Below are 72,089 nucleotides of genomic sequence, written 5' to 3'. Positions count from 1 at the left end.
CCTACACGAATACTAGCAGCCTAATGTCTCCTTCACCACTTTTTTTTTTTTTTTTTTTTGGTGGTAAACAGGCGCTTCTATAATACATTAAATAAATTAGAATAAACTACAACCTATAATAGTTCCGCCCTTTTTTTTTTTTTTGTCATGAACTATGTCACAGAGACGTCCAGACATATGGTCCAGGCATATGAAAGAAAGCAAAAAAGAAGAAAGAAAGCAAGTTCAGAATCATTAGTTACATAGCCATCCAGAAAGTCGGCCGCAACATTCACTTCCTACAGGCGATGTAGGAAAATGCAACTAAAAAAAGAAGCACGCAATCCCCAGATGTCCTCCAATAAATCACGAATCGACAATATGGCCATTTCCAGAGCTGGATAATCTGATGGAGTGATTCGAATCACTCCTTATCTCCACGTTTGGCCCCCCATTGGAGAGAGCTGCTCATAAACCAGTATGAATTGTAGTTAGTTCCATACGCAAGATGTTTTTAGAAGCGTGCACACCAGCTGCCGCGAACAAGACGTCAGTCAACCTTAGAGTCTATACCAATTGCACCATAACCACCACACTCACTAGTCATAGAGATCCAGTGCTTAGGCGGCCAGATCCAAGAGAGGCAAATCTCTTGTGGCGGGACAAACATGACTACAATGCTCCGATAGGAAAAGAATGGACAGTGCTCAAGGGTATATTCCACCGGGCGACTTAAGTGAGTAAAATAAATCTGAGTGCCAGACAAATCTGGTTGTAGATAACACACTTTCGCTATCATTCACCATCAAAATCAGAAGGTTGCGGGCCTCCCACCCCTGATACGATGTAGTTGTGAAACTGAATTTACGTACTTCGGCCATAACCGAGTCACCTCTGAAATGAATCAGAAGCCAATTGAGCTCTACCTCCCATGTTTCTAGATCGAGGCTCACAGTTGAAACCATTTACACGCAAAACCGCTTTCCAAATTCACCTTGTTACAATGCATGCATGAGAAATATATATGATCTATCGTTTCAGATGATGCATTGTAGAATGGGCACTCCAGTGGAACATCGATCCACCTGAGTCAGCAGACGTCGATGAATAGCCAACCAAGAGTGGAAAGAGAATCGTGGTTGATGAAGCAGAAACCAAATCAGATGATCCCATTCAACTGGTGCAGGAGGTTCTCATAAACTCTCACAGGTGCTTCTCATGGTGTACACCCCTTTGCCGTCCGGCAGCCAAACCGGTGTGTCACAAACCAACGATACTAAAAGGATCTCCTGCATGCCAACGGTTCCAAATAATGGAGTCATGATGTTGGTTCTCCAAGTACTAGAATTGGTTGCTAAAACCGCCACCTGTTCTAACACATCACGACCAACTACCGAAGCTAGAAGGCATCCACTTTGATTGAGAGGCCCATGCAGCAGCCACGGGTTAGTCCACAGGTAGATGGATTGATTGTCATAAATAAAATACCAAATCAACTCTATGGCATTGGGGTGTAATTCTAGGTTCGCGCACAATGAAGAAGACTGCTATGGCACAATAAGAGACCAAACAAAAGAGTTTTGAAAGCCACTGCCCTCGAACGTAGATGCCCAGATTGAAGGCAAATTCCCATGAAGCTTCTAGAGATGATGAAGTAGCGCTACTGCATTCCAATCGGCAATCCTTCCCTTCTTCAACGGCATACTCAGACCAAGAGGCTTTAAAACTACTGAAATCACGATTACCCAACCATGAAAATCGTAGCATACAATTTTCAATCTAGTCCACAACAAGCCAATAAAGAAGTTGCCCTTAATTAAGTCACCGACTTGAGAAGGCATAAATGACCGGCACAGGAGAGTGATTTAGCATGCCATGTAGTCAGACGCTGATCAATCTTCTCAATCAAGAGATTAAAATCACTCCGACGAAGAGATGTAGTAGATATGGGAACGCCAAGATAGCGGATTGGCAACAGCCCCTCAACTATTTTCAAATTATTCATCAAAGACTGTTTAATATTCTCCTTCACCACATATTCAAGAGGATTTCCATCTCTAAATACTGGTGGTAGTATCAAAATAATGTTATGAACCGGACTACTTTTTTTCTTTGTGTTAGGAAATGTAATGTCAGCATTGCCACATCAGCCTCCATTAGTTTTGATGATAACAAACATGAGTTATTAATGGTTATATTGAGTTGTGTTTGTTTAGTTCAATATGAGAGCAAGTGGACTAAATCCAACTCAATGCTGAATGTTTAAACCCAAGTCAAAGCCAAGACCAAACCAAGATGGACATGAAGTCTAAGTCAAGATGAGTCTGAAGAATGGAGTGCAAGAAGACTCATGAATATCAATGATCATCAACTCAAACTCAAGCAAAAAGACTTAGTAAATTAGGACTTGAGTCACTTCATGTACACACATATGTAATTGCACTTGATTGTACACATATCATATCATTAGACTGACCTAGGGCATATTTGGAGAGTGTATGAGGCTTAGGGTAGGCTAGAAATCCCTAAAACCCCTTTAAGTCCCTGTATTTCCCTATAATAGGCATTATGTGCTTTAGACGGAGCTCTATCTGGCCCTAGACGGACTTCCGTCTGGTTACGGAAGCTTAGACTGAATTTTCATTTGACCAGATAAACATTCGTCTATGATGGACTGCAATCTAGTCAGACGGAGCTCCGTTTGGTTAAAAATGCCCCAACGGCTATTTTTAATGACTACATTTTAAATGAGATGGATGTTCGTTTGGGCTAAAATTTGATCATTTTCTATCCGTTGGTGGTTGGGCTAAGGCACTTGAAGGCCATCTATGTGAAATACCCTAGATTTCTAACCCTTTAACCCATGGTTTCAAAACCACGAACCTAGAACTCGAGTCGGCAACAACTGTGGGCCATTTGAGTCCACCCTAAAGGTTTGAAAGTGGACCTAATGTTAGTGGATGACCCTACTGATGACTCAACCTCTCTCCTAGAGTTCAAGAGGAGAGAGAAAATCAATCAAAAAGGCATTAAAAGGCAGTTTTGATATGTCTAAAAACCAATAATGGAGAATCCAAATGACAAAATAAATATACCCAAACGTAGATACTTAAAAGACCTTTCATTTAAGCCATAAATCACCGGAATCAGACCTTGGTTGAGGGGTCAACCAAGGGTCGGTCGATTGGATCGATTGACCACCCATCCCCAGATTCGGGGCAGTTTCGAGAATTTGGGTTTTAGGTCTCCACTCACCTTTAAACGCATTTTCTAATGCTAGAGTGAGGCTGAAGCTTGGAGAGGTGGAGAAACCAAGGAGGATTTCGGATCCCATCCACCCGAAGACGCTTTGAGACCCGAATCGTCGTGGAAACGTTGAAAAAGGTGAGTGTTCTTCAACCTCTCTTCTCTAAACTTAGAATAATGGTGTTTTCTTCATAATGAATGTTAGATTTTGATAGTTGGGGTACAGTGAATGCATTGAATGCCTTCCATTAGTTCTTTTTATGTCTCCCTTTTGTTTTGAGAGTTGTTTATGCGATTCGTTGCAGATGATTTCGCATTGAAACTCTCAGAGATGCCCACGGGCACTTGCTAGAGCAGAAAATGGGGCTTTCATTTGAGGCCTAGTTGAGATGTTAGGACCCTATTATTGTTAATTAAAAGACCCCAAAGTCTCTCATCGATCTGATTTTGAATCGAAGGTGAAATATGGATCTTTGCCCAAAATTAGGTGGACGGGAGGTTGAACCCGTTCAACCGGTCCTGTAAGCCTAAGCAACCAGCCATTCAGCCGGTCCTATTCAAGAAGTGTATTTTTGGATATATTTTAAACCTCAATTGATTCTCAATTAATACTTACTCTTTCTCTTATGCAACTAGGGTTATTTTGAGCCTAATTACATACACTTTGGTGTGATTTGTGGAACTTTGGAGAGCTTATACTAACTTGAAAGGTGAGGAATATACTTAACATTGTCTTGCATGTTTAATGATGTTAATTAAATTTCATTATTGATATTTTGTCTTGCTTTAGTATTTATTATCTTGTGGTTATGTGTGTGACTTTTCGAGAATAAAACATAAGAAAGTATGTTTATCTCTATGTTTTCTTAAATCTTGCGAATGATGTTATGAGAATGTGTGGGATTGATTTGAGACTTAGTTCTCTTGTATCTACCAACTTGGGTTGTGGTTTGCCCATTACCCTACTGACCTTACATGAGTATGCATATATACCTATGCTAAGTGTCTAGAAGTTTTTGGCTAGATAACCTCATAATTACTACTACCCTTCCTGTAGGAGTATGAAAACCGATTAATCTGTGATGTCAGTGGATGGGTTTTGTGAGCATCAAGTAGTCCCACTGCCATCATGAGAGGATAAGGTTGCATATAATAGATAATGACTCATGGGCGCTCAGATCGGTAACCAATCTATGAGAGGACATGGAGAGCATCATGTATATTATATATGGATGACCATAGGGTTAAGAAATAGAATCCAATAGATGCCTTCCTTTAGGGATTCTATTTCTAGGTGGAAAAAGATACTGAACTGAGTTGGTTGGTGCTATAGGGGAAGTATCTGAACCATATGTAGCACGAGACCATATGATTATGAATTGTGCCTAGAGTAGTCCTTGATACACACTAGTTCTCATGCCAAACGGTGATGTGTGAAAGAGAGGTGACTTATATCCCCAGCCACGAATTGATGTGACTTGACCCAACAACTGCGGAGAACCCAATAGACGTCTCTTGTTGAGGGAGAGTGAATGAGACCGCCGAGAGGAGACTAGTGTACGACTTAATGCATGTCTACTATAGAGACTTCATGTTAGAGTTAGGAGCATAATATCATAATCATTCATATATCATATCATTATCGTTGATTACATTATCGATATTCATACTATATGTGTGGTGTGGGATCTTATGAACAAATGCATGATATGATGTTGAGTTGATCTCATTGAGTTCTGTTGAACTCATGCCTTTTATATGTATGTTTCTATTAAAATATACTGCAAGTTATGAGGACTCCTTCCAAATGGAGGATTAGTCGCCAGCAAACTTTCTTGAAGGGTAATTGAAGAAGATGTAGACTTGCATGGAGCTTCATGCCCGTTCCAGAATTGTTCTTATGGGGCTAGAATCTATTAGCGAATTAGTTTAGTTTAATTTTGCTACAAACAAACTATTCTTCCTTTAAACTCTGTATCCATTTTGATTAACTTTAGATAATGGATGATTGTAACCTATTGATAATTCAGATTGATAACTTGTTATTTACACTTGATTTATTATTGTCATTAGATTATGCAATATCATATGTTTGTATGGGTTTGTCACTGAACCGAGATCATGTAGAGTATCACCCCAACGAGTATTCGGGTGTGAACCGGATCCGACTAGGTGGGGTGTGATGACAATTTATATAAGCCAAATTCACCCCATTTGGGAGCCTCAACCTTGCTAATTAATCAACTACTCCCTAAGTACTCTCAAACTCTCAAATTACAAGAAATCACTTGTTTTGCCTCTCACCCTTACTCCACCCTTGAAGAACATACCAAGGTGTTTAAGCAAGCTCATTGGAGCAAAGCTTGAGGTGATTGAAGGCTTTTGTTGGAAGGTCATTGGTGGTGCAAATCATATCACTTGGGCATACAACTCTCACTACATACAGTTACATAAGGGGTAAAGTGTCACACCCTTTGTTAGGTAATCTCTAACCGTCTATTGCATTTGCCTGTCTTCAATTCCAAGTCTAGGTAGATTGGAATCGGTTTTGGGTGCTCTTGCCCATGAACAAAGACTGTAGAGGGTATTCTTGCCCGTGAACAAAGATTGTAAAAGGGTGCTCTTGCCCTGTAATAAAGATTGTAAGGGTTTGATTTTCTACCCACCGTATTGAAAGAGAATCACTAGTGAAAATCTCTCTTGAGGCCGAGAGAAGAGTGGACGTAGAGTTGTAAAATTGAACCACTATAAAATCCTTGTGTTGTGGATTGTGTATTTGTAAATATGTTTAAGTTTAATTTCTATTGCTTACTTTCATTCAATTCACAATTTATCTTGTATTTGCAATCAAACCAGAAAATCGGGCAATTCCACTAATTGCAACCTATTCACCCCCCCCCCCACTATGTTGTTTTAACACTTTTTTAAGTAAAAGAAAATTTTTGTCACATACACTCAGTTGGTATCCGATCCATCCGAATATATGAGGAAGTGATCTATAGTTACAAGATCAAGTTCACCATACAATCACAAACCAATCCACATAACCACATAATCATGAGCAAAAGAGTAATATATCCAATAGTCAAATATAATCAATCACAAGGAAAACTCCCCAAAAGAGTATCAAAACTAGGAAGGAGCAATCAAATTGGAAAGAAAGTCAAGTCGAAAGATAACACCTGCTCCATGTCAATATCTCAGATACTTAATGAAAGTACTAATTTCTATTTTGAAGTCCCAACGGCGAACTAAAAAAGTCCTATCCTTATTAATCGTCACCATAAAAGCATTTCTGATAGCTATATGAACTGTCGTGCGCTAAATATTCAACTTCCACAAGCACCATGAGTACACCTTCTGAAGCATATTCCTCTAAGGTAGGTGTCCCATCAAAACTTGCAAAGCAATCTAAAAAGAGAATTCCACGAGAGATGAGTTCCATAGAACTCAGCGAGACAATCAACAACATATATTCGCATATTTAAAAGAAGAGAAAAAGAATGATGATAAAATATTGAGCAATGCATTGCAACGATGCACCTATAACGCTAATCATGCAAGCCTCTAATTAGGTAGACAGCATTAAGGTACACCACCAACTTCTTCTGAGTAGGCTCACACAGACCTCAACAGCTCCGACCTAACTGAGCTTTACAACTAAGGTATATGGATATCAATCTACTCATCGACCATGGCTGGGGAATAAGGCCACACTTTCTCACCAGGACCATTGGTATGGAGACTGGCACGTGCTAGGGAAATACCTGGCCCCATGCAAAGTCATCTACTTAATCACATCGTTCTAGGTTTAGACACCTTCCCTTTGGCACCGACCAACTCTTTCATGTATCCTTAACTATACAGGGTTTAATGTATCATATAGCTCCAACCAACTCAAACTACACCACCCCTTAACCTTATTGGTCATCCACATATGATTGGGGGGGGGGGGGGAGCTCTCGTGTTCTCTCATGGGTTGGTTACCAGTCTTAAGCGCCCACGAGCCCAACCCTACCATATACAAGCCTATCAATAAATGGTCCTCACGATACACTATGTCCCCTTACGGGTTTGTTACTAGTCTTGGGCCCTCACCAACCCAATACCGTCGCCACAAGCAAGGTTTAAAGTGTCAGTCCGTATTGTATAGTATTGTATTGGCTGATACATATTGGTATCGGAAGCCTCTGATACATATCGGGATCACAAGCTTGCGATATGATACAAGCCGATACATATCTAAGCTTTTGTTTTTCCAAATCATTTCTCTCATCTCTCAATGTATCGGCCAATACATGTCAATACAATGCAATACACACAGATACATAGCAATACGATGCGATACATAATGATACATACTCATAAGTATAGATCCAGCTTAAAAGAGGGGGGAAACCTAGTCTCGTGACGAGCTACAAGCTCTTGCATTTCTTACTATTTGTTGCTAGCTAGCCCATTGACATTGAATCTTGTACACGGGGAGAAATTTTATGGATTTGCACATCCCCAAAACTTATGGGAACTTAATGTTCGATCTAAGAATGTGTGTTATGTCGAAGAGAGCAACTTCCAAACCCCTTAGGCCTTGGACATACACTAGGAGATGCATTTGGCCCCAATTTGAGCAAAGATGTGAGGTGAAACCTTGAATTCTTTGAAGGCATGAACTGCTTTAGGGCAATTTGAAGGCCATGTGACTAGCAGTTGCAAGATAATGGGTTGGACATACGAGCCTCTCAATTGAAAGATGATTTTTTGTTCTTATCGTCATTTTCCTTCTTTCTAAAGATAGAGTCTTCTGTTTTCTATTTAAATTAGATTACTTTCATATGTTTTTTGATAATTTCTATTCTATTATTCAACCATCGATACGTATCCTCGATACATTACGATACAAAACAAAATGTCTCTTAGATTTGCTCGACCAACACATTGCCGATACACAATACTTTAAACCTTAGGCATGAGTCACCCCGCTTCAATACCCCCACAGATAAGGTAACAAGATGATGGAATTTTATAACCAATGCAAGTACACACCCTAATATGCATCATAAACTATATGGCCAATCTAAGGTTCCGAGGACAATGGTCAAGCTACAACCTCAGGTCAAGTCCATGCAACATTTAGTTATCACACACTCAATCCATAGCATAACATGATTTAGCAAATTAAAGACAAAGCAAGATTTCTGAATATAAAAAAAAAACATGTTGAAATAGTATATTGCACATCATGGACATTCAATAGTAAATCATGCCTTAAACATATGCATACATGATTGAATTTCCTCACCCGATAAGTAGGGTATAACCTTTCCAAAGATTACCCAAGGATGGCCTATCACATCTCAAAATACCCTAGATAAATCACGGTTTAAATTAGAATTGCATTAGAGAATCATCGATCAAAACCTAGGTCCAAAACCTAGACAACAAGTAGGGGGCGGGGTGCGGGGTAGCTTGGGGTGGTGAATTGCCTGCCTGGACAACCCTACCTATCAACCCCACCCCATTCTAACTAGAGTCGAAATCGAGGTGGATGCCTGTGTGACCCCCTGGGTGACCTCACTGCTGCACGAACAACAACCCTGCAAGGTCTCCATTAGCTTCATTTTCTCGCAATCGACGAATTCCAAATCATCCAAGGGTTATCAAAACCTTCCCCGAACATGGTTTGACACCCCAAACAACCCTAGATCTCAAATCTAATGACAAATTAAAGAGGTCACATATTAGGTCTTCTCAAAGATCTTCCCATGAAGAAAATTAAGCAACTTATAGTGATTAAGGAATCACTCCTATCACTACATCCAGTCAAGGTTAGGGTTTCCTTGAATGAATAGATTTTCCCACCATTGATCTCCTTCATAGAATATATCAAAAGAGAGGAACTCACAAGTTGGGAGAGAATCTTACTTTCAAATTTGCAGAACAAAACTCGAATCACTATTCGATCGGATACGTGACTTCCTTCCTCTCTGGAATGACTTCTCTGACACATACTAGAGTTCTCTGACGATTGCGCATTAAAATAATACATTTTAGGGTGAAAACGACATTGAATAGGGTTCACAAACCTAAATACCCAATTTTGCCCTTTTCCACTCCAGACAACCGAGGCGGTTGCCCAAGCAACCCCACCCAATCAACCCTACCCCTAGAATTCCTCTCTCAGGGTGGTTGTTCCATGGCACTCTCACACCATGTTGCACACCTTACAAAAGGGTCTTACCTGATCTTAGGGACCTTCCAAGCTTGCCATCCATGAGGTCTTGGTCAATCTTCCTAGTCCATTTGTGTTTGTGTTAGATCTCCTTTCAAAACTCTGCAAAATAACAGATTCTTCATCATCACCATCAATATCCATTGGTTATTGTTTCAATCCAATAATCTCTACCTGAATGGCCCACAACCATCTTCTATTGGCATTTCGGGTTCTTAGACCTACAAAATGGATTTCAGGTTAGGATCCTAGGAGATTTCACAATTTTATTCAAGTAGCATATCTAAGGTTGGGACAACACACAAATCAACCAACCAAGTAGTGGAAGATGATCATTCAGTAATGCCCGTATCTGACTGCGCCTTCTTGGCTAGGTGATCAACCACTAAGTTGACCTACTTAGGAATATAATAAACACAACTCAAAACAAGAATATAAGGAGTCTAGATTCTCCAGCCACATAGAGAGGAAATTTTCAAACCTATATGGTTGGATTCTTATTAAGTGTCCAAACTCAAAACAAGAACTTCTTTTTTTAATAAATTGGATAAAATAGAACTTGTTGGTGTCAAATCTTCCATTGAGGTCAAGTCAGCTGAACCAACACTCAATCAATTGTACTGACTCGATTAGGGATCTACTTTTGGATCTTCCTTTAAGTGGTTTTGCTCCCCTACAATCACTCAGCAAGAATGTTAGATGCGGTCCAATCAATGTGATCAGCGATCCGCCTCCAACGACCAAGTCATTGAGAGTTTGAGTAAAGAGAAGCTAGAGTTGCAGAGAACCCTAGTTCTTGCTGATTGCAGAATGAGCAAGAAGATCTTTTGAAAGCAAAGCCATTCTATGTTTGGAACGTCTTACCCCTGTGGCTGCACTTATCCTGTTTATATTGTGTCATCTGTAGGTTTGCTTCATCCACGTCATTGGATCTTTTCTTCCCATCGTACGGTTCAGATTGCTTTCTTTTGAGTGATCATTGGGCCACGATGATCCAGCGGTTGGACCACTGGGTGAGCCGGTCTGAACTGGCGGTTGAGCAAGTAGCCCATAACACAACTTGACACTAATAATCGTTGTTACAACAACAACAACCAAAAAAAAAAAAGAAAAAAGGAAGATCTTGCTTTGAGATTTAATCATGTGGTTGGAAATTTTCTTCTCCATGTGGATAAAGGATCCAAACGCGACTGTAAATACTTAACATCGGCAATGATAGGAGCAAGGTCAAGGGGAGGTGAATTACTATCAGACCTCAACAAGTTGATGATTTTCACACCATCCGATTCTACAATAACATTTCTGCTCCTTGAGATATTGCGTGAAGTCCGAACTCAATAGTCAATGCCTCTCTCATGGTCTTAGGTTGAAAACTACTATGTGTGTATTTTGCTACACTATATCAATCTGGTTATTATGCAATTTCTCACTGGTGCATCTAGTATATAAATATATACCAAATGATGATTAATTAATGGAAAGTCATTATCACATGGTATCAGTCGCATGTCGCTAGCTGTTTCATTGATATCAAATCTAGAGTTTTCTCTCTCCTGAATGTCTCTAGGTCTTGGTTCTTGCGAAAACTTAGTGTTTTTTTTGGTTCTTGTAAAAATCCAATTTCTTGGTTCTTGTTCTCGAGTTTTCCTCTTTGTTTCTTGCTTTTTCTCTCTAGTTCTTGATTTTTCCATCATTGATCATGTCTACCTCTGATGTTTCCAGCGATTCTTTGGCTTCATAACAACTAGTTTTTCTCAATGTGAATCCTTTTACTACTTTGAAGCTCACTGCCATGAAGTACAAACTTTCATTTATGGAAGGCCAAGTTCCTTCCACTTTTGCATGGTCATAATCTAATTGGTTACGTGGATGGATCGTTTCCATGTTCATATACTACCTCTAAATTTCTTCTTCTCTTTGGACGCGTCAAGATCAGTTATTCCTCAGTTGGTTTTTCAATTGGTTGATTTCTTCTTTGTCTGTGTAAACCCTAACATTCTCAGTTGTCAGAGATTTACCAAATTGTAAAGCAAGAAGACGCAAGATTTGATGACGGAGTTCGGTCCAAATGGACCTATTCTCCGGGACTCAGGTATGAGTCCCATCTCACTATGGGATTTGAATAAACTTACAAGATAAAAGACGAAATCTGTATACAAGAGATAATCAGAATAGACATTGGATCATCACCAAACTTCCATCGAGTCTTCTTCTCCCTTCGCTGAACATATCTTAGTCACAGCGCCTTCGAGATTGTCCAAGAACAAGATCAAATGAAGAAGAACAGAGAGGAAACATAGATCGCCATCGCCAGAGCTCAGACACGAAACACAGAACCCCCAAATCGATTTTGCACACTTATGAAATGAACCGAACCATAAACTGCCTTATACAATAAATGTGAACCAAGCCGGTTCAAGAAACTGGCTCAACCAAATAACTAAAGGTAAAAAGACCAGATTACCCTTACAGTCTAAAGAAACGTTGCCTCATGTCACTCAAGATTGCACCTCTCAAGAAGTCTGGGAACCCTTCTGCGAGTGTTTGTTCCTATTTCTACATCGCGTGTTATGGAACTCAAAGATAAATTACTTTAAATATAGAAAGTTTCCTTGTCTGTTGTTGCGTATCTTTTGGAAATTGAAGCCATAGCCGATGCCTTGGCTGTTGCTGATTTTCCAGTCTAGATCGATGAACATCTCATTTTGGTTCCTCTTCGCGGCTTTGGTAATGATTGGTGTGATTTTTCCACTTCAGTCAGGGTTCGTGCTAATCCTGCAACCTTTCTTGATATGTCTAGTTTTTTGCTTACTGTGCTCTGGAGTTATCTTTGCTCAGGCTACATTTGACCATGGTTTCTCCTCAATTGCTGATTTTGACCATGGTTTCTCCCCAACTGCTGATCTTGCTTATTGTGCTATAGAGTTATCTTTGCTCAGGCTACATTTGACCATGGTTTCTCCCCAATTGTTGATTAGTCGTAGTATTTTTTGTTCTAATCCCGTGATATCTCCTACTAATCCTAACTTGACTTGTATTGCATGCCTAGAACATGGAAGAGCTAGTGATGCTATGTTGTGGGCCCCAAGAGCTATACAAGAAAAGAAAAAAAGAAGAAAAAAACACAAGAAAGAATAACTCATTTAAATAAAATGAGAAGATGAGAAGTTAAATTCTAGGAATTCTACTCTGAGATAACTGTAGTAGGTAAACTTTCATCATTGTACGTAGCTTAGCTATTTAATTATTTGGCTCCACTAGTATTCTATCTAGAAAGCTGTGAGTACTAAGTGACCGGTCGAGTACGTTGTTTTGCAGGTCTGATCGATTTGAACTGACGAATAAATTTTTGAAACAACAAAAAAACAAAACTAAAAGAATCTTAATGTAATGATAATAATAATAATAATTTTATCGAAAGAACAAATTTGTGGTGGATTACCTGTCACGTGTGTCATTGTAATTGTATGGGACTCCATGCCTAGACGAGCCCCCACTTGAATGATCATTAATTAGGCCAAAACTCATCTCCAATCGTGGGCGTTCGTGCGTGCTGGTGGACATTGAGCAGAGGATTTTATTATTAAAAGTTATTAATTAATACGACCAAATCATGGACCGTTCACCGTTACATAAAGGATGAAACGACAAGGTTACTTGGAAAACTAAACGTCAATATGACGGTTAAATATGCCTCCCATGTTGGACCAAAATATAAAATTTTATAGTCCATGCGCATCTCAGGTTTTGACCTTATAATAATAGCAGTCCAACTTTCATGGCCACATCCCTCTTATTTTTCTTATCATTTCTAAAAGTTGTTTTAAGAGGAGAGGGGATTGGATTATCTAACTTAGGATCTAAACCTCAATTCAAATCCTAATAAACCCTAGATCTATGGATTCAGAGAATCCATATCTTTCTTTACTAGGAATTTGTCTAACTTGATTTGGCCTTGTCAAATTAGAGTAAGAAAAAAAAAAAAGTGATGGCTCTAGTTGACTTGGAAAGTAGTAACTTATTCATTTTATTTCACTCTCAATTAATATGAGACCACATAGTACATTATGGTAATGAACATACCTAGTTATTTTTTATTTAATTTAATAAACATAAAATCTAGTAGGGCTTGGTTGCATATAATGGCTTGAGACCATAAACATAGCACAAACCCAACACTACTAGGGCTATATATTGAATTTGCAAACCCAAACCAAACCTCCAAATAGAAATACTCGATCAGAAATGAGCCTAACTTAGGGCAGGTTTTGGATGATAAAGTTTAATTGATAATCATAACTTTGGGTTTGTCTTTACCTCTCTTACATCACTTAGTATAAATCCTATCATTTGGGACTAATTAAAGCATCTAAAGCTCTGTGTTGCACGTGACTATGTTATCTCAAACAATTTTTTTCGTAACTTATCGTAAACCAATGCTACTTAAACCACTCTAATTTGATTAGTCTGTACTTTATCTTTGCTAATTTTGCCACTCATCATCTCAGCATCCTCATGTTTGATGCATTATGCGTTTCTATAGACTGCTATTTGACTATCTTAAGTATTTTGAACTATATATCATAACTGGTTGCATGGTTGTCCTATAAGAGTTTTCCAAAAGTTTTAAAGGAATATGTTAGCCAAACAAGACTTTAGATGCATCTAAACCTTGGCATCATCCATTTACTTTAATTCTTTATGCGTATATAACTTCTCTTATTTTATGATTGAGGAACAGATTAAGCATGAGAGAAGAGAGAGAAAAAGCTTAAGATTTTACGTGGCTTGGCTGGTGACGACCTCGTCCACTATTGTAAATAATGCATTTCAATATTTTGTATTACTTAATATTTTTATCTCATTATATAGAAAGGAGAGAGAATCAATGACTCTTGCCTCGATACAAGGAATAGGGTATACATCATAGCTTAATGAATGCAAATTATTAATGATTTAAAATCAATATTTGAGCCAACGTAGAGCTGTTCTAGTGGTGAAACTAACACTTGTTAGTGAAGAGGTCTGTAATCCGGATGTGATTTAGGATTCAGTACTACTGAATTCCTTCTCTTTTCAATACTTGTTAGAATACTATTTTGGAACTCCATTATAAGATTTTTAGGTTAAATAAAAACATATGAAGATCCCACTTGCAATCCATAAATGCTTTTGTAAGTCTTTTAATTAGCTAGGCAATTAGTTTTGACCATCAACTTTCATGACATAAAAGCAAATTGATCCCCAAAATAATAGTTTTTCTTACCTTAGGTGAGTTTCTAAGTACTGTTTCCTATAATTCCATTGGTATATCATATCAGCTTGTTGCAACTTCGAAACCAATTTTGTTTTTTCTTCTTTTATTGAAGCATCATACTTCTCCTCCACTCAGTTGCATGCCTTTCCTCATGTGAATCTTCATGCACTTGAGTGATGTCACAAATATGATTATTATTTTTGTCCTTCATCAATTCGGCTACCCCAAAGTAAAAACCACCCTTATAAAATCCATTGATCCACAGATTTCCATTCCCTTTAGAGTGTCATATTATAGTCATCATAGTAATGAAAGGACAATCACTAGGAGAATATGGAGAGCAATCATTATTAAATTTCCTGCACGGGTGCGATCGAGAGATTCATTATCCATAGTCGCTCTGCCCATTCACCACTAATTTTTTTAATATTATCTTCAAAAATAGTAATGGTTGACCTTCCACTTGGACCTACTAGCTAATATGATTTTCTTAACCTCAACTCATACAAGTGTGAATTACAATCATCATATGGGTTTGTTCCCCCATAATGTGTGGCCCTTAATTCTCTCTAATGCCAACTAAGGGTATGATAATTCATCTACTGCAACAAAAGAAGAGATAAGATAGATCCGGTTGCAAAGAAAAGTTGAAAACGTTTGTGATTTATAATCTTCTAGCCCCAATCATGGGTCCATGACTCAGGGTTAAAAAGTCTTAACCTAGGCCTAAGGACCAATCCAACCAAGGTTCCTCCTGATTGATCTTATCCTAATTAATCTATTGGTCTGATTGACCCTACCTAATAAGAAAAAAAAATTTGAAATATAAAGAAAATAGAATGTACGGTTTTAGAATTTAAGTTTTTACCGAGTTCGACTCTAGCACGAGACCCATCGCGTTCGACTTGGACAGGTCGGAAGACAACTAACCAAAGCTGACCATGTACCAAACTGGGATAACTCGACACATATCTAACGATTGGGGTCATATTACTAAGCCGCTTGTTAATGGTTTAGACGAGAGCCAATATCGCATAGGATATGGAAGGCCACCTGTGCACGTTTGGTGCTCAAGTAATGTAACCGATTGGGAGTGTATCTTGGAGAAAAATTGAACGATTCCTAACAACGACTGCTAATCGGATCCAATGATGACCGAGCATTTAGGTAACACTATAAATACCGCTAATCTGAATTGGAAAAATGTAACTGAAACTCCCTACCACTATATATCCTGCTACTTCTTTAGACTCAACTATCGAGTTTTCTTCCTATTATTCAAGGCATTGACTTGATCGTCAGAGGCGGCCCCCGACAAAACGAGGTCGGCCTGTTTATTTGCAAGTATCTCGGTGGTCTCGTTACAACCGTACACAAAACAAATGTTCCACCAAACCAAACGTCGACTAAAATCAACCCACTCATATATGTCCAAATTAAATATCTAACTTGTCTGTAAGAAGAATTGCATGTACTAATCATATTCAAAATAAGTTTAAACATCTATGGTTCATATACAAGGTAATAATTGTATCAAAATATGTAAAAATATCTTTAGTATGTAAATACAATTAAATACTTACAATAATAGATTTTGAACAGCTTTATTTCTAGAGGAAAAACATTCTAAAGAAGAATCTAGATTCTCTACCTAGATGAAAATGAATCTACCTAGATGAAAATGAATTTCTTGTCCAGCTATTGATCCGAATAGGGATTCATTACATATGTGGGCCAAAAATTAATAAAATTGTGTGAACCGAAGATATGAGAGGGACATGATTGGGCTCCAGGGCCGAAAACGCCCTCTCTTTTTTTATACGTACAAATCAAAACGTCAAATTGAAACCTTATCTAGCACTTCGTTTTTTATTCTAATAGGTGACATATATAGAGGACAATTCACTATCAATCATGGGAGTATATTGACACAGCCCAATTTATCATAGGCCCAATGGTATAATATTCATGGGCCACACATGGGCTAGCCCAACTTAGAAATAACACTAATGGGCTACACTTAGCCCACATTCTAGAAGGGAGGGAGATTCTAGAGGAATCTACATCTATAAAGTATCTTGTCTCTAGAAATATCCCTAGAAATATCTAGACCCACTAGAATATTCATAACCATTAGATTCTAGACACTTGTACAAATCACAACCATTCATTGTATCCTACCTCACCTATAAATAGGGGAGGGACTTATTTGTACAAAGCATCAAGTAAGTGATCAATACAAGTTCTCTCAAGGTTCTCTTGAGCTCTAAGCTTTCTTTTACTCTCTCTACCTAGGTTTTAGGCTGACTTAGTGCAAGTAAGTGCTAAGTGCCGGCACGGTTGGCTTAGTCAATAACTAAGGCCGTGACATTTGTGGTATCAGAGCTTCGGTTGGGTGTGTCAAGCGTGTGGGAAAACACGATGACAAGCGAGTCCGAGACGTTCAATGGTGCACAAGAGGAGCTAAACCGTGGGAGGGAGACCCACACCACCAAGGATAGGCGCAAGGGCAAGGAGAAGTCTGTTGAAGTTAGTGCAACTATGGAGCCACGTCTAACGCGGGTGGAGTTGGCGATGGCCGAGGCAAGGGAACGCCTTGACGTTGGGGAGCAAAGGACCGATGAGCTCGATGGCCGGATGGACGAGCTCAAGGAGTTCCTATTGGGTGCTCTCAACACCATGGAGCACAAACAACAACAACAGTTTGAGGCCCTTCAGACCCAAGTAGTGGAAAGGATCGCCACGGTGGAAGCTCGTGTGCAGGAATTGAGTAGAGAGGTAGCAACGTGCAGGAGAACCACGACTGGTGGGAGTGTGTGGCGTGAAGCACCAAGGGTGGAGGTGCCAAAGCCTAAGGCATTCGAGGGAACAAGAGATGCTCGGGAGGTTGACAACTTCCTATGGCACATGGAGCGGTATTTCGAGGCTACGTCGATGGAGGACGAGTCTACCAAGATCAAGACCGTGCAACTCTACCTCACCGAGACCGCAGCTCTATGGTGGAGACGAAGGTACAACGACATGCAAAGAGGTACGTGCACCATAGACACATGGGAAGACTTCAAGAAAGAGCTTAAAAAACAATTTTATCCAGAGAATGCTGCATTCTTGGCCCGAAAGAACATCAAGAGGCTAAAGCACACGGGGTCGATTCGAGACTACGTGAAGGAGTTCTCAACACTCATGTTGGAGGTCCCAAGTATGACCGAAGAGGAACTTCTCTTCGACTTCATGGATGGGCTCCAAAATTGGGCCTCGCAAGAGCTACAACGTCGAGGTGTACAAGATCTTGCTACGGCTATAGCGGCGGCGGAGTCCTTAATAGAGTTTAGAAGGGACGAGTCTAAGGCCAAGAAGAGCAATAATGGCAAAGGTGGGGGAGAGAAGGGGTCAAAGACCGACCACACAAGGGAAGGCACAAACAAGTTCTCTTCGAACAAGGAGGGTGGCAAGCAAGAAAAGAAGAAGAAATTCCAGCCCAAAGACAAGTGCTTCCTTTGTGATGGACCACATTGGGCTAGGGATTGCCCAAAACGGAAGGCCCTAAGTGCACTCCTCGAAGACACGGATGAAGAGGAGGTGCACATGGGATCATTGCAGCGGCTTGGTGCTATCAAGGCCAAGGAAGACAAAGCCCCTACATCAACAAAGGGTTTGATGTACGTAGAGGTGCGTATCAACGGCAAAATGGCAAGGGCCATGGTTGATACGGGGGCAACACACAACTTTGTCTCAACAGAGGAGGCAAAGCGTTTGGGGCTCAAAACGAGCAAGGAAAGAGGGAGCCTTAAAGCAGTCAACTCGAAGGCACGCCCTATCGAGGGAGTTGCCAAGGGAGTCGAGATGACAATTGGGGCTTGGAAAGGCACCGTGGACTTGTCGGTCGTGACAATGGACGACTTCGACTTGGTGCTTGGCATGGAATTCTTGACACGGGTCAAGGTCGTACCTATGCCATTCTTAAACAAGGTGTGCATTATGGAGGAAGGAGCACCTTGTATGGTCCCAACGATACAAGGGACTAAGGAGGGGCCAAAGCTTCTTTCGGCCATGCAATTGAAGAAGAGAGCCGAAGAGGGGCAAGTCACACATTTGGCAGCACTCTTGGAAGACAAGGAGGATGTCCCCAAGGCAGCCAGACCGAAGGAGGTCAAGAGAACTCTAGAGGAGTTCAAGGACGTGATGCCCCCTGAGTTGCCCAGAAGCCTACAACCAAGGCGAAAAAGGTTGGACGTGGCTAAGTCATACTTAGACAAAGCCACAAAGAAGATGAAGAAGTGGGCCAACAAGGATAGACGACCCACAAACTTCGAAACTGGGGATATGGTCATGGTGAAGTTACTACCCCAACAATTCAAGTCCTTGCGAAAGGTGCACAAAGGACTGGTTCGTCGGTATGAAGGCCCGTTCAAAATTGTGAAGAAAGTGGGTAAGGTTTCCTACCAACTAGACCTCCCACCAAAACTCAAGATCCATCCTGTCTTCCATGCAAGTATGTTGAAGCCTTACCAAGGAGATGCGGAGGATCCTAGTCGTGGGACTTCTACAAGGGCACCTACAAGCATAACAACATCCTATGACAAGGAGGCGGAACATATAATGGCGGATCGAGTAATGCGCAAACGTGGGGTGCCTCCGAGTCGAGAGTATTTGGTGAAGTGGAAGGGATTGCCTGAGAGTGAAGCAAGTTGGGAACCAGAAAACGCATTGTGGCAGTTCCAAGAACATATAAGGAGGTTCCACGATGAAAACACGACGAGGACGTCGACGGAATAGGTGGGGGAGAATGACACAGCCCAATTTATCATAGGCCCAATGGTATAATATTCATGGGCCACACATGGGCTAGCCCAACTTAGAAATAACACTAATGGGCTACACTTAGCCCACATTCTAGAAGGGAGGGAGATTCTAGAGGAATCTACATCTATAAAGTATCTTGTCTCTAGAAATATCCCTAGAAATATCTAGACCCACTAGAATATTCATAACCATTAGATTCTAGACACTTGTACAAATCACAACCATTCATTGTATCCTACCTCACCTATAAATAGGGGAGGGACTCATTTGTACAAAGCATCAAGTAAGTGATCAATACAAGTTCTCTCAAGGTTCTCTTGAGCTCTAAGCTTTCTTTTACTCTCTCTACCTAGGTTTTAGGCTGACTTAGTGCAAGTAAGTGCTAAGTGCCGGCACGGTTGGCTTAGTCAATAACTAAGGCCCCCCCCACCACACCACTTTTTTTTTTTTTTTTTTTTTTTTTTTTTTTTTTGTTGTTCTACCTCCCTCCCCCCCACCCCCCCCCCGGGCCGGGGAAAGGAAAAAAAACACCCCCCCCCCCCCCCCGCCCCCCCCCCCCCCCACCCCCACCCCCCCCCCTTCCCTAATAAATATTATTTTTTTTGCCCCCCCCCCCCTTTTGCCCTCTTATCCCCGAGAAAGGTCCCCCCCCCCCCCCAATCCCTTCTTGCTCATGGTATTCCATTCCACCCATTTAGTGACACTGAAAGGTGCTCTGATCGGTGAGAGTGACCCATCGATGGGCATCGATCCATGGTTTTAGATATTGATTCATGTTTTACTCAGGACCTCACGTTTTCTCCGGTGTGAAGGTCGGTGGTTGTTTTTCGATGTTGGCCACGGCCGAATGGTCTTGTTGAGAATTTCGAGTTCTTCAAAATGACTTGTTATGGGCCCAAAACTATTTGGGGGTCATGCCTATTTTTAATAGGGGTGGTTGGACTTTTTGTTTGATGTAGGATTTTTATCTGTCTTTGTCTCTATACTTATAGTCTCTCAAAATAATTGTAAGTAATTTTTTCATTATAGAGAATGGTAGAAAAAACTAGATTGTACTCTATTCTTCTTCTTTTCTCATGGTAGAAATCCATCTCTACTCAGTAGTGGACCTAGCCTTTGGAGAACCGCAGAAAACTCATCATGTATGAGTGTCTTTCTCCATTTTGCTGACACAATCTCAAGATGCATGATACTTGTGAATTGTGCAGAGATACGACATATACTCTCTGACACATGTTTTCATCTATTGCGAATTGACCAAGAGAATCTGGGTGGTAGGACCCCTTGGACTACAAATGATCTTGCGTCTCTGCATGCAATGGCTTCCTAGCTAGTTGATTAAAAACTAGACAAGCACAAAGCCAATGGTTTTTCTCCATGTTTGTAATCACATGCATGTTACTTTATATGGGTTGAAAGAAATAATGTAATAATTTGACAAAGTTAAACCCAATCCTATTAAGATAATAACAAGTATTAAGAAATGGCTCATTGAGTTAAACATAACGCTTGCATTTAATAACTGCCAAAACAATCACTTAGGGCCTGTTTGGTTACTTGAGTCTGTAGATTTCAAAAATTTAGAGATTTCAAATCTACAGACTTCAAATCTCTAGAGTCATGGTTCGTAAAATTAACTGTTTGGTTAGTTTGAATTTTTGGAATGAAATTTCTAGATTTATCCCAAAAAAAATTTATTGAATTATGGTTCAAGTCTTTAGCGCTTTGATAGTATGGGGAAATCTCTGGATTTCACCTCATACCCATAAATCTACAGATTCACGTTTTTAGTGTAAAAATGTGAATCTCTAGATTTCATGAATCTAGAGATTCACACAACCAAACAGGTAAAAATTTCCCATTTGTGAATCCAGAGATTTGAAATCTCTGGATTCGCGTAACCAAACAGGCCCTTACACATCCTAAAAAATACAAATTGCCATAACTCCCCATCTATATATATGTCGTTATTCACTCTTTTATATTATTGTGTGCCGAGGTATATAATGAATTTCTAAGATTAGCAGGTTGGAGCGTGGGGTTTATGGATGATGGCAAACTCATCTATTTTAAGTTAGGAAGTTTGGAAAAAAGTAGTGCACTGGATGTTTTGATGTGGGCAATTAAGGAAAGTTTACAATATTACAAATCATAAATAATTCAAATTCAACATGTTTGGCTCAATGATGAAGAGGCAGTCCTTTTATAATTTCATATATGCTCCACCAAAGAAGTAGTGACCCATTAATTTCATTCTGCTTTTGGTAGACATTAAGTCTACACTTTCTAATGCCACTTTAAATCCCCGATACTTTCGAAAACTTTCTCTAATATGGCAATAAGTGTTACTACTACCAACACTATTAGTAGTGCTATCTCTAACCTCTTGAGCAACCCTGATGCTCCTTGTATGATTGATAAGTTTTAAGTTTAATATATTTTCTTTATTAAAAAAAAAAAAAGAAAGAAAAAAAAAAAAAAAACAAATAACAACAACTGACCTGAGTTTGATAAGAAATATATATATAAAAATTTGTCTAGCATTGTTTTAGTTGAGGAATTTTGTTTGAATATAATTCTTTCTTATCAAACTCAGGTCAGTTGTTGTTATATATATATGGGTGTCAAAAGACTTCTGTGGTAGTCTAAAAATCTCAAAGTTAAGTCCACTATCCTGTTTGAAACATAATCACCTTAGTTAACTAACAGTTGATACCCCTGCAAAGCTTAAAATGTTTATTAATTGTAACTCTCAAGCAGTAGCTTAAAGAAATACCAAACCCATATCACATAATTATCTAATTCTCCCGGGACAAGTATACGTGACATTGCATAACTGACCACCAACTGAAACCATGTAGGAATGCACAGTTATCCTAAGAAATTTAGGTAAGCGAGACAACACTTCACAAACACAAAAGGTGTCCACTTCCTTCACCCACCTGCAACATTCCTGCTCTATTGCCGACAAGTGATGGTGGTGGCGGCGGCGGTGGTGGCGGGAGTGCCTATATGTATGCCGCATTCCATGTCCATGCCCTTGTCCATGTGCATGCGCATGCCCATACTCATGTCCATGTCCATGCGCATGTTCAAGTCTATGCTCGATCTCAACTTGAACCAGATCCTCGCCCCCCTCATCATCATCATCGTCGTCATCATCATCATCATGCACATCTTTAATCTCTAGTGCTTGCGGGATATGATAATGGAAGGGAAGCATGGCACAGGCATCATTAGCCAGTGCAAACTGGGACAAACATAGTGGGCGATGAGAAGTTGTTGACATGATCCTGGGTATCAACATCATAAATACTGTGATGATATACATCATCCTTGTTCGAATATTGACCCTCTCCATGCTTTGTTAAACAAACCTCTTCTGTGCTCTAACTTCAAACAAGAAATGAGAAACTGGGCTTCTTGGGTTATTCTCCTACTTCCCTTGTTTCTACTTATAATACTCTACTAGCCTTCATGGAGTAGCACATCATATCCTTTGTATTTTCACTGGTTTTCTTGTGAAAGGTGAAGAAAAGCCTAAACTTTAGATTTATAGAGTGAGAAGAGCACTGACCGTTGCCTCATTCTATTGGTGTGGAGCGTTTATCAATTTGGTAGGTGGTATACTAGTTGCCCCTCACATGTTCTACATTGTTGTTCTTGTTTGGTTGGTTAATCATAAAGCATTTATACTTTGGAAATGTGTTAAATTTTAATTTAACAGCAAGGTGAAATGTTCGTTTATACCATTGATGGGGTCAGATTGGTTGAGGTATTTCTGTTTTTTGGAATTGCTCAGACTGGCTTGAGTGCACCTTGTCTACATTCTCATGGAAATAATTTTTATATATAATTTAAATATAAGATAGGAATTTGAGGTATTATTTTTTCTGATACAAATGTACTTTAATATAGGCCATCAGATTGATTACGATCTAATGGTGTAGTGTGCCTTATGAAAGATTCCATTAACTGTAAAACCTAGTGTTGCCTATAAATATTAGCTGTAAGCAGTAGTAGTCTAAGAATTTCAAACTAAATACTCAAGGTATAGTTTTTAAATACTAGCTGGAAATGATTTAAGTATCTTTATGTGTGATATGGAGAGTTTATGATCAGACAGGGTTCATACTTGGTCCGACCCTCGACCCCGGTCGAGACGAAGAAAATCGAATCGCTCTCGAGCGAACCGGATCCGGAAGATGGCTTGCTGAAGAAGAAATAAGCTTATTCGGCTCAAGCGTGCCCTAATCTTACTTATGGATTAGGGTAATCACCCTAATGATGGCAGACTCAAACTGACGGCTGCGGATAATCATTATCGAAGGGATAACCATCGCATAACCTAAAGGTTATCTCAGGAGTCCTCTACTAGCCCAAACTAGTAGAAGTCTATCGCTCAACGGATCTAACTGATAAGATCCAACGACTACCCGAAGAAAGCTCAAGTGCATCCAACGAAGGAGACTCGAAGGTACACTCTATATAAACCTCACTACAATACAAGGTGAGGGACGGATTAATCGATCAAAAAGAATACTATCTGAGACTCAGGTTCAGATACATACTGATAGACCTAAACTATCCGCGATCTGCTATCTAGATCACCTTTCCCAGTTCTTCATTCCTTAGCTCTGTGCTTCTAGCAGAGCCGTTTGTGATTAAGTTCATCAACGACTTAGCCTTCGGAGGTGGACTCCCGACCCCAGCGGTCGGGCCACATCTGACGCTTTCGTTTTGCAGGACATCACGTGGAGATCCAAGGGCTGAGCAGATTTTGGACGCATCAATGTGTAAACCTTAAACCCTAACTAAAATTAAGCTAATGTGGATTGAAAACAGCTAAGAAAGCATGGGATGTGTCTTCAGTGGCTACTCACAAATAAATTTATATTTGGACCCGGTCAGTTATGGAAGAAAATCTAGTCTAGTACTAAAAAATGCTTTTGGCCCAGCGAAAATATTGGACCGGAATGCGGCCCAACACACGCGAGCCACGAGTCACAGAGTCTTGACTCACTAGTTACGACTCAGCAGTTTCCCGGGAAACTCCTCCATTTTCAGACTTAAAATAAATGAAGTTCAAAGTTCAAACCTCATTGAGAACCAAAAGATACGAGCTATAGAAGTAGGGTTTTAGATGGCTCTGTTCTGTCCATCCTTTGTATCCCTTCCAATCCCCCGGCTTTACTCGATTCCTCAAATCTTGATTGCACAATCCCTGACTCCCAACACAATCTTACATAATAGGTTACCCGTTTCGGTGTATGCTCATATGAAGCATTGTTCAACTCTTCAGAGCTTCCGCTGTTGCGCGAACTCTGCGTATTCAGTCGATGGTGAAAAATCCCTCTCAACAAGAATCATTATCAAAGGTATACTGTCGTTAAAGTTTATATTGCCTTGCATCATTTCAATTTTTTCTTTCAAGTTGTTAATCTCCTGGATTTATTGTAGTTGGAGCTGTTCCTAATTCTAGATACGAGATTGTGCTTGGTATAGTTATGGCTAGACTTGCACGTTGCGTGGTTCTGAATTAGCTGGTTTGTCAAATGCTTAAGTGTTGGTTCTTTGTAACTGTACTTACGTAGGAGGACTTGTCATTCTAGATTTTAACTATGCTTAGTTCTTAGAATCTGTGATTGTTAATTGCAGATTCCTAGGCAATTCTTAAACCCGAGGACTTCTTAGCCTGCTAATAATTGAACCTCCGCACTTATATGCGTCTGTTGGTTGTTTGTCTGTAATATTCTTTTTGAAGAGTTTAAGATTGCAATTTTAGTGTCAATATGGAGATGTTAAACGAAATTTGGATGTTCTGTTCTTGTAGTGTTAATAATTTGTTTTGTTTTGTTACTTCTATTGATACTTCTTAATGTTAATGTTTTTGGTTTTTGTATTTGTTGGACCCATTGACTGCTGTTTTTGGCATTTTTAAAGGATTGAAGACTTGTCAGACATTGTACCATTCTATTATGTGCTATAGCCATGCTGTGTTGGATGGTATGCAAACTAAGCTTTTTATCCTTGTGACATTTCTGAAAATGGAACCCGTTTTGGTTGATCAACTTTGTTTTCCAAATTTTTTTAATCTCCGGTATTATCAGTGCTACAGCTCCTAGCAAATGTTAGCTCATCTTTCAATAGGAAAATATTGCATAAGAAGAGCATATATATTGCCATCTGTTACCTGAGGAAAAAGAAGCAAATGTTCGACTACATTTCAATTCAGTTTGGCTAACTTTCTGCAACTTCCTGTCTTGAGGTGTCTTCCTCCAGGCATCATTTTATTTAAGGATGTGGATTTGCCAAGGTGTTTCTGTGTTTTTTGGCGGAACAGGGATGCACTGAAAACAGCCTTTCTATGTACATCAATTCTAATTAGACATCTGATTTAGTTTATATCTTATAGAGTGTATGTGCAGGTTGAACATAGTTTCCTCATTTTGCATGGAGTCTGTGTCACCAGACTTAATTGGCTTGCAAAATGAGAGACATGGTGGAAACTTTTACTGTATTTCTTTTCAGTTTTCCATAAAATGGAGTGAAATGTTTATGGTATTAATAAAAATAAAGACTAAAAGAACAAGCCTCTGTGAAAGAAATATCTCTTCAGAATTTGAGATGGCGGGTCTGGGGGATAATTAGATTAGCCTGAGTACTGTGCTGTTGTTGCTGAGGGATTTCCTGAGTAGGTCACCTGATTGAAGACAAATTCTATAATATTACAGTTAGAGATGTTCTTGAACATGGTGAAACCTAGGAAGCTGACATCATTGGTCTTGGTTTTTCCTTATAGAATAATGCAGATCACATTATCATAGAAAGATTCAGCTAAGGACCACTCTACAGTAGGAATATAGGATTGTTAATGGTTGCACACACTATCGATACTAGAATCAAATCAGAATTAGAAGTTGAACACCACAGTAGAAGGCAAAAAGTAGAAGGTAATCCAGCAAGCAGTTTGCTCTCAAACTTGGATCAAATGTAGAAGGGATTGAGTAGTTCTTGTACTACAAATCTTAGCCAATTCTGATGACTAACGACTGAGTTATGAAGAGAACCCAAAATAAAAGGTTTAGTGAGAACTTGCAAATCAGTGAGAAATTTGGGCTTCGAATCAGCAACTGGCTAGAGCTCCAGGAGATCTGAATCGGTACCCAAAATGTCTGTTAGATCAGAGTTCTTATTGCTGAGAAATTTTGGAACAACATTGCAGGAGAAAACCAATGGTAGAGCAGATTTGCAGGGTGTAGATTGTCCCTTTTTCATTAATTCTTGTAGCAGCAGTAGACTTTGGCTTAAACTAATGCCTATGTTATCATCTCCAAGAGGATCTTAACAGCAGCTTGTAGCAGTCCATAGGCAGCAGTAGCACAACATGGGGTCATTTAGGACAAGACAGAAAGTAGGAGACAAAGGTAAACGGGATAAGGAGATTTGATTCTCTCAACCTTAGGGGTTTTGCCTCTCACTGGACGAGCCAGGCCTCTCAATCTCTCATGTCACTCAAAATGGACAATGGACTCATTGCTTCAAACCAATTTCTGCCATTCAGATATTCAAATCATTGATAGGGGCCCCTCTAAGTGCATTGTATATTTATGGGCTGCTGTCCTTGCCTTACAAGAGAAACTTAGAAACTTGCAAGGAAAGAGAATGAAACTAAAACTAGAAACCTCTGAAAAAGAAGAAGCAAATCCTTCTCTTTAATCTGGAATTGGGAACTAAAGAGCAGAAGTTGCATATAGATTACCACACTATGTCTGAGAGATTAATTCTAAAATAAAAACTGGACTAAACTAAAGACCTAATTGTCCATGCATAGATTAATTGGCCCACAAGATATTATAGTAGCATTTGCATCAAGGCATAACAAGGGGCTGTGACAATTTTCATGTGAACAGTGTTTGAATCCTTCTCTTCGTATTTAAATCTACATGAGAAATGCTAATATATTGGTCAAGAATCTGTGTATACTATACAAGCGATACTTTATTCCTTAACTACCTTCCATGCTTCAGAATGTTCAGGTCCCTTCTGAGAATTGACATATTCAAATTTCTGATGGCAATGAGTTTATTTGAAAAAGAAAATAATAAAATAAAATAAACAAAGAGGGAGAAGGAGCTATAGATGCCGGGGTGAGACTCCTGTATGCACCCTCTCATTTCTCATTTGTGGACCCAAACCCCTCTCTCTTTAAATGCCTACTGAATGATTTGTAACCTAAACCATTCATGGTGCAAAACTGCATCGTGGTGTCATTGCAAAGCCTCGCTGAATATCTTTTTCTTTTTCTTTCTATTTTTTTTATAATATTTTTCTAATTCTTTTGAATATGTTCTGTTGTTTATTGTGACTATGAATACCATATGATGTCATGCAATATATTGTTCTACATAGACATGCCAGTGTAATTATGTACTTTTTGTTACTTTATACATTGTAAGGTTTAATACACTGCAACAATGCTTCTATATTCTCTGGGTAAGTGCAGGACTCTCACCATCAACTTCTGAAGGATTCTTGAACAGAGCTTTTTCACAGTTTGGGAAAGTTAGCAAAGGTTGATTCTCTGCTCATCCTTTCAATATTGTCAGATTGTCATTTTGAGCATGTTAATATGAAAGTTTCTTATTGTTGGTTGGTTCCATTGTTCCGTCTCTTCCCCTTTTTGGAAAAGGTTTCTGTCACTGTTGACTATTCTCTGGACTGGCTACATGACCTCAACTGTATGATCATCAACATAGTCTTTTCTCCATGTTACTTAAATGGTCCAAATTTTGCTTAAGGGGATGGACTTCTAAACAATCTGAAGTATCATCCTTAGATGGTGAAGTGAGATTGCACTAAGTGATCAAAATGTGATGTAGATGATGGCACGGTCATATTAACTAAGTTTGATTACTGATGGTGTGGAAATCCCAAAAATATAACTCTTTTTCCTTAGCTTGAAACTTATGGTTGTGATTCCTTGTCCCTGGCTTATTTGGCGCACGTTGTACTTCTGCAATAATATGAGCTACCCATGGCTGCTTAATGATTTCTTATGGGTCTTCCTATGATAATTATGCCTTGTGAAGCAGATCACTTTTCTGTTGACTTTTGGACCTTCACAATACCTTTATTTAGAATGGAGGGTGCTTGCGTAATCATGAGATTACTATTTCTTCCTCTCTCTCTGATGCTTCAGCCATGGAATTATGCTGGTTGAAGCTGACAAGGAGAAGGTGACGCAGAAAGATAAGAGAAGTAGGATGTAACACGAGCGACTGCTCAATATAGGACACTCGCCACCCAAAGGAAATCCACTGAAGGGATAAGAGCAAAAAAACTAGACATACTCCTAAAGCCAAATGGCAAGCTCAAAATTCGTCCCAATATGATTTTAAATTCATCCCAATATGATTTTAAATTCATTCATAATAGAGAGCTTAAATAGAAGTGCATTGGAACATCCTTCCATCCTTCAATTTCCAAAAATCCCTTTAAAATGACTACCTAGTTTGACTAGCTAACATTCCCATTAAATAAAGACTTTTTGAAACTAAAGATATAGAATGGGAGGCGGAACCAGAAAAAAAGATGGAAGAGAAGAGCAGAGATGGGTCTTGGGATGGGGAATGAGTTTTCGATGAGTCTTGGGATGGATTTGCGATGGGTTTACGATGGTTCTGCGATGGTTACAGAAGTTGCAGAAAATTTCTGGTTGCAGAAAATTCTGCGATGGTTGCAGAAGAAAGAAAGAGAAAAAACTGTCGATGGTTTCAGAAGAGAAAAAAATTTCAGAAAAAGAAGAAGAAAGAATCAGAAGAATAAGAAAGAAAAAGAAATTCTGCGATGGTGCGATGGTTGCAGAAGAAAGAAAGAGAAAAATTTCAGAAAAAGAAGAAAGAATCAGAAGAAAAGAAAGAAAAAGAAATTCTGCAATGGTGCGATGGTTGTAGAAGAAAGAAAAAGGAATGAAAAAAATCAGAAGATGGGTTCGATTGTGGGCAATAGGAAGAGAAAGGCAGAGCAATTGTAGAAGAAGATGAGGATGCAGCGGATGGTTTGGCGACGGAGCAGTTGCAGCGGTGGTGGAGGTAGGTTTTCTCTTTCTAATCGAACTTAGGTGGAGGTATGTTTTCTCTTCCTAATTGAACTTAGGCTTTGATGCCATGTTGAAAAACACAATTTTGGTAGAATGGCTTATTGATCAACGTGATCTCAAGCCCTCTATTTATAATTAAGTGGAAAGTACACTATTACATAAATTTACATGAATAAAAACTCTAATAGAATTGGACTCCTAGTAGAACTCAACCAACAAATAAGAAGATCAGAAGAAGATACCTCAAGGGGAACAGTAAAATCTGATTACGAAGTGGTAACGTGTTGCCTTTCTCCACTTACTTTAGCTGGTTGTAATTCTTCCTCTGAAAAGTCTGCACCTACTTATTATGGTCAATCTTGTTTTGAAAAACCTCAGTAGTGTGCCTCACAGGAGTGGTCTCCCCTTGACCAAGTTCTTCACATGGTTTAGAAAACGGAGGGGGAGAATTAGAGTCCTCGGGTATACTGGCTGAAGTTTCCCCCTGGTCAGGAAACACTTCTTGAACTCCTAAGTTGTGTTGTGGTGGTGTGATCGAAAGGTCTAGAGTTTGAAAAAACACCTCTCCTCTAGGACTCTCCCCATGGAGTGGTGTATAGTAATCGCAAGACTCATTAAAAATTACATTCGTAGAGACAATGGTTTTCCTGGAAGGAGGATGATAACATTTGTACCCTTTCTTAGTAGCAGAATACCCTAGAAAAATGCAGCGTAGGCCGCAGGGAGCCAACTTACTTTGGTGGGCTGTGATTCTGGCATAACATACACATCTAAAAACCTGTGATTCTGGCATAACATACACATCCAAAAATCTTTGGGGAAATAACAAAAGAAGTGGTTCTCTGGAGAAGCTCATTAGGACGTTTAAAATCAAGTATCCAACTGGGCATCCTATTCATAAGGTAAGAGGCAGTGAGTATAGCATCACTCAAGTATTGGTCAGGGACATTCATAACAATTATAAGTGAACGAGCTATCTCTAAAAGATGCCGATTCTTGTTTCAGTAACCCCACTGTATCAACACAATTGGTCTGGTGTATTATGCCAAAGGGAGAGAGATCTTTGAAATTCACCATCAATATACTCTGTGCCATTGTCACTGCGAAAGATTTTCACAGTGGCATTGAACTGAGTTTTAATCATATTATGAAAATCACGAAAACATCGAAAAACCTCATTTTTTTTATTTTAAAAGATAAATCCATATAGAACAAGAGTGACAATCGATAGTAGTAACAAAGTACTTATGGCTAGTAATAAACAAACGTCGGCAAGCGCCCCACACATCAATATGAATTAGTTGAAAATGAATAGATATTCTATTATAAATAGAAGGTAAATAAATAGAACAAGTCTGCTTCACAAAAAATTCATCTTTTTTACAAGAAGAAACTTAATCAAAAAAATACTATCTTAAGAGTTCCTAGACGAGGGTGACCTAGCCTATGGTGCCACTGCTGAAGGTCTGATTTTACCAAATGGACTTGATTAGGAGATGCAGTAAGAGCAAAATTAGATCCTCCAATTGGCTCCAGTAGATAAAGTCTATCGTCTAGTTTACCACGTCCAATCTCCTTCCCCGTTACCAGATCCTGGAAGACACAGTAAGATGGGAAAAAAATCACCTTACAATTCAAGTCATGTGTAAGACTACTGTTAGAGAGCAAGTCAGTATAGAAAGAGGGAACGTGTAAAACTTTAGACAAAGAAAGTGATGGAGAATGTTGGATGGTCCCTTTTCCAGCAATGGAAGAATATGAGTCATCAACAATGTGAACTTTATCTTTTTTGGAAGTTGGAACATAATGTAAGAAAAAGGAGGATGAACCTATCATATGATTTATGGCTCTTGTATCAATGATCCAGGGAGCAGAAACTGAAGAAACATGGTAGTCAATAGAAGTTTTTCCTGAAGTAGCACGGTAGGAGTTGGTATAGGTAGTGGAGGAAGTAGTAGTAGAGGCTTTATCAGCAGTAGAAAACTGTAAAATACGTCGTAGAGTGGCTAACTCCTTTTGTGAAAAACTAATGTCTACAGAGGTTGTTGTGGAAACTGTCTTAGAAATATTAGCCTTTGGTTTTCCCCTTCTTTGTGCTCCTTTTTGCTCAAAATCAGCAGATTTCCCATGGAGCTTCCAACAATTGGCCTTGGTATAATATGGTTTGTGACAGTGTTCACACTTGATGATCTCCTTAGTCGAATTAGATTTAGTGCTAACAGACTGTAAGGCTGATTTCTCCACAATAGGAGCATGAAACATGGCTAATTGAGGACTTTCCTCACACTAAACAATGGCATAAGACTGTTCTAGTGTAGGAAAGGGAGAACGACTTAATACTTGCACTCTGATCTGATTGTACTCTACATGCAAACCTGCCAAGAAGTCATACACCCGAATCTTATCAACGTGCTTTCTATAAGTAGTCACATCATCTGGATTAGTGGGGTGATAATCCCCATAATGATTCAACTCCTGCCAAAGAGATTGCAAGTCAGCATAATGTTAGGCCACAATCAGTTCTTTTTGGGTAGTCTCATGAAGCTTCTTTCGTAGCTCATAAACCTGTGCATCATTACCAAACTGTCCATATGTTTCAGTAGTAGCCTTTTAGGTTTGGGCTGCAGTATCAAATAATAGGTATCCCCGGGCAATATTTGGATCAAGGAAGAAAATTCGACCGAAACAGGAATTTCGACCTTGCAAAAGGCCGAAATTTCGACGTTTTGGTCGAAATTTCGATCGAAACTGGACACTTTTTCTGAAAATTGGAACTTCAATTTCGGGCCTCATATGGACTCAAAATGATTTGGATTCTTGTATAATACCTATTTCAAGCATAATAAACACAATGGAACTAGTATTTTGTAAAAAACAAAATTATTGAAAATTTATCATTCAAGTATACTAACAAATGACTGGTTCCGACAAGTGCAAACTGTATTGCATACATGCATAGAATCAACAACATACATGAATTGTTTGGTAGAATGGTTACATATACAACAAGTCAACAAAATAAAATGACCGACTAGATCAAGTGCTGGTGTCTCAAATATATTAAGCTAAAGCCTATATATCATATATACATAAAATAAAAATACATAATTTTAGAAAATAATTATTAAAATAAAAAAATGAAAAAATGGTAGCAAATAATAAAAAGATAAGTTTAACAAAACACAATTATAGATCATAGTCCTAGGCTAAACATATATTAATTTCAAGGCAATACAAGATCATTTAAGGCATGAACAAAATAAAAATAAAAAAGGGGAAGTTTGGAATTGCTGGGTGTGGCTCATGCTTCATATTCTATTGTTGCTGGAGTTTCCTTTGTAGCTGTTGTCGCTTAGGAGGTGTTTGGAGGCAAAAAATGAGCAAAAGTGGTGTTTGAAGGCAAAGGAGTAGTGAAAATTAGGTGAGAATGGGATAGAAATCAACAAAAGCTAAGGAAAAACAAGTTGGAATGCTGATATGTCGAAATTTTGGTCGAAATGGTCGAAATTTCGGTCGAAACGAAACGATATGGATACATTTCGTGCCTACTACTACATTTCGTTTCGATTTGGATTTTTGCAGGCATTTCGGTCGAAATTTCGACCATTTCGATCGAATTTTCTTCTATGATTTGGATTCATGGAATTCAATAGAAATGACATAATAAGAGAGTCATTTGAGATCTATTTATCCTGCGAAACACATGTGGTAGTAGGTTAGATAGTGGTGCCTGTAATGTTTTCAATTAGTCCTCTTCTGGTAATAGTCAGGTAAGCAGATTGAGACCATATCAAATAATTTGTTCCATCAAATCTTACCGAAAGAGGATGAAGAGTGGGGTAATGTTCGGATCCAGTGGGAGCTGTAGTACCATCGGTATTTGCCATATTGAAAAAATTGTTTGTAGTTCTTCAGTCTTCACCCTTTCAAAGTAACTGAAACGTTGTAGAATGCAATAGCCAAACCACCCTAACAAACGATAGGATTCAAAAAGTGCTTATATAGAATACCATTGTTTTTTTTCTCTTCTTGAAACTATGGGAAATTACAAATAAGCCCTTGGAAAGTTTGAATTTGCAATTATGTCCCTAAAAATATGCAAATTTACACATTAAGTCCTTGAAACTATGTAAATTTACAAATAGGTCCATGAAAATATACAAATTTACACATAAGTCCATAAAACTATGCAAATTTACAGATGGGTCCCTGAAATATGCAAATTTATACATAAGTCCTTGAATGCAAATTTACAGATGGGTCCTTGAAAATATGCAAATTTACCAATAAATCCCTAAAGAATGCCAATTTACAAACTAAACCCCTCAAACATCAGTATTTGTTTTTTTTGTTTTTGGGCTAATCGAACTGCAGGGTAGGAGGGAAAAAAGAAAAGAAAAAAGAGTATGGTTCAATTAAAGGGTAAAGAACAAGCACTTCTTATATCCAATCACCGGAGTGACATTGACTAGCTAAAGTCTAGTCTTCTCAGGAGCTTCTCGTTTCAGACGAAGAACGAGAAAAAAAAAAAAAAAAAAAACTGAGGAAGGCGGAGGTAGAATGGTTCAAAATAACTCGTTGTTTTAAGAGTTGAGAACAATGAAGAAGACGATAGATGGTGGTAACAGGATATTGCGATTAGGTTGTTGTGATAGAGGAAGGGCAACGGTGGTGGTGGTGTTGTAGGAGCAGTGGCAATGCATCAGCAGATTTCTTCTTCTCTTCTTTCCTTTTATTTTTTTCTGTTCTTGTTCTTCCTTAATTGTCTCGAGGCTCTGATGCCATGTTGAGAAAGCTAATTTTGGTAGAATAGTTTAATTAGATCAGTGTGATCTCAAGCCCTCTATTTATAATAAAGTGGAAAGAATACTATTACATAAATAGCCTTACTTTGGTAACAAGAAATAGAAATTTACATTAACAAAAACTCTAATAGAGTTGAACCTTAGTAGAACTCATCCAACAGTAGGGCATACTATTTTCTCCAAAATCAACTTGATCTGCTTATTAGTAACCTCAGCTTGTCCATTTGTTTGGGGATGATAGCTCGAGGCAACCTTATGACGAACCCCATACTTAGCGAATAAAGTTCCAAGGTACTTGTTACAAAAATGTGTACCTTCATCACTGATTATAGCTCTTGGTGTACCATATGTGGTGAAGATGTTCTTCTTTATGAATTGAATAACCATTTTGGTATCATTGGTTGGACAAGCAACAACCCACTTGGATACATAAATCAAACAACTCTACTTCTAAGATATTGGTCAAAGGCATTTCATTCCTTTTGGAGATGTTTCCCACTCTTTGGCATCTGTCACATCTTTAAATTGATGGGCATCTTTGAACATACTTTGGCCAATAGAACCTCGACTATAAGACTTTTGAAGCAGTCCTATCACCTTGGTATTGTCCACCATATGGAGAGTCATGACACTGCCTCAACACGTCTTCTATTTCCACCTCAGGGATACAACGCCTCAAAATCTGATTTGCACATTGCTTAAATAAGAATGTTTCATCCCAGAAGTACTTTTAACCTCATTTAGAATTTCTTCTTTTGTTGAGTATTCATTCTAGGAGGTAGAAGTCCACTGGCCAAATAATTAGCATATCAAGGAGTTTGTGAAAGGGATTCGACAAAAAGTTGTTCTTCAGGGAAAACTTCTCTAATTTCAACTTCAACTTCTTGGTTTGGATTTTCCAAACGAGACAGAATGCCAGCCACTTGATTCTCAGTCCCTTTCTATCTTTCATCTCCAAATCGAACTTTTGAAGCAATAAGATCCATCTAATCAACCTCGGTTTAGTATCCTTCTTCTCCACCAAATATTTTATAACTGAATGATCTGTGAACACAATAGCCTTTGCTCCCACCAGATAAACCTTAAACTTGTCAAAAAGCAAACATAACAACCAAGAGTTCTTTTTTCTGTGACTATATAATTCAATTGGGCTCCTGATAAGGTCCTAGTAGCATAGTAGATTGAATGGAATACCTTATTCTTGTGCTATCCCAAAACTGCTCTTATAGTCTTTTATGAACCTTCTATGAAATCCAGTATGGCCAAGAAAATTTTTGACCCCCTTCACATTTGATGGCGGTGGCAGTTTTCTATTATAGCTACCTTGGCTTTATAAACTTCTAGATCCTTTTTTGAAACCTTATGCCCAAGAACAATCCCTTTGCTAACCATCAAGTGACATTTTTCCTAGTTGAGGACTAGGTTGGTTTCCTCACATCTCTTTAAAACTTTTGCCAAGTTATTGAGGCATTCATCATGTCTCCCCAAAAACTGTAAAATCATCCTTAAACACCTGGACAAATTTTTCCACTGTATCAATGAAATTAACCATCATACATCGTTAAAAAGTGGCGGGGGCATTACAAAGACCAAATGGCATTCTCCTGATAGCAAATGTGGCATAAGGGCAAGTAAAAGTGGTCGTATCTTGATCCTCAGGAGCAATGACTATTAATTGTAACCTGAGTATCCATTTAAGAAGCAATAATACTCTTTTTCAGCCAATTTGTTAAGCATCTAATCAATGAAGGGAAGTGGCAACTGATATTTTCTAGTAGCCTTGTTAAGCTTTCTATAATCCGTACATATCCTCCAACCAATCACTATCCTTGTAGGTATCAACTCATTGTTGTCATTCTCCACAACTGTCATTCCTCCTTTTTTAGGGACACACTGCACTGGGCTCACCCACTTGTTATCTGAAATTGGATATATTACCCCAGCATCGAGCCATTTAATGATTTCCTTTGTTACCACTTCCTTCATTATTGGATTTAGCCTCCTTTGCTGCTCCACAGAATTGCTTTAGCATTCCTCCAGCAGAATTTTATACATGCATATTGAAGGGTTGATTCCCTTAATATCTGCTATGGTCCATCCTAATGCTCTTTTATACTTCTTCAGCACTTCAAGTAGCATATCCTCCTGCTCCTCTATTAGCACTGCTAAAACGATAACAGGGAGTGTCTTGGCTTCACCCAAATAGGCATACTGAAGGTGTTCTGAAAGAGGTTTCAACTCTAACACACGTGGCTCTTCAATTGATGGTTTAAGGGGTTTAGTTTCACATTAGATAATCCAAGAGGCTTAGTTGGTCTTGCCTCTAACCAAGCCGTGTATCTACTTTCTTCATCATCTACTTGTTTAATTTTTGTTGCCAATGAAAGCTCTAATGGGTTTTTAATGCATTCTTTTTCAAATTTTTTCTGAAACTAGCGCTTCAATGACATCTACAATTGAACATTGCTCAATCTCATATGGAGATTTCATTGCCTTGAGAACATTGAACGTGACTTGCTCTCCATTTACCCTCATTGTCAATTCTCCTTAATGTACATCAATTAATGTTCTCCCTGTTGCTAAGAAGGCTCTTCCAAGAATGATGGGCACATCTTTATCTGCTTCAAAATAAAAAACAATGAAGTCAGTAGGGAAAATGAATTTATCTACTCTCACCAACAGATCTTCAATTTTTCCTTTTAAATGAGCTAAAGATCTGTCAGCTAGTTGTAGTGTTGTTGTGGTCAGCCTTGCTTGTTCAACACCAAGCTTCTTGAAAATTGACATTGGCATAAGGTTGATTCTCACTTCAAGATCACAAAGGGCAATAAATATCTGCAATAGCACAAGGAATGGTGAAGCTTTTAAGATCTTTTAATTTTGGAGGGAGTTTTTTCAGCAAAAAGACACTACTCTTTTATGTCATTGCCACTGTTTCAAACTCTCCAAATCTCTTTTTTTTTTTTTAAAAGGATGTCTATCATGAATTTAACATAATTTGGCATTTGTCATGTGCTTTTACCAAGGTATATTGATATGCAGTTGCTTCAAGACATCCAAGAATTTCTTAAATTGTTGGTCCTGATGTTGCTTATAGAATCTTTGAGGAAAGTGTGGTGGTTTAATACTCTGTTTTTCTAGAGAACTTTGTTGCAGTGATGCTGTAGCATTTTGTTCAGCACTTTGTTTTGCAAAATCAGTTTGTTCATTTGGAATAGCTACCGTATCTTCCTTCTCTCCTTCTTGAATCGAAATAGGTTTCTTCTGTTGGTTGGACTTTGAGTGAGGTTGCTCTAGAGTTTTTCCACTCTTTAATGCAATAGCTTTACGATGCTCATTGCCTTCATGCCTAGGATTTTCTGTGTCACTTGGCAATGATCCTTGAGGTTGATTGCTTAAAGCAATTGCTAGCTGTCCTAGTTGATTCTCTAGATTCCTCAATGAAGATGCTTGACTCTGAATAATTGCATCGTTCTTTGCCATATACTCCTTTAATAGAATCTCTATTGATGAAGATGGTTCTATAGGTTGAGTCTTCACTCTCTGTTGAGCATTTGGAAGGTGATGTGGTCGGGTTGGGATGGAGGATGGACTGACATTTTGTCCTTGAGCATTCCAAGAAAAGTTAGGGTGCCCAGGATTATAGGTGTTGTAATATGGATTATTGGCCTTGTTGAAATTCCCATCATAGTAAGTAGATTCTGGGTTGGATGGACAACTATTACAGAAATGCTCCCCACCACAATATGTATAAGCGATTGTTACATTTTGTTGTGACTATACAACTGTAGCAAAGTTCACCAATTTTAACACACTAGTTAAAGAGGACACTTGTGTAGTCAAGGTTGTCATTGCATCCTACTCATAAATCCCTGCTATTCTCTTATTTACAGTTGCTTTCTCAGCTGACCGTTGATAGTTATTGTTGGCCATTTTTTCCAAAATCTCATAAGCTTCATTGTAAGACTTTGCGAATATGACCTTATTTACTAAAGCATCCACTGTGGATCGAGTTTGTCCATTTAAATCATTGAAGAAAGTCTCCATTTGAATCCAATGAGGAATTCCATGGTGATGACATTTATGCAAGTGCTCCTTAAATCTTTTCCACGCCTTATGCAAAGATTCACCATCTAATTGTTGAAAGCCAGTAATATCATTCATGAGCTTGGCATTCTTTTTTGGGGGGAAGTACTTCATCAAGAACTTCTCTACTAAATCATTCCATGTGGCTACAGATTGTGGAGGTAAAGAATTCAACCATGCTCTTGCCCTATGCCGCAACGAGTAAGGGAATAGTTTGTCTCAAGGCTTCTTCAGTTGCTCCATATATCTTGAAATCATTTACCTGCATAAAAAATCTAAGATAGAAATCAGGATCTTCTCTTCACATCCCACTAAACTGTCCCATAGTTTGGAGCATCACATGCTTAAGCTCAAACTGTGGTGCTTGGATTTCTGGCCTTATTATACTAGGATTAAGCTCATGCAACATACAACATACTCTTTAATTGCCCTATCTTTGCCATCAACCGTAGCTGCCATATTATTCTCATTATTAATAACCCCATTTCTCTCAGCCATTTTTTGAACTACTACTAAACCTCGTTGCTCCCTTCTTCTAGATTGAAATGTCCTTTCGATTTCTGGGTCAAAAGGTACCAACTCTTGATTACATAGTGTATTCATATAAGGGTTAAAGCACCTGGGAATAAAAGAAAACTAATATCAAAGTAACAAAAATGCTGTAAATAAAAACTAAAAATTACTTCTACACCAATCAACAATGATTAAATTCCCTGGCAACGGCGCCAAAAACTTGTTTTTGCTTGTGTATAAAAATGCTATGCAAGTGCACGTGTCGTAATCAAATAGTAAATAGTAAGTAGAGTATCGATCCCACGGAGAATTTTATCTTTGAATCTCAATGTAAAATGAAGACTAATTTAAACGAGATTGACAAAATTACTTTGATTAATGAACTAATTAAACGAAGGACATACGAATTAAACAAGAGATCCTAAATTGGAGAGCACACAATGGAAAGAACTATAATAAGTGGTATGAATGTTGGAATCAATTTCCCCTCCCCTAAATTTGGGCTGTGAATGCTACAACAAAGCTGCAGTGCAAGGCTTATCAGAGAAACTAAAACAACATTGTACATGGGTATCTTCCGATCCACTAATGCATTAACATCCTTAGTTCAAAACCATCACATTCCTATGGTGAATTGAACTAAGGATGCGAATTATGCTTGGGTTCCAATGGTTGTTTTGTGAGGCAGGTGAATATCCCTACCCTACCCACTAATTAGCTAAACCTACATAAGGATCAAGGTAATTCACGTTATTCAGCATTGATCTAGCTCCAATTAACTAAAACTACAACATTCACTCAAGGATGGTCAATCGATAAATGAAATTAATAAAAAACATGTACGTCGAATACATTGATAATAAATTGTGCTACAACAGAGCTACAACAAAGCTACAACAAACTGAAAAGAGAACTAGGAGAATGCTCCAGCAGCTCTTCCGCTTGCCCGAACTCCTTTCTTTGTGTATTTGGTTCTCTTTTTTTTTTTTTTTTTGGCGGCTCCTTTTCTTCTCTAACTCCCCAAACTTTCCTTAAGTGATAGGGCAAAAACGGATTGTAAGATTATAATATTTTCTTTTGAGATCAATGGCTAAGATCCTTCATGTAATGAGAAGAGGAATATCTAATCAGCTAGCCATTTTTTTAGTGATTTCACTTGATAATGCCACATGTGTCCAATCTGGAAAAATCATATTATTGCGATGTTGTAGCATCTCTATAGCAAATTGAGTAGACTCGTACTTTGTTCTTCTTCCATGCCCTATGTCATTTCTTCATCCATTATATTCTTCTCTTACAATGCCAAGAAAAAGAGGACTGATCAATTCCATCCATTAATTCAAGGGAAATTCATGCATAAATGATATAAAAGACCTTTACAAGATTTAAAACACTAAGACTCACCAAAACACAATTTATTGAGAACACTAAAACAAAGAGAAGACACTCTTGAATCAAACTATCTCTAGTATAAAATCACTAGAATTAACTCTATTTCATAGGTTATCACCAAGCTTATTTTCTCATACCCCACTTGTGGTGGTGTGTTAAGGAGAAGCCAGCTGTACTTTGGTCTTGTATTTCTAGTTATCTGTCTCTTCTCTTGTATTGAGTAGCTGTCTGGTCCCACTCACCTATATAAGTCTGTCTCCCAATAATATATTAAATAACATTTTCACAATACCATAAAGTAGTAACCTTAATACTGTACTTTGGGTTAGTCAACTGCTATGCAAATGAGTGTATGGTCACTTGAGTGAATTATGTTATAGCTACGCTGGTTTCTGTCGCTTAGAGTGAATTATGTTATAGCTATGCTGATTTCGGTTGGACTGTTGGAGGTCGAAGACAGTAAACTCTTGCTTCCATGATAGGTATGCTTCCTCTGATATCATTACTCTAAATCTGTTCCTCTTTTGATTTTATTTCCAGAATTAGCGTTTACATATAACTCTGAACACGGCCACTTGAATAGTGTATATTGTTGGGTTGGTCCCCATGTGGGGAGTTCCACACTAGAAGCGAGAGTTCCTCTTTCATGTATACTCCTTTCCCTTGTAAACTCCACTTACAAGGAAAAATGGTGGAGTGTAAATGGATAAAAACAAAACAATAAATGGGGATGAAGAAAATAAGAGAAAATAATTGAAACAATGAGAAGAAGAGAACTACTTCTCTATAATATGGAAATAAAGTCAATCTTTGAATTCATGTAAGGCCTTTAAATGGCAAGAGAGGAGAAAGAAGATGGGGTTGGTACCTACACTTTGTCATTCTTCTTAGACATGGTTTGTGCTTAGTCAACCAAGGAATTTTTTTTTTTTTTTGGGGGGGGGGGGAGAGGGGTTGTATGGGGTTTACAATGACCTTTCCTTCCTCATAAGAGGAGAGGTGCAATCCGAACAAGAAGTTCTAAGGTGAATCAGGGGGTTGTGAGTGAGGGCCATTTGGTATTGGGTTTATTCTCTTCAGAGGGTGTGATGCAGTTTGAGAGAGGGTGTACAAGAAGTTGAATTGCAGATACAGGGTTGGCTTTGTGTACAAATCCCAAGTGTTGTGTTCAGTACTATTTACTGATAGTGAAAAGTTCCGATTACCATGTGGATGTAGGCACAGCCAAACCATGTAAGTTCATGTGTTAGTGTGCCTTTATCATTTTGTTCAAAACGTGGGTTTCACATGGTACTCTTTACATAGTTATTATTCATGGGCACCACTCACAATTATGGTTCACAAATTTCTCCAAGTAATCAACACACAATTGGGAATCCAGCTTGATTGATTTATCATGTTTGCAACACATATTTTGTTTTTCATTGTTTTGTTTGACTCTCAAGTAAACAAGAGAACTACCATTAACTTATAATTTTTGGCTTGTCTAATATCCCATTGAGCCCCTAAGTGATGCTAAGTGGGTTTTGGAACACCAGATTGCATCAAATGCAATAGACAAGAGTCATGATTTTACAAAAACAAGTCATTCACTCTAACTCGGCAAAAAAGAATCTACTGACATGATAGACTACCTTTTCCATGTACATAGTCCTTTTTGTCTTACTGATTACTTTCTGTTCTTGTTCCAGTGAAAATCATAGTTGATAGAAAATCGAGACAATCTCTGGGATTTGCATATGTTTGGTTTATGACTGAAGAGTCTGCCCAGTTGGCTGCAAAAGAGATTGATGGGAAGGTTTGTAATCTGTAAAATCTGATCCTTTTGGTCAGTTTTGTGAACTACAAAGTTCTTGTACTGACTTTGAAGATGTCTATTCAGTTTCTGGATGGCAGGTTTGTTATTGCTATGATTGCAAAGCCTGAATCTCCTTCCAGTCAGTTGAAGTTTACACCATACAAATTTTGATCATGTTGTCCCTGTCTCACTATGGCTTCAGCTAGTTGGAAATCGTTTTTCTCTAGGTAGGAATGCTTAAATCATTCTTTAATTTCCCTTCTTGTTTTAGTTGTGGATCTGAGTCTTCCCATTATGCATGCCTGCCAACAGATAACAAAAAAATAGACAACTTAAGTTGATCTGTTATTTCATGAAGTATGATTCTGGTAACAGGTAACTGATAGAAGTGTCAATAAATAATTGTCTCAAAAGTAGCCTTTTCTTGTCGATATGGTTATTTTGAAATTTCATTTCTGTGAGATGTTACTGGCTCCATGTAGTCTTGTCGTCTCTTCCATAGAGTTTAATGCTGGATGATCTGTTGGATTCTACTAGGAGTTCAATTAGAGTTTGTATAGGAGTTAAATTAGAGTTTGTATTCATGTAAAATTCTATTCCTTGTAATAGTGTACTTTCCACTTAATTATAAATAGAGGACTTGAGATCATTGATCCATAAGCCATTCTACCAATATCGGGTTTCTCAACATGGCATCAGAGCCTAAGTTCGATTAGGGAAGAGAAGAAAAGAAAATCTCGCTGAGGAAGACCAGACCTACCTCCATTACTGAGATATCTCTCCAGCCTCTGCTTTCGCTATCAACCCAATCTCTCCAAAAGCTATCGCCGCTGCAACCGAACATCTTCTTCTTCATCAGCAACATCCCATCGCATTTAACAGAGCTTTCACTTCAACCTTGCTTCTGCCATCGACCAAAGAAACAACAAAAAAAAAAAAAGAAAAAGAAAAAAAAGGAAGAAACAAATTCCATCGACTCTGCTTGCTTCTTGCAGCGAGACTACGATTTGATTCTTCCATCGAACCATCGCCATCGCCTCCACCATCACCATCGCCATCGATCTGCTTCTAGCTTCCAACGAGACTGCGATTTGCTTTCACCATCTATCCATCGCCTCTGCCATCACCATCATCATCCTAGGTACACCATCGCCTCTGCCTCTACGATTTATTTTAAGCTAGGGACGATGATTCTGAAATCCCTTTAAGCCCATTGCCTGACTAAACCAGACCAGTCCTCCTTTGGCCGAACCATATTTTGTTTTATATACATACATACATACATACATACATACATACATATTTATTGATGTTTCAGGAGTTCATACTTTTCAGGGTTTATTAAAAAAAAAAAAAAAACCCTGAATTGTTTTTTAGTTGTTCGGTACATACATATTTATTGATGTTTCAGGAGTTCATACTTTTCAGGGTTTATTAAAAAAAAAAAAACCCCGAATTGTTTTTTAGTTGTTCGGCTATTGCATTTTGCGACATTTCTATTACTTCAAAAGGGTGAAGACTGAAGAACTGTAGATAATTTTGTCAACATGACAACTATTGATGGTGTACTCTTGCTCCCACTGGCTCCGAACATTACCCACTCTTCATCCTCTTTCGGTAAGCTTTGATGGGACAAATTATTTGATTTGGTCCCAATCTGCTTACCTGACTATTGCCGGAAGAGGACTTGTTGGACACATTACAGGCACCACTATCAAACCTATTACCACAGGTGTTTCACAGGATAAATGGATCTCGAATGACTCTCTTATTATGTCATTTCTCTTGAATTCCATGATTCCAAATATTGCCTATGGATATCTATTACTTGACAATGCAGCCCAAATCTGGAAGGCTACTACTGAAACATATGGACAGTTGGGGAATGATGCACATGTTTATGAGCTCCGAAAGAAGCTTCATGAGACTACCTAAAAGGAATTGACTGTGGCTTAATATTATGCCGCATTGCGATCTCTTTGGCAGGAGTTGGATCATTATGAGGATTATCATCCCACTAACCCAGATGATATGATTACTTATAGGAAGCACATTGATAAGATTCGGGTATATGGCTTCTTAGCAGGTTTGAATGTGGAGTACGATCAGATCAGAGTGCAAGTCTTAAATCGTTCTCCCTTTCCTATGCTAGAATAGTCTTATGCTCTTGTTTAGTGTGAGGAAAGTCGTCGATTAGCCATGTTTCATACTCCTATTATGGAGAAATCAGCCTTACAGTCTGTTCGCGCTAAATCTGATCCGGCTAAGGAGATTGTCAAGTGTGAGCACTGTCACAAACCATATCATACCAAGGCGACTTGTTGGAAACTGCATGGGAAGCCTGCTGATTTTGAGCAAAAACGAGCACAAAGAAAGGGAAAACCAAAGGTTAATCTTTCTAAGACAGTTTCCACCACAACCTCTATAGACGTTGGTTTTTCACAGGAGGAGTTCGCTACTCTGCGACGTATTCTGCAGTCTTCTACTGCCGGTACAGTCTCAACCATGGAAGAAAATTCGATCGAAATGGTCGAAATTTCGATCGAAATGCCTGCAAAAATCCAAATCGATACGAAATGTATCCATATCGTTATGTATCGACCGAAATTTCGGTCGATACGAGTCGATATTTCGGCCTGATACCATATCGGGCCGAAACGACACTTCCACAGGTTATAAAATACCCTAAATCGAGTCATTTTCGACATTTCGACGCTGTTTCGACATTTCGAGCGATATCGCCCTCTGCATTTCGACCTCATTTTGAAATTTTTGCTAATTTCTCTTGCTTTCATCCCATTCTACACCTAATTTTTAGTATTCCATTTCCTTCAAACACTTGATTTGCTCCTCCATTTGTGCATTTTCTCAAATCTTGCAAGGTGAGTAACCAACTTCCTCATTTTTTGATTTTTATTTCATTTGTGCCTTAAATCATGTTAGATTGCTTCTAAATTTATATATATTTACTTTAGAGTGTTGATCTATGAATTTGTAGTGTCAAAATTATCTTTTGATTCTTCCTACTATTTTTTTATTTTTCTGTTATTAAAAATTATTTACTAAATTATGTATATTGTTAAAAATGTTTATGTATAGTACATGTATAAGCTTCAAATGAATGTATGTGAGAGTTGAGACACCATATTGCTGTGATGGTGTTGAATTAATTTTTTTTTCTGCTAATTATGTAATTTTACTGTATGTAATATATATTTAAATAATTAAAAAAATATATTTAAATATTAAAAATAATTAATTTCTGTTTTAAATTTAAAAATAGGAGAGTATTAGTGGAAGCATGTGCAATTTTTTAAGCATGTTGTGGATATTTTTAAGATAGTGTGTATTTTATATATTTTAAAATTATTTATATATTAAAAAAATACTTATATAGTTATATAGTTATATATATATATATTTTTATATTTAAAAATAGGAGGTTATTATTAGAAGCATGTATGTCATTTTTGGAGCATATTGTGGAGCTTTTCAAGATACTTAGTGTGTGTTTCTTGTATCAGGCACTTTATTTTAAAGATGTCAGATATAGCTTGGGATCATGGGAGGCCACTGACAGCTGATAAGAGGAAGAGCGAGTGTAATTACTGTAAAAAACAAATAGGAGGAGGTGGGGCATCTAGCTGGTGGCAACAGGGATGTAACAGGGTGCCCAAATGTGCCTGTAGAGGTCAAGAGGGCAATGGCCTCATATATTAGTGGTACAAAGCAAAAGAGGAAAGAGAAGAGAACACAGAGGGATGAGTTCGAGGATGCCTGCTTAGATGACCTTCCAGATCCTGAGGGTTATGGTAGGGATGAGCTAGGAGACAGTGACCCTGATCCAGAGGCCGATCACCGAGGAGGGCGATGATGATGAGTAGGGAGCAACAGAGGATTGATGACATGAGGAGGCAATAGAGGGGTCTGGGTTGTGGGTTCTTTAGAGAGCCAGTAGGTATGGGAGGCACAGGTGGCTCCCAAGTCCCTATGAGGAGGTCTCAGAGTGTGAGGCAGGAGGCTCCTATCCCACGGGCCCCTACAAGGGGCCGAGCTTCCTCAGCACATCCTATAGATCCGGATGTTGAGATTCTTCGCAATGATCCGGCCCTATTTGCGAGGCCTGAGCATAAACTGAGAAAGTTGAAGCACTTATGGGGGAGTGTGAAGGAGAAAGTGGGGATGGCTTTCTAAATGGGCGCATTACCATAGTGTTCCAACACATACAGCCCCGGGGCCCTACTACGAGAGATATGATTGAAGCGGATAGGCGAGGTCGGGGAGTGGTGTACGGGGCCCCACTCCATATGAGATATATAATGTGTATTTGCCTAAGCATAAAGAGGACATAAATGAGTACATTAAGGGATTAAAGCCCATGTGGAATCATTATGGAGTGACTCGATGGTCGATGGTTGGACTGGTCCCACTGGCAGTCCATCATCAATTTCATGTTGAATTGTGATGGGAGGACAAGTGTTCCTCGAGTTAGTAGATGCATCCGGTGACAAGAAGGATGCAAAATACATTTACAAATTATCAAGCAAGTGGTGAAGGAGGTTGGAGTGGAAAATGTAGTTCAAATTGTGATCGATAATGGCTCCAACTACAAGAAAGCTAGGTTGAAGATGCAGGAGAACTCCAGGTATCTAAAGTCTAAACATATAGTATTAATTTTCATTTGTAAATACATATATTTACATTACACATATATATGTACACTTTATAACTTTGTATCGATGGCTTGATGCCTTGATGGATGGACAGATATAGGCTCTTTTGGACTCCTTGTGCTGCTCACTGCATTAACTTAATGTTGGAGGAGATTGGAAAGGTCAAGCTTGTGAAGAATACCGTGGACCAAGCTCGACATGTTAGCACCTTCATATATAACCACACCTATGCATTAAGGATGATGAGGGACAAGTGTCAGGGTGAGTTAGTGAGGCCGGGCATAACCAGATTTGCTACTAATTGGATAGCACTGCAGAGCTTTGAGAGTAGGAAGACTGGCCTTAGGAGTATGTTTGCATCAGAGGAGTGGTTTAACTGGGAGGGTTCTTCATCAGTGGGAGGAAGGAGAGCTCAGTTGACTATCCTTGATGAGACTTTCTGGCACAATATGAGGATAATGGTGAAGATGCTTAAGCCTGTGGTGAATGTGTTGAGGATGGTAGATCAGCAAAGAAAACTTACTCTAGCACATATTTGTTGCAGTAGATAGGATGAAGCAGCAAGTTGCTCAGGTCCACCCACGCGGCAACAAGAAAGTCCTTCAAATCATCAACAGTAGATGGGAGTCTATGTTGCAGCATCCACTGCATAAGGTTGTGAGTTGTTAAGTCTAGTATTTAATTTAATTTTCATTATATTATCACACTATTAAGCATTAACTATTCCCTTTTATGACATACTTTTTCTTATAGAACATACTATTTAAATCCCAAGTACCATTACAAGGACAATCTTGGGATGAGGCAAGATTTGATGGATGCTGTCCAAACTGTAGTGGAGAAGTTCGAACCGGATACAGCTAAACAAGCGATCAACCTTATGGAGGTGAGATAGTGATTAGAATCATTTGATATTCACAATTCGTAGTTTTATACTAAGTCATTAACCTAGTAACTAGTTATTGTTTTTTCTCTTTATATATTAGATAAAGGCTTTTAGGTATGCCACTGGGAGCTTTAGTCGTGCTATGGCCGTATCGGGACGGGAAACCGCCCCTGCGGGTAAGTTCATTCATTTATTTCATTATACATTTAATTATTATATTCTATCTTTAATTTAGTTATTTAAGTATTAAAATGACTTGGAGTCTATGTTTGTTGCAGCTGAGTGGTGGTTGCAATTTGGACGTGATTCACACAACTTGAGTAGGATTGCAAGCAAAGTGCTCTCCCAAACATGTTCGCCACCTGGTTGTGAGCGAAATTGGAGCACCTTCAGCCTCATTCACTCGAAGAGGCGCAACCGATTGGGTGTGAAGCGTCTAGAGGACCTTGTCTACCTACACTATAATATGAGACTGAGAGAGGATCATATTAGACAGGGGATGGATAGAGAGAGCACCAATATTGAGTTGGCCGACATATTTGAGATGGATGATGATGATAACCCGATGAGTTGATCGGATCAGGGATAGTGGAGACGGATTGCTGGATGAGGATGGAGGTCTTCCCAATAGTCAGATTGCAGAGGAGATGGGGGCTGATGTGGGGGACTTCATGGCCCAGGAGGGGAGGCCACATGCAGAGCCTGCCCGTCCCTTAATGCCACACCCTAGTGCATCCACCCAGAGTGAGGATTTGATTTTCTGGTCCGACACTGAGGATGAGGTGACTCAGGCCTCCGGCGATGACGACGATGGTGGTGAATTTGGTGATGATGACGATGATGATGGAGGGGATGAGGAGGGTGTGGGACCTTGTGATCAGGATTCAGCTGATCCTAGGGACAGACCACCACCACCACCACCACCACCACCACCACCACCAGCAGTAGTACGTGAGAGTCAAGGGGGGAGGACGACCACCGAGATTCACGGGAGAGAGTCGGTTCACTCACGCGACACGGGATTCGGACCATACTGGAGCCGCATCTCGAGGCAAAAATGTTTCCTCTACATATTCGAGGAAGGGGAAGGGGAGACAAGCACGGCTGGAGCACGAGGGACACGCCATCATATAGGTCCTACCGTCCATCCAATGCCGAGAGCTTGGTGGGATCTATGAGATCGATGAGCATTGATGATGCTGAGAGACTCCTCCACCTCCAGAGGATCCGGATGGCATAGGCCTGCAGAGTCCTCATATGATACTGCTGTGGAGAGTATTGGTTCTACCGAGTCGACTTATGGTTATGGTCCTTATGGACCATATGGTGTCTCTCCTGGCTATCAGATTCAGGGTCAGGCCAGTCAGCCACGACTGGAGCCTTATGGTTATGGAGTGGCCTATGGAGCTTATGGTGTCCCTCCCACTGTCGATTATCGCAGCCATTGCTACCTTATCAGTATCCTTATCCTTCTCCTGAGAGCCAAGGGCAGGGTGCTCTTTCATTTATTGAGCAGATCTTCCACACTATTCCATAGCCACAAGGCCCACCACCACCAGTTCCTTTGGAGATTCACAACTTCCCACCGTTAGGGAACCTTATGCATGTGGATGAGGCCACATACAAAGGTGCAGTTCTTGACTATGTCCAAAACTATATGGGGCGGGGGCAAACATCATAGGAGTTATATTGTCATTTGTATGGGGTGCAGACGGAAGAGGGAGACCTTGAGGCTTGAATAGAATAGACTTGTAAGTAATAACATTCCAGCTTCTTCCCTGATTCATGTACTAATGTACTATATACTTGGAATGTTGGATGTTACATTTTCAATAGTTTTTTAGTAAACTAGTAGTTTTATAGTGTTTATTATGCTTGAAATAGCTAGTATGCAAAAATCCAAATCAATTTGAGTGCATTTGAGGCTCGAAATTGAGTTTTCAAGAATCAGGAAAAAAGTATCCAGTTTCAGTTGAAATTTTGACCGAAACCTCGAAATTTCGACCTTTTCCAAGGTCGAAATGTTCATTTCGATCAAAATTTTTACCTTGGTCTCAACCACTGCTTCCTCTACTACCCATACCAACTCCTACCTTGCTACTTTAGGCAAAACTTTTACAGGCTTTCAAGTTTCTTCAATTTCTACTCCTTGGATCATTGATACAGGAGCCACAGATCATATGACAGGTTTATCCTCCTCTTTCTTACAATATTCTCCAACTTCTGGAGAGGATAAAGTTCGAATTGCTGATGGCTCCTATTCTTCCATTGCTGGAAAAGGGAACATTTTGCATTCTGCATCACTTTCTTTGTCTAAAGTTTTACATGTTCCCTCTTTCTCTACTAACTTGCTCGCTATCAGTAGTCTTACACATGACTTGAATTGTAAAGTGATTTTTTTTCCATCTTACAATATCTTCCAGGATCTGGTCACGAGGAAGGAGATTGGACGTGGTAAACTAGACAATGGACTTTATTTACTCGAGTCGATTGGAGGATCTGCTTTTTCTTTTACTACATCTTCTAATCTGGTCCATTTGGTAATATCCGACCTTCATCAGTGGCATCGTAGGCTAGGTCACGCCCCTCTAGGAACTCTTAAAAAAATATTTCCTGATTTGGTTTCTTCTTGTAACAAGGACAATTTTTTTGTGAAGCCTGCATTTTTGCGAAGCAGACTCGTTCTACTTATTTACCTTCTCTGTATAACAGAAAAACTATTCCTTTTATGCTAATTCATATTGATGTGTGGGGTCCATGCCGACGTGTGTCTATTACTGGCCATAGGTACTTTGTTACTTTTATTGATTGTCACTGTCGTTCTACATGGATTTATCTTTTAAAACAAAAAAATGAGGTTTTCCGATGTTTTCCTGATTTTCATAATATGATTAAAACTCAGTTCAATGCCATTGTGAAGATCCTTTACAGTGACAATGGCACAGAGTATATTGATGGTGAATTTCAGAGATATCTCTCTGACTTTGCATAATACACCAGACCAGTTGCGTTGATACGGCTGCCCAAAATGGGGTTGCCGAAAGGAAGAATCAGCATCTCTTAGAGATAGCCTGTTCCATTATGATTGCTATGAATGTACCTGACTAATACTGGAATGATGCTATACTCAATGCTTCTTACCTTATGAATAAGATGCCCAGTAGGCTACTTGGTTTTAAATATCTTAATGAGATTCTTCAAGGAGCCTCTTCTTTTGTTATTCCCTCAAAAGTTTTTGGATGCGTGTGTTATGCCAGAATCACAGCCCACCAGAGTAAGCTGGCTCCCTGTGGCCTACGCTGCATATTTTTGGGGTATTCAGCTACTCAGAAAGGGTACAAATGTTATTATCCTCCTTTCAGGAAAACTATTATATCCATGGATGTAATTTTTAATAAGTCTTGCCCTTACTATACACCTCTCTAGGGGGAGAGTCCTAGAGGAGAGGTGTTCTTTCCAACTCTAGATCTTCCTATCGCACACCAACACAACTTAAGAGTCCCAGAAGAGTTTCCTGATCAGGGGGAGACTTCGGCCAGTATACCTGAGGATTCTAATCCTCCCCCTTCGTTTTCTAAATCATGTGAAGAACCTAGCTAGGGGGAGACCACTCCTGTGAGACACATTGTTGGGGTTTTTCAAAACCAAATTAACCAAAATAAGGAGGTGCAAACTTATTGGAGGAAGAATTACAACCGGCTAAAGCAGGTGGAGAAAGGTGATACGTTACCACTTCAGTCTCCTGCTCCAGAATCAGATTCTACTGTTCCCCTTAGGTATCTTCTTCTGATCTTCCTATTGCTGTTAGAAAAGGGGTTAGATCTTGTACTCAACATCCAATAGCTAAATATGTTTCTTATAACTCTTTGTCTAACTCCTACCGTGCTTTTATATCCTCTATGTCATTTGTATCTGTTCCTAAAGGTTGGCAGGAAGCCTATGCTGATAAGAGATGGAAGGCAGCTTGGTAGAGGAAATGCAGACAATGAAAAAAAATGACACTTAGGAGCTGGTTACACTTTCTCTAGGAAAAAAACCAGTGGGCTGCAAATGGGTATTTGTGGTTAAACAAAATATGGATGGATCAGTCAACAAGTTGAAAACTAGACTAGTTGTAAAGGGGGTTTACCTAGACCTATGGGATTGATTATCAGGAGACCTTTGCCCCTATTGCGAAACTAAACACTGTCAGAGTTCTATTGTCTATAGCTGTGAACAAAGACTGGAACTTGCACCAACTAGACGTAAAGACTGCCTTCTTACATGGGGAGTTAGGAGAAGGAGTCTACATGGAAATCCCACATGGTTTCTCCGATTACAATACTGTAGGGAAAGTTTGTCGGTTGAAGAGGTCAATTTATGGGTTAAAACATTCTCCTAGATGCTGGTTTGGATGCCTCCTGAAGGCAATGACTTCTATTGGGTACAAGCAAAGCAATGCTGATCATACACTATTTGTCAAAAAGTCAGGTACTAACATCACACTTCTCATTGTCTATGTAGACGGTATTGTCATCATAGGGAATGATGGTGAAGAAATTCAAAAGTTGAAGGACTTTCTTGGTAGAGAGTTTGAAATTAAAGATCTAGGGAAGTTACAGTATTTCTTAGGGATTGAGGTGGCTCAATCAAAGAAAGGTATATTCCTATCCCAAAGAAAGTATGTCCTAGATTTATTATCAGAAGTGGGAATGTTGGGGTGTAAAATAGTTGATACCCCTATTGAAGCTGGAGCTAAACTTAAAGAAAAAGAGGGAGAACCAATGGACAAAGGAAGATACCAAAGGTTGGTAGGGAAGTTTATTTACTTGTCCCACACCAGGCCAGACATTGCTTATGCTGTAGGGATAGTGAGCCAATTCATATATGATCCATATTTAGCTCATATGAAGGTCATTACCGAATACTGTAGTATTTGAAGGGAACTCCTAGAAAAGGAATACTTCAGTCACCCACTGATAATCTAAAAGTAGAAGCATACACTGATGCAAACTGGGCTGGATCTCTAGACAGGAAGTCAATTTTAGGTTACTGTACCTTTGTTAGAGGTAATCTAGTTACTTGGAGAAGTATGAAACAGAATGTGGTAGCTTTATCTACACCCGAAGCTGAATATAGAGCTATGGTTCGTGGAGTTTGTGAGCTACTATGGTTGAAAGGCTTACTGCAAGATATTGGAGTCCAAGTTCCAAACCCTATGATGTTATATTGTGACAACAAGGCTGCTATTAGTATTGCTAACAATCCGGTGCAACATGATCGAACTAAGCACATTGAAATTGACAGGTTTTTTGTCAAAGGAAAGTTGGAACAAGGGCTTATCTGCATGTCTTTTGTAAGATCTGGAGACCAAGTAGCAGATGTTTTCATTAAGGGTTTGAAAGAAAGAGATTTCCTTCCTATTGTAGGCAAGTTGGGCATGACTAATATCTATGCCTCAACTTGAAGGGGAGTGTTGGATTCTCCTAGGAGTTCAATTAGAGTTTGTATAGGAGTTAAATTAGAGTTTGTATTCATGTATAATTCTATTCCTTGTAATAGTGTACTTTTCACTTAATTATAAATAGAGGACTTGAGATCATTGATCCATAAGCCATTCTACCAATATCGGGTTTCTCAACATGATCATATAACTTGATTTCGTGTCTATTATTGATGTTCAGATAATCAGATGTTAACACCCTGTGCATGAGAATATTTATGAGTGGGTTATTGGGATTATACACCTTGGATGCTTTTATGTATCACAGGTAACCTTTCAATTGCCTTGTTTTATTTCCAAAATTCTAGATGGCAAAGGTTTTTAAAACTATTTGAAAGTGATTTTGATGCATCATGGCCTTGGAGCAAGCCAAACCCACTTGGTATCCAAATGGAAATGAACTAGTTCCAACTAAATTTTGGGTTTAAGAGAGTATTACTTTTTTTTTTTTTTTTAATTTATAATTGAGATAATTATGTAAGCAGTTTTTATTTATTTATTTTTTATATTTGGATAAGACACATAGAAATAGTTGTTAGTTTTAATTTATTAGATTTAAGCTCCAATACCTTATACTACGATAGTTACAACTTTTATTAGTTTGTGGAGTGAGATATACATCCAAAACCACATTTAAAATTGTTATACCCTTAATGTCTTCAAATTATCAATTTTAGTTGGCATTTGAATTCACAGCTGCAGGTGAGGATTCGTGGAGCCAACACAAATCTTGTAAACAATGGATCCGTTTGTGGTGAAATCTCTCTCATCTCATTCTAACTGAAGATCAGTGATGTAATCAGATTCTTGGGTTAGGGTTTATTGAAATGTTTCCTTAGAATTAGGGTTAGCCCACAATCCTTCTTGTTGAACCAGCAATTGGATCCCCAAACCTGCAGTTCAAAGGTTGCTAATGAACCTAAATGGGATTGATAAAATTGTTAAATTTGGGTTGGGGTCGGGGAGGTTTAAGGTTTCGACAATTTAATGTGGATAAGGTTTTGTAAGATTTGGCTTAACAAAACTAATTGGTTGGTTTTGGTTGGTTTGGGAAAACTATGGTTTTAACGAATCCCTATGGGATGACCTTGAGGTACCCAAAATCACCCTAAGGTTGAAAGAAATAGTGGGGGATACAGTAGGGGAGGTTAAGGAAAAATATGAGCTTAATCTCTGCTGGGCAGTCTTTGATACATTGGTAAGTTCTTGGGCAGTCTTTGATCCATTCTCTTTCTTTTATTTCCTTTTTTTCTTCTTCTTTCTTTTCTTTCTCTTCTTTTCCTTTTCTGGTTTTTCAGATCTGCTGCAAGACAAAGAAGGGGGAAAGAAAAGGGGCCAACAGAGAAAAGGAGGGGGGACTGCCTACAGGTGCCACAGGGGTAGGGGAAGGGATTAGGGGTGATCATAGGGGTGGGAGGGGGCTGGGGAGCTGTTGCAGGGTTCGAAAGGGGTGGGGGAGGTTGCGCAAGGTAGGGGAGGGGTGGGGGAGGGCTGCGAGTGAGAGAGGACCAAGGAATGGGGGATGGGTCTGCTGTACTTATTTGTGAAGGTGCTGGACTGTTGAACTGATGCTGGAGATTGAAAAAATAAGCTGGAACTTGAAGAAGATCTCTCAAAATCTCAACTGTGGCCCTCCCAAGAAGATCACGATTCTTTCCCTCAATTCTCAGATTCTTTATTCAATTCAACTTGAGTTTACAATGAGTGGGGTTGGCTATTTATAGCCTTACAAGTGGAGGGAAAGATTTAGACTCTAATTGGGAATAAAAGACTGACTGGATTGGGGAATCCTACATAGACTAGGATCCCCCTTACGACTAATTAAATATCAGCCACAAATAAAAGAAATTTAAATTGCAATAAAATACCTGATTATCTACAAGGAATCTCAATTTAAAACAGATTCCTAGTGGCACTCCAACTCTAACTAGAACTCACTTGACTGACTCCCACAAGGAATTAAAAACAGATTTGGACTCGCAAAATAAAAAAATTAATAAAAAAACTATGAAATAAGAAATTAACTAAACAGGAGGGGAAATGACCAAATTGCCCCTAGGGGGTTTTGGCCAGTCCCTTAATTGCGCCACTTGGGTTGGGCCTTGGGGCCCAAATTAGGGTTTCACCCTGGGGGAAATTTCGTGCTTACACAATTAGTATCTGTCAAATGATAGAAGCATGGTGAAATCAAAAGTAATATATGATTTTGAAACCAACAGAGTCCTACTCAAAATTTCTACACACATGCAATTCAAGATTTAAGCTAGCTAAAACCATCAATGACAACTATGAACTGATATCCAATGAAAGTACCAAACAAACTAAGTAGGGAGAAAAATGAGTGAGGGAGAATAAAGAGATTAGGTGAGAGTCCTTGATTTAGAGCTTGCTCTGTATGGACTTTGGTGGGAAGTGGTGTTTGGCTTACCCATATATGCCAATGGGTTCCCTTTTCTCCACTGCGGTAGTTCAGGGTTTGGTTCAAGTGCTAGGGAGTTGGGAGAGTTGATTGTCTTTTGGGAGGAATCCTCTATTGACAAGGACGATGTTTTGCAAGGAGTTGTGTCTATGGTAAAATCCCTTATAGTGAATAGAGGGCATTGGAAATGGTTTATTATGATGAACTATAGAGTTTTCTGAATTGGTCATGACGTTGTGTCAGTTACATGTGCACAGGTATTGATATATTTAGTCAGTAGTTTGTTAAATCAAGACGCATTTGCATATTTAAAAATTTGACATCCTTTCCTAGTTATCAGTGATCTGGATAAAAATCCATTCGTCTTTCAATTGAGTGAGATATTACTGAGTGTGATGAATGTGAGCTTCTCTCTCTTAGGCTTCGTTCATAATGAGGGCCATTTTTTCTCTTGCTGTGAAAACCTCCCTCTTTCAGCTGCAAACACTTCTTCCCTTGAAATGGGGGTTTTGAGGGTCCCTTTGATGGAGATTGCCTTCCTGTGAGAGGTTTCTTTGCTCGGTCATTGATGAAGGGCCTCCTTGTGAGGCGGCTGTGTAAAGATCATAAGCTATTTCATCCATCTCGGTTTTCTTCTTGGTACTGTTTCCCCCTTCCCAGTTCCTACACCCTGCGACTAATTTGTGTGGTTCTATAATTTGATTAAAAATTCATAAGTTCCTGCTAATAGTTGTGCCAAGATAACCAGTTGTCTTCCTATATTGGCTTTGTTTCCTGCTGTTGCAAGTCGTAGACATGGAGACCTTAGATCTAGATTTGGATTTGAAAACTAGGGGATCCGTTCACCACAGATACAGATCTAGCAATTGATGATCAAAGGAGAGATAGTTCAATAAATTGGTACCTGGTATTGGATGGAAAGCTCTACACTCTGGAAGAAAATCTCTGCAACTACCATATCTAAGGCCCTCTCTTCTGCTTAGGGCATGAAAAAGAATGTTGAAGTCTGGCAGATCGAAAGCAGTTTATTCCTAGTTCTCTTGAACTATCAGACCGAAATTCTTGTAACACTATCAAAAAGACCTCAGCTAATCAAAACCTGCGACCTACACTTCCATGGTCAAGGGAATTGTTACCTCAGTAATTGTGTTTCAAGAACATTGATCTCTGGGTTCATATTGAAGGTTTCTCTCTCTGTCTACACATTGAGCAGGTTGCAGTGAAAATAGCTAGGCGCCTAGGCATTTTAGTGGGTGTCCGGATTCCATCATCTTTGAAAGAATGCAGCAAGGCTTTTACAGGTTGCATGACCTTAGATCTGGGGATCCCTTTCAGTGCTAGAATACAGTTGCGCATCGGAGGTTAAATATTTTGGATCAATTTTCCTTACGTTAAGCTTCCATTATTTTGCCCTTATTGTGGAGCAATTGGCCATGATTAATGGGTCTGTGGTGTCAAAAGTGCAACAGACCAGGGCTTTCACTCAGGTTGATTTACGAATCCCACATGACCTCAGATCCCTAGTCTGCAACTGTTAGTTTGGTGACTGGCTTTGAGTTGGCAGCGTTATCCCAAGATGTAAGCCTTGTCACCCATATTATCCTTGTGGCGAAGTCTAGAACTGATCCATCATGAGCATCACTTGGTGTGCTCTCTACCTGGTTTCATTAGCTCTAGTAATTACCAAATGGATGAATGGAGTTGCACTCTTTCATTGACTCTCTCCTAAGGTCAAAGGAGCATCTAATTCAACAGGCTCCAAGCCCTGGACCTCCTTCTGTAGGTACCTCTACCTCTGAATGTAGTTATTTTGTTTAGAAGGGCAAGCCTGCACATACCCTCCTTGACCCAAAGCTTTCTTCTACTTTGCAAGACCATCACCCCCTTGCCACTGTGAAACTGGAGGGCTGCCTGTGATCAGCAGCTCCTCTCTTTTACAGAATCCAGGCCCAGCTGCTAGTAACCGCACAACGTCACCCTAGGGACATAGCCTAAATAATCAGCCTCCTGTTTCGGGCCATTGAGCCTTGAACACCCTATAAACACTAATTTAAATCTAGATTTAAATTCCAGTTTCAATCAACGAAAATGAACCATGGACACAGGGTGATTTCATAGTAACTGCAGCCTCAAAGATCATTGTGGTAACATCTAATGTTTACAACCCTGTAAAACTGCTAACCCTCCCTCTTCAGTGATTATTGAGGAAATACCAACCTCTCCCACCTCTGTCGTTCCAGGGACTGACGTGAGAAAAGCCCTTGAGATACCTAGTCCCATACTAAATGGCATTAAGTGATGAAGGATCTCAGCCATCAGCTCCATTCTTCCTCCTTTCTTGAATTGGCACCCGATAAGCAATGTTTGACATCCAATGCCCGTAGGTATTTGCCCTCAACCTCCCTCTCTTCCCAAGCTAATTGGGATTCTCTAAGTGTTAGGATGGCTCCCCAAAGGTCATCATGGGGCCTTGAGTATCCTAGTTTGGAACGGTGAGGGAGCTGTTTGCCCACTGACAGTCAAATATTGTGCTCTCAAATAAGACCTTGCATTGTAACTTTGTTGAAACTAAGAAAAAGGAAGCCTACATGTCTCGGATCAAGTTGCACGTAGGGTTTGCAAACAAGTTTTTAATGGATCCAATTGGTAAGTCAGGAGGTATAACCATGTGGAGGACAAGTTCTATTTCAATTGATATCTAGTCTGTTTCAAATAGGGTGTTGGATGTACATCTATATACTAATTTTCTTGAGAGAAGCATCAGATTTCATTTTATATGGTGAACCCAACCTAGAGCTACACTACTGGGCCTTGGTTATGCTTAGGTGACTTCAATAAAGTCGTAAGTAATGAAGAATTTTGGGGGGGGGGGGGGGGGGGGGTGTAGAATGAAAAGGAATGTCTATTTAAATATTTTTCTGATGTTGTTAGAGAATACAAATTAATGGAATTGAACTTTACAGGTCCTCGCTTTTCTTGGTTAAGAAGAAGGGCCATAATCTAATAATGGCGAGCATTGATAAGGTATTTGACAATAGTAACTTTTTTTGTTGTTTGGGACCTTGCCACCCAATGGTGGCATCAGACCATACCCTTCTCTTTGTTCAGTTAGTTTCAAACCGGAAATGGTGGCCATCCCCTTTCCAATTTGAATTAAAATGGATGGGACACCATGAGTTGGCATAGGTTATTGATCAAGCTTGGCAAACTCCTGTTGTAGGATTCCTTTTGTGTATTTGGTGAAATTAAGGCTTGCAGGAAATAACTTAGGGGATGGGGCTCAAGAACCTTTCTAGAACAACAGTAAAAAGATGGCCCACTTATCTGCTGATTTGAATTCGATCCAGTCAGATCCTCAAAGAGAAAATATCCAAGTTGAAGAGGTGGAAATCAGGTCCCAACTTGAGGGAGGCAATTATCCAGGAGGAGAAATTCTGGGCCCAAAGATCTAGAGTGCAATGGATAAAAGAGGGAGAGGCAATGCTACTTTATTCCATGCTACCACGGCCAGCTGGAGACAATATAACTACATATCTCGGGTTGGAACGCAATCAAGTATATGGCTAACCTCTAAATGCTGATTTAATACCCATATACTTGATAATTTTTCTGAGGTGTAAAACCACTTCGAACCCTTCCAACCCTCAAGAATTTCTGAGACATCCTATAGAAAGTCTTAGACCATCAAAATAATATTTTGTGTGCCTCCATCCCCATGGAGATTAAGGTAAGCTGTATTTCAAGTTAAGGCTTTTAAGTCTCCACGCATTGATGGTATGCCTGCAAAATTTTCCCAAGCACATTGGAATAATCTTGGCCCGAAGTCATTAAAGATGTACAATGATTCTTCAATTTAGGACAAGCTAAAGAGTTCTGATAAGAACCCACGAATCGAATGCAAACTTGATATTATTTAATTAATAGAATAACGATGAACAATGATAAACTGCTTACAATGGTGCCAGTCACCCCCACAGCACATGTTGCCCCTCAGCCTACAGCTGCCCAAACACTCACATAAATAATCCTTTAACTACTACTCACATCTTACCTCTATTTATAACCCCTAATCAACCCTAATCTCCCCAAATCTCTCTCATTCAGTAGTGAATATTCTATAATATTCTGCTTGTCCCCAAATCTCTCTTATTCAGTAGTAAATATTCTGCAATATTCTACAAGTCATACACAATATTCTGTCTGTCCCCAAATCCCTCTTATTCAATAGTAAATATTCTGTAATATTATGCAAATCATTCACAATATTCTGCAACCTCCTTCTTAGGACCAGATCTAATTTCTTTCCCTAACTGTTATTTGCGAGATATTCAGCAAATCATTCATCTCCCAATATAGTATAATATTGTGATCCCAGGGCTCTATCACTATCGGCCCCTCAAAAATCACCTCGTCCTCAAGGTGATGGAAAATTGGAAGCTTGGTCTTTACATGTTTACCACACAACCATGCTAGTTCTAGTTCGACATTCTGCACAAAATACCTCCTTGAGAACCAATAACCACATAACTCCAAGCAGCCCAAATGAAGAAAAATCTTGGAAATTTCAGCTGAATTAAAGAGTACACTAGGAATAACCATTGGAACTGACTTCAGCTGAACAACAATAACATATGGACCCATATAAAGCACAATTCTTGCTCCCTTGAGTTTCGTGTCAATATATGAATTAAGGACTTGTAGCGGATTAGAAGCACTAGTTGCCATACTGTCATTTGTAGCAATTTCCCCTTTGGCCTTTTTTTCACCCTCTTTTAAAATCTCTGCCAATGCTTCATCGCCATGGTTACTATTTGCAATACCGTCACCCCTTGTTTGGATGGCTCCAAAATTTTTCAGAGCATTCTCTGTGATTTCAGCCTTTTCTGCTTCTATTTGTTCCTTTATTGATGGTTCATACACTGTGATGCCATTAACTTGCTCAAACCTGGTATTTTCTGCTTCTCCCGCTCCTTCAGTCGCTTGCTCAACACTGAAATCCAATTTCAAGGCTTCATTGAAGGTTGACCAATTGAAGTTTGACTAGTTCTTCTGGTAAAGCCATGCTAACGCCTCTCCTTCTAAATGTTGCAGTGCCACTCCCAATCTATGTTCATCATCGATCTGGTGTTCCCAACAAAATAACAAAACTTCAAGAAGCCATTGCTACACATCCCCTTCCTCGAAAAACATGAATAATCCTGTTTCCATTGCTTCCCTCGGATCAAAACGTGCTCTGATACCAATTTGATAAGAACCCACGAATCAAATGCAAAAATGATATTATTTAATTGATAGAATAACAATGAACAATGATAAACTGATTACAATAGTGCCAGTCACCCCCACAACACATTGCTGCCCCTCAGCCTACGGCTGCCCAAACACTCACATAAATAATCCTTTAACTACTACTCAAATCTTACCTCTATTTATAACCCTTAATCAACCCTAATCAACCCTAATCTCCCCAAATCTCTCTCATTCAGTAATGAATATTCTGCAATATTCTACTTGTCCCCAAATCTCTCTTATTCAGTAGTAAATATTCTGCAAGTCATTCACAATATTCTGTTTGTCCCCAAATCCCTCTTATTCAATAGTAAGTATTCTGCAATATTCTACAAATCATTCACAATATTTTGCAACCTCCTTCTTAGGACCAGATCTTATTTCTTTCCCTAACTGGTTGTTCGCAGATATTCAGCAAATCATTCATCTCCCAATATAGCATAATACTGTGATCCCAGGGCTCTATTAAGTTCCAATAGAACTATCCTAGTTCTCATTCCCAAACAGAAACACCCCTCTAGTCTGACCCAATTTAGGCCAATATGTCTATGCTGTTTGCTCTATAAATATATTGCAAGTTCTTGGTAAATACACTGAAGGCATTCTTAACCTCTCTAATTTGCCTTAGCTAGAGTGCCTTTAAACCAAAGTCGTCGATGGATAATAATATTTGTGTAGCACATGGTTATTGCATTAGATGATATCCACAAAAGCTAAACTTGATCTCATGGCTTTACAGGTATATCTGTGCAAGGCTTGTGACAAAGTTAAGGGGCCTTTCCTCAAGGCCAGGTTTTGACTAATTGGGCTCAACAATGTTTTGACTAATTGGGTTATGCATGTGTGACAACAGTGAGCTACCATGTAAAAGTGAATGACACAAACATTGGAAAGTTTAATCCCCAAAGGGGACTTTAGTAGGGGGTGCCGCCTTAACCCTCTACCTGTTTATAATGGTCCAAGACACCCTATAATCTTGGCTAACTTATTGCAAAATATCTAGATAATTCTTAAAGATTAAGTCTAGTAGATCTAGGTGTCATATCTCTTATTTTCTTTTTGTAGATGACTGCATGATTTTTTTCACTAAAAAATGGGAAGTGGCTAACATAATAATTGTGTTGGAGACCTACAAATCAGTAGTAGGCAAAGAGGTTAATTTTTCTAAGTCTAGCACACTGTTCAGCCCCTCTGCACCATTTGATGTAAGGTCTGAGATCACATCTCATTCGAGTCTCAAGGGGGTTTCAATGCTGGGAAATATTGGATTTCCAACTGAATCTGGTAGAACAAGAGAACCTTACTTTCTGGGCCTAATTGAGAGAGTCCAATCAAAACTCTCCAGTTGGAAAGAAACTTCTCTTTCTGTTGCCGACAAAAAAATATTACACAAATCAGTGATTTCTGCCGCTCCTGCTTATGCAATGTTAATGTTTGTCATACCTAAAGTCACTCGTGATGATTAACCAAATTTATGAGGAGGTTTTGGCGGAAAAACTGTTAGAACCAGAAGACCAGAGGCACAATATAGACAGACCAATATCTGACAAAGAGAAAAAGAATATAAAGTAGTATACCTTATGTCAAAGCCACTTACCCGAATGTAGTGGAAGCACAAACAGAACCAGCACGAGCTCGATCAGGGTGAGTTGAGGCGTACGTACAATACTTTTCCTTAAGGTACTTGAACGCCCCTTTTAGTGCAAACTGGGTTTGACCTTGACGTTCTCACTTCCAAGATACAACAACTCCTTAGATCTGAAGGGTTGCACTCTAATAGATTTTACTTGCAGAGGAGATATGAAGGTAGTATACAACACAAGAATGAAGAAAACGAAAAACATAATTTTTCTAACTTTGGAACACGAAATTATTGTTTTTCCACCAAAAAAATCAGAGTGAACCCTTGCTCTTGACTTTTCCTCTATTTATAAACTCATATGGACACCTATCAGAGAGTTACATCTATACATAAGGTTACATCTACAGGCAGGGAAGAGTTATGACTGTATGATCAGTTACCTCCCTACAACAATTTTCTAGATCATAATCCACGATCCAAGTCCCATCATAGACATTTAATATTATTTAAATAATATTATAATGCCCCATGGCTTGGTTAGACTAGGGTCCATGGACCACAACTACAACCATGCACGACTCGGCCCAGCTCGATGTATGCGCGTGATCCACACTTAACTCTCTACTGGCATACACCCCACTTTGGAGCAACCAACGTATATATAATTAATATTATCATTAGCTCCATCCAATGTGGGACTAAACAAATATGGTAAATTAAATTACCTTATGTATATGCCAAATTGTCAAAATCCTTCGATTGGAATCTTCAAATCCAAAAGAGTCTTATAGAAGCAAGAATCAAACAAGAGTCCTAAAATAACACAGGGGAGATAGAGTTTTAATGTTTTGAAACTTATTTAAATAGTATATTATATTATTATTATTTATTTATTTTAAAACAAAAATCCAACAAAAACAAATTTTGGTAAAGGTATTTGTTGGGTAATTTGGAAAAAGCTTTATGAAATGTGCGTAGTTTGGGCTTTAAAGATCTCCCAACCTATAACTTGGCCTTATTGGCCAAACAAGGGTGGAGGTTGGTGCATAATGGCGAAACATTGTGTGCAAGGGTTCTTAAGGGAAAATGCTACCCTGATTGTTCTTTCCAAGGTACAACCTTTCGCTGAATTTCGGCGGAAAAATTTATGTTGTTTTGGTGAAAGGCGAAATGCGATATTATGAGATATCGTCGATATTTTGGTGATATCACACTATTTTTCACTAGGTCGGCAATTTTTGTGATATGTCGCTGAAAATATCGAGAATTTTAGTGATATATACCTAATTTTGCCAAATTTTGGCCAAATTATCAACTTGGTTTTTTTGAACTTTCTCTCTCCTCTCCAAACCTCCCCCAGAGCTTCTCTCTCCTACTTGGCATTTTTGCCATATTTTCGTTCGATCTTTGACATAAAACATTAGGTCTCGCTTCATTATTGACGGGTATAACATTGTTCGCAACGATCAAGCGAGATTTCACACAGCAGATCTGGGTGTTTTGTGGAGTTTTTCATCTGAGAGGTAATTATTGTTCTCTAAACTATTTTTTTTCAAAATGCATATCGTAATATTGTTGGATGGGTATGAGATTAATATATGTTGAATACAATAGGCCGATCTACAAACTCATGGAGTCGGAATTTTTTTCGCTAAGTAATTTATTTATTTATATTTGGGCGTCAAAACTTGTATTTTCAATATTGCAAATGCTTACTTTTTGTATGATATATGTGTTGTATTGTGATTGAAAAAATATGTGGATCCCTATGGGCCGATCTACAAACTTACAGAGACAGAATATTTTCACTGAGGTGAATGTTGATATAGTGAAGGCAATTAGAGAGTTGGAGAAAGAAAAGGGGAAAAAGAAATAGGAGAAGAGGAGGGTGAATGTTGCATTGGACGAGGCGGTGGGGGCACCATCATCTTATAAAGTTGATTTAAATTCTAATTGGGATGTTGATCCTGTTAATATCAGAGAGCAGGAGGAGAGGGACACGAGCAATGGCTGAGAGCAGGGAGATGCAGTACTAGGAGTAGGAGAGGGCCAGAGCTAGAATTACAGGAGCTGGCCCCTCTATGACTACAGGGGTGGATCATCTGGATCTAGGGACAGGGGTGGTATGCGTAGTATGTTCAGCCAATCACAGAGTCAAAGGGTCACTCTACAGCAAATCTATGGGGACCACGTGACTATCCATAGAGGAGGGATCCTATCCTAGAGCAGGATCCTAATATTTTTAGAAGGAAGGAGACCAAGGAGCCCAAGATTACAGTTGCATGGTAAGGGATGGCTAAGAAAGTGAAGAAGGCAGTGTAGAAGTGGATGTACTACAGTTCGGTTTCAACAAACACAGCACAAGGTCCTTATTACAAGAATATGATTAACACTATTGCAGAGGCAGGTCCTGGATATGCTGGTTCCACCCCTGAAGAGGTGATGATCACCTTATTGATTAAGGAGAAGGAGCTGCACGAGTACATCAGTGGTTTGAGATCAATGTGGGGGTCATATGGATGCACCATTATGTGTGATGGATGTACCGGTCCGACAAGAAAGTTTATCAACTTTATGGTGTATTATAATAGAAGGACCCTTTTTTTTTAAATCTGTGGATGTTGTTGGGCAAACAAAAGACCACAAGTATATACTTGGACTCCTGCAGGATGTTATTGATGAGGTTGTAAGAATAATGTGGAGCAAATTGTCACCAACAATGACTCTAACTTCAAGAAGGCAAGTGAGGTGTACTGATGAATACACCTGAATATAATCTATATTGAACACTCTACGCTGCTCATTGTATCAACCTTATGTTAAAGGACATCGGTAAGATCAGTATTATTCAGACCACAATGGAGAGGGCCAGCTAGGTAACTAATTTCATTTATAATCATAGCATTGTTCTGGATATGATGAGGCAAGTGTGTGAAGGTGAGACAAGTTCTTAACTTATACATTTATACTATAAATATCTAGTATATTAGGATTTATTACTAACATAATGTGTCTGTGATAATTCAGTACAAGTAGTGGGTGCACAACACAGTCGACGATCTCGTCTGATGAGAGGAATGTGACAATTGTGCTGGAGACCTTAGTTCCCATAATCAAGGTCTTGGGTATGGTTGATTCCTCCCTGAGGGGGCCCACTATGCCCCACATTTATGCAGCCCTTGAGCGAATGAAAATAACAATCCAAAGAGTTAACCCCAGAGGTTGCACCGCCTACCTGAATATTGTGCACGCTAGATGGACCGCTCATCTAATACATCCGATGCATAGGGCGGGTAGGTAATTAGTGTGGGTTACTAATTTGTAACTTGTGGTAGATATTAAGTCTTTAATTGTGAGTTTGTGAATTGTGTAGCCTATTATCTCAATCCCAAATCTCAGTATAGTGAAAATATGGGGTTGAGGTTAGACTTGCTCAATGCCGTTATGTAGGTTTTATCTCGAAGTTGGAGCCAAACCCAATGGTTCAATCAAATTGCCACATGGAGGTTAGACCTTTGAATTTAGAAGTTAGAAGTTAGTACTTGCTTTTTATATGTGAAAGAATTTAGCTAACCATTAATACAAATGATTGTAGATCAAAATGTTTAAGGATGCTCTAGGGGCCTTTGGTTCAGATGCTACTGTACATAACTGACAAAATTATGATCCAGGTTAAATGCATGATTACTACTATTATTATTACATGTTACATATAAGTATATAACTATATAAGTAGGATTTTTTGTTAAGTATAAAAGTATTAACTTAATTTATTTGTGATAATGCAGCTGTGTGGTGGGTTCTGTATGGAGGCGATGCAGAGAACCTCCGGAGAGTGGCAATGAAGATCCTCACTCAGACTTGCTCTGTCTCTGGGTGCGAGAGGAACTGAAGTACATTTGGCATGATTCACTCCAAGAGGAGGAACAAGTTGGGAAGTCAACGCCTGAATGACCTCGTGTATTGCCACTACAACATGAAGCTGAAGTTAGAGCATCCCAAGTTAAATGCTAACCGTGAGATGGACAAGGACATCTAGCTTGATGATATTTTTGAGGTCACTGCAGATGAGCAACATCCCCTCACTGATTGGTTGTTAGACAGGGATGACCGGTGTTAGACCAACCTGAAAGTAGGCCAGACCCAGTCATTGCTCAAGCTGTGGGAGTTGATGTAGATGAGTACATGGCATCTCGAGAGGGGCGGTACATGTACAAGGCGGCTGCTGCCACTGCGAATGAGGATTGGATGGTGGAGCCTGGCACACACGAGGATGATCCAGATGACACCCTTAATCCCAATTGAAGTCAAACTCAGAGGGATGATGATGACAATGGTCTTGGTGGTGGTGGAGGAGGAATACATAAGCGATTACATGTTCCATTACCAGAGACACAGCATCCCCCGAAGAGATACACTGGAGAGACTCAATACACGCATGCTCACCCAGGATGATGATCATGGTGGTGAGCTTTATCGTGGTTGTCCTATGAGCTACACTCGGCCAAGGAGGGGGGAGGGTCATGGGGGGGGGGGGAGCAACAACACATGCATGCGTATGAGCCGTATGGCTATGGCTATGGTTATAGTGAGGATACTCAATCGTATGGCTCATACGGCCATTTTGATCCGTTGGACAACTTATTGAGAGTGATGGGGTCCATGAGCTTGGAGGAGTCTATATGCTCTACATCTGCTTATGGCTATGGGGCTTATGATTATAGTCTCCTTTTCGCTTATGGACACGATGGTACATACCCGACTTCTAGGAGTCCGCACTACTATGGGTATAATGATGGATCTTTAATAAGCTTGGGTTTGCAGGATGGCAACACATCTACTTATGGGGGTTATGATGGTTAGGGTCATTATCATCAGAGTGTCCCGATTATGCCTCCATTTGGCTCGGAGACAGCATATCGATATCCTTTCGATCTATGATCCTACCACCAGCACCATGACACCCACTAGGGTTTCTTGACTCTATTCCATATCTCTGATCACATTACCCCCTTGATGGGAGTAATTTTGCATCCATAGATGATGCCAATTACAGAGCTCTGGTTTCTTTGTACGTCAACAACCATCAGCATGAGATGACATGAAGTGACTTCAAAAGAATAATGGAGCAAAAACTTGAAATTGTAGCCTTTAGGCCTTGTACCACGGTATCAAAGAACACAGAGTTGATGGATCCACCGGGGTATAGTACTTGGTATTAAGTATTGACATGTACTTAGTTGTATACTTGTATTTGTATACTAGTATAGTAGTATTTTTTTAATGATGTTTATCACTCTATTGTCATTGTGCATATTTATGTTGGTTTAATTGTTTAAAATAATGTTATAGAATTCCAGTTTTAACCCATATACAGTCGGGTATGTGCCGATCGAGAACACCAATTTGGGTGAAGTTTTAGGCAAAACTAGTCATTCCACTATGTTTATTGGCATCAAATTATGGTAGACATCAAGTTTCAGCCCAAAATGACCAAAAATACCCTCCGAAATGGGGGGCGAAATCTGCCGATATTTGGGCAAAATCTTGCCGAAATACCGGTGAGATTTCCCCATTTCGGCCGATTCACTAAGTAGCGAACCGGCGATATGGAGCAAAATTTTGCTCCTTGGCTCTTTCATTGATGCTTTTGCATAAAGGATCCAGCTCTTGGGCTTGGGAGAGCATTTTAAAAGGGAGAGACTTAATACTCTCTGGTCCGAGAAGAAGAAATGGGAATTGAAAGGATACCTTGATTCGAAGAGAGCCATGGCTGCCTTCTTTGATTGGACAGACATCCCACCCTCCTAGGCCTATCGAGGTTGAAAACGTTTCATATCTGATGCTCCCTTTCAGGAGACTTTTTTTTTGGGGGGGCACCTTTCAGAAGACAATGGGACAAAAGTCTTGTAATATCCCTATTCTGCTTATGAAGTTCAAGTCATCACAAGTATTCCTTAAGGTGTCTTGGATGCACTTGATGGTTGGTTGTGTTTACCAGCAAAAAGTGGCTAGTTTTTAATTAAGTCAGCATATTTTGTCTTCAAATACTTGGTAGAACTCTAGATGGAAACTTAATACAGATCCAAGAATAAAGTTTTTTACATGGGGATAGACCTCACATGCTATAGTAGTTTCCCAACAGCTTTCGCATTGTAATTTGGCTACTAATGCCACTTCTTCCTCGTGCAAGGTTGATGAGAAAACAGTTGAACAATCTCTGCTCACTTGCTCTTTTGCTGCTTATTGGGCAGTCTCCATTCTTAGATTAAATGTTGCTGAATTTTATGGATCTTCCTTTGGATAAACTTCTTGTTGATCGTTTTAAATTGGTCCAAAATAGATACTAACTTCGATATCTTGTGGTTTTCTTTGCTTTTGCAGATCCGGGTGGGCCAAAACAAGGCTTTTTGAGCTCATTGTGCCGAACCTCCTCTTCACCATATCTAAGTTCCACTCTACCGTTGAAGTATAATTTTTGTTCATCTCTAGGAATTTCCTAAGTTCTCCTTCCCCAACCCACCTCAGGTCCGTTCTCCTACAATAGATTCACAACTGGATTTACTGGTGGTGCTTAGAAAACTTGCTCAAAACTGAGTGGTGGAGGTTTCATTCTCAAAGATCCTAAAGGAGGTTTCATTACAGCTCAGTGTAAACCAGGTGCTAGTCTCACTGTGGCCATGGCTGAGCGGAAGCTTTTGCTCCACTTGTGATATGTGATGATAACCAAGATAATTGCAAAGATTAAGAGAAGGAGATACGCATGATTGATGACGAAGTTCGGCGTAAAGCCTACGTTTTCGGGACTCAAGACAATGTCCAATCACTATAATATAGGGTTATCAAATCCTTAAAGATTTCGGAGAAAATCACAACTGAAGAGAGAGCTTGAAGAGGCGATCAAACACAACAACCTCACTTGAACCTCACTTGAATCCACATTGGAACGCCGGAGCAATCTCCATAAAACAGCAGCAGCAGTGGAGGGTTCTTGAAACCCCTTCATTCGTGAGAGAGAAGAGAACAAGCCAACTAACGAACCCAAAACCCAAATACAAAACCTCAACCCAAAAAACTAAACCAGTACACACACAATATCTCTCTCTCTCTCTCTCTCTCTCTCTCTCTCTCTCTCTCTCTCTCTCTCTCTCTCTCTATATATATATATATATATATATATATATATATATATATATATATGCCTGAATTGGGTTGGTTTGGCGCCGGTTCAAAGATAGGTTCAAGCTATGCTAAGCCACGGTTCATCTTAAACGGGGTTGTGACATTACAGTTTAGCCCATAACAATTCTCCCCCTTAATCTGTAAGATCTTCCCTCCATATAGTGACTAGATTTAAACCATCATCATCCAAGTGTTCATGCAAGACAAAAGAAAGAAAAAAAAATAGTACCGTGCAGATATAAAATATGCAAAATACTTAAATAAACATCTGAACATACAACAAAAAAATATGAACTTGTAGGCACACCATGCAACAGGTAGAGAAACCATAAACCGCAATTCAATTGTCCATAACTCTGACCAAACAACTATGGGTGGCAAAACATGCACAAGAAAGGCATAAACATTACATCTCAAAAATTAGAGATAAACATGAACAAGAGGTGTAAAAAATTGGGCAACATCTCTCTTAAAAATGCAACATATGCAAAACCTCCTGAAGTAATATAAAAAAAAAATTCATAAGACAAACACCACAACCAAAGAGAGAGCTTGAAGAGGCGATCAAACTGACAACAACCTCACCTAAATTCACACCTGAAACATTGGAGCAATCTCCATGAAATAGCAGCAGCAGTGGAGGGTTCTTGAAACCCTTCATTCACGAGAGAGAAGAAAACAAAGAACTAACGAACCCAAATACAAAACTTCAACCCATAAAACTAAACAAACGCACACACGCACAAACACACACACACATAGCCTGAATCGGGTTGGTTTGGCGCCAGTTCAAAGATAGGCTCAAGCAATGCTAAGCCATGGTTCATCTTAAAAGGGGGTTGTGACATTAGAGTTTAGCCTATAACATTTCTCCCCCTTAATCTATAAGATCTTCCCTCCATATAGTAACTAGACTTCAACCATTATCATCCAAGTGTTCCTGCAAGACAAAAGAAAGAAAAACAACAAGTACCATGTAAATATAATATATGCAAAATACTTAAATACACATCTGAACATACAACAAGAAAATACAAACTTGTTGCACACCATGCAACAAATGCAACAAGTAGAGAAACTTTAAACCACAACTCAATTGTCCATAACGCTGACCAAATGACTATGGGTAGCAAAACATGCACAAGCAAGGCATATACATCACATCTCAAAAACTAGAGATAAACATGAACAAGAGCTGTAAAAAATTGGGCAGCATCTCCCCTAAAAAGGCAACATATGCAAAACCTAAAAAAAACATAAAAAAATTCATAAGACAAACACCACAACCTAAGAGAACAAATAATACACAACTCAAGACTGAGTGAGGTACATAAAACTAGAAAATAACATCACCAACTCCGGACAAGTCAAGACAATGCAAGAACTTGGAAATTGGCAACACCTTTGTACCACAATCTACATGATTATGCTCAGTACTGATTTTTTCAATCAAAAGTATGCCATCAATTAATTTCTCTCTAAGCAAGAAGTATCACATATCAATACACTTGGCCCTATCATGATAAATTGGGTTTTTACACAAGAAAATAGTACTTTGATTAACAATAAATATAATAAGCTTTTTCTTCAAAACACCCAATTCACATAATAAATCATATAACCATATACACTCCTTTACACACTTAGATGCAATAACAAGCCCAGCCTCAGTAGTAGACAAGGCAATCACAAACTATTGTTGCACCTTTCAACTGATGCACTTAGCAGATAACATAAAGAAATAAGAAAATAATGATTTCCAATTATCCTTATTATTTATTTATATTAAATTTGATTTTTTTTAACAGATAAGAGTTAGGGGAGCAGCTCACCCACAAGACATATTTTTAAATAACCCTTAAAACCCCCAACACCCCCACAGCCCCCGCCCCCCCACCCCGCACAAGGTTAGTATAAAATAAACAACCACACACCCACCCCCAACACCGACCACGCACATAAAAAAAAAAAGAAAAAAAACCCCCACACAAAAAAAAGAGGGGGGGGGGCGATGTATGTTTTTCAAAAAAATAATTGTGAAAACCACCCCAAACCTAGCCGGGGGGAGCGACACCCTATCTATTTTGGGTGAAGAAAGGTTAGTTTAATGTTACATCTTGAAGTTGGACCTTGATTCCAGTGTTCTATCTCCTTCTTCTCTCTTTTCTTCTTCTTATGTTCTATCTTGATGTTTTGATTATGGAGAAGGTGTTACACTGCTATAACTACCTATTCTCTAATCTCCTTATGTCTTAGAGTGAACCCCCAATCACTCTATCCATTCCTTGAAACCACATGGTGAATCTCCTCAATTCTTCACTGATTTTGATTGAGTTTTGGACAGCATGATCATTCTACTGTAGCTT

At 39.1% G+C, this 72,089-nt stretch overlaps 1 protein-coding gene and 1 non-coding gene across 4 annotated transcripts; both read left to right on the top strand.

Annotated features, from left to right (window-relative positions):
* The first annotated feature begins 24,631 nt into the window (after positions 1–24,631).
* LOC149028676 (RNA-binding (RRM/RBD/RNP motifs) family protein) lies at positions 24,632–69,397 on the top strand. Of its 3 annotated transcripts, none has more exons than XR_016172244.1 (6): positions 24,632–24,892; positions 28,021–28,089; positions 40,833–40,894; positions 42,104–42,210; positions 42,295–42,437; positions 68,926–69,397. XR_016172244.1 is itself a non-coding variant. In XM_089148964.1 (6 exons), the coding sequence occupies exons 1-5, from the start codon at positions 24,658–24,660 to the stop codon at positions 42,379–42,381; spliced, it is 561 nt and encodes a 186-aa protein (XP_089005090.1). In that variant the 5' UTR covers positions 24,632–24,657; the 3' UTR covers positions 42,382–42,437; positions 68,926–69,397. The 3 variants fall into 3 exon arrangements, 2 of the variants coding, with proteins under 2 accessions (XP_089005090.1, XP_089005098.1); XM_089148964.1 differs by lacking the exon at positions 40,833–40,894 and adding an exon at positions 25,458–25,520; XM_089148972.1 differs by lacking the exon at positions 40,833–40,894 and having other exon boundaries at positions 68,926–69,395.
* Positions 38,485–38,591, top strand: LOC149028677 (small nucleolar RNA R71). The gene has a single exon (XR_016171288.1). It is a non-coding gene; the product is annotated as a small nucleolar RNA R71 (small nucleolar RNA).
* Positions 69,398–72,089: the final 2,692 nt, after the last annotated feature.

This window comes from Hakea prostrata, chromosome 1, assembly GCF_041222555.1.
Source record: "Hakea prostrata isolate BN-2017 chromosome 1, UWA_Hpros_2, whole genome shotgun sequence".
Taxonomy (NCBI): domain Eukaryota; kingdom Viridiplantae; phylum Streptophyta; class Magnoliopsida; order Proteales; family Proteaceae; genus Hakea; species Hakea prostrata.
The sequence above is the reverse complement of the archived record's forward strand: the minus strand, read 5'-3'. Positions and strand labels throughout refer to the sequence as shown.

What these genes read in the sequence shown, in the direction of transcription:
- LOC149028676 (XM_089148964.1), top strand. Translation starts at nt 24,658, where the DNA reads ATGGCTCTGTTCTGTCCATCCTTTGTATCCCTTCCAATCCCCCGGCTT. An exon ending in TAGCCATGCTGTGTTGGATG is followed by an intron (nt 25,521 to 28,020) that starts GTATGCAAACTA and finishes GGGTAAGTGCAG; the next exon opens with GACTCTCACCATCAACTTCT. An exon ending in GTTTGGGAAAGTTAGCAAAG is followed by an intron (nt 28,090 to 42,103) that starts GTTGATTCTCTG and finishes TTCTTGTTCCAG; the next exon opens with TGAAAATCATAGTTGATAGA.